This window comes from Giraffa tippelskirchi, chromosome 3, assembly GCF_054371585.1.
Source record: "Giraffa tippelskirchi isolate mGirTip1 chromosome 3, T2T-mGirTip1v1.2.pri, whole genome shotgun sequence".
NCBI lineage: Eukaryota > Metazoa > Chordata > Mammalia > Artiodactyla > Giraffidae > Giraffa > Giraffa tippelskirchi.
In genome coordinates this window covers 181,693,892-181,754,839 of record NC_137277.1, presented here as the reverse complement: position 1 = coordinate 181,754,839, position 60,948 = coordinate 181,693,892, and the positions used below count along the sequence as shown (strand labels likewise).

Below are 60,948 nucleotides of genomic sequence, written 5' to 3'. Positions count from 1 at the left end.
AAGGCCAAGGAAGAGCCAGGTTCCTCGGTGGCACTGCTGAGGTCATATACATCACCTGTAACAGCCTGCCGCCAGACTTCTGTGAGAAGATAGGCCCTATTTGTTTGCTCTAGTTATTCCCTCCAGCTGAAAATGTCCAACTTCAAAAAGGTCACTTCCTCCAGGAAGCACTCCCGACTACTTAGGACAGGGTCAAATGTCTCCTCCTCGGAGCAGTGGATGCACCGAGCCTTTCACGCCGGTTCACCACACACTCCAGGAAGATGAGGTCAGTGGCAAGGGCCCATGGCATTCACGTTTTATTCCTAAGCCAACATACCGGTTGGGTGCACAAGCATACCTGGACCTGATCGCTGGCACAGCTTCCTTGGGAGCAAAGACAGGTCCTGGCCCTCGCGAGCTGACACAAGCCAGTTGAACTGTGACCACTACATCACCTCCAGGGAAGGGGTGGGCAAGTACACACCCACCCTGGAGTGAGGTGGGGGTGCTCTTCAAGCTAGGAGACAACACAGATGTTCCCAGCGCAGGTAGGTCAGCATTACCTCAGACGTGTGGCACTCCGCAGGGTGACTAAACAGCTTCCTCTACCTCGGTCGGGTTTTAGTTAAAACCCCACCCAGCCACCCTGGTGCTCTCATCACCTGCAGTTTGGACTCAGCTGCACTTAGAAGGACAGTAAGACACCCAAGCTTCTGTCCCCTCCCATAGAGAAGCAAGTCAGAGGTCGTAGGATCTCTTGACACTACAAGACATCATACCTCGGTGATTACTGAAACTCGTTACTGCAAAACACTGTGAAAGTCTAGCTTCAAGTCACCCAGTTTCTATCTTCACATTTTAGGTGTCACCTTTCTTTCTCCCATGTCCCTCCCGAAGGCTAGTCCTGTCTCTCACAGCCAGCAGGACACCAGGGTATATATAGCACAGACAGGATGCATCCATACACTATTTCATTTAATCCTCAAAAGAATCAGTATTTTCATTTCACACAGAAATAACACTGGCAACACCCGCTGAGCACTACGGTAGCTACCTTATATAAGCTGTAGCTAGTCCTCCCTGAAAGGTGCCAGTGAGCTATATTCCCATTTGCAGGTGAAGAAAACTAAGGTTCAGCATGTAAGTGGTCAGAAGCCAGGTCTGTCCAAATCCAAAGCACTCTGCAGCTGGGCCAAGCCCAACAAGAGACCCACCTATGGAATAATACCTGAGCAACAGTACATGAGTAATTAGGGTATAAAAATTTATTACACATACAGAATATTACCACTAACAAATGCAGACAGGCAAGGACACCACGGTACGGGATGGAGGAAGGCTAGCTCTTTGGAAAGTGAACAGGTTGGGTGGCTTGGAGCCTCATGCCACGCGGGTTGGCCAGTCAGATGGGAAAGCACATGCCAAACTCCAGGGACGTCAGGGCATCCAGTGACCGCTCTGGGTGTTGGCTGCCTTCCCATCTGATCTGGGGCTTCAAAGGACGCCACACCCAGAAGCAAGCAACTGAAGCGAAGGGGCTCCCTAAGGTGGCCCAGGCTTGTCTCTGAAGTCACGGCAACACCAGTGTCAGCAGTGTGTTTAATTGGATGATTTCCACAAACTACACACGACGTTTCTAACCATCACACTTCAGTGAAATACAAAACATTAAGTTACAGGCTGTGGGAAGAGAAGGCAGCACCTTCCAGTCCCAGTTGGTCTGGGGGGTAAGGGTAGAGGGAGGTTTCTTTTTAAACCGAGCCCCTCATTTCAATGTACAAAAGAATTACTCTGATCGGTATTAAATTGTATTGAAAACAAAATGGACTAAAAAGCAAATACTACTCTATGTTGGGGTGAAAATGGGAGGAAAGAATGAGTCCTTCAAAGCAGGAGGGAGACAGTTGGGGAAGGTTCTGTGGCTGTGACCCTTGGTGGTCACTCACGCTGCTCCATTTTTACTTTCGGTGGTCTCAGGAAGGTCCGGTTTTTCTTCTCTTTCTTTCCTTTCGTGTTGGCTTGGAAGTTTCGCCAGCTGTCCACGCGACCATCTCGACTTTCCTAAACACAAAAGAGGTCTGCGGTGAGGAAACCAGTTGGAGAAAGGAAGGGCCTACACCTGCTCTGCCATCCCCCTTGTAGGCAGACCTGGCCTGGGCCTCTGGAATAATCGCAGTATAACAAAGCAGAGGTTTCCCACCACTTCCACAGGCCCAAGAAAGAGTCATACCGCCCCCTGGAAGGCAGGATAAGCCACAGGCTGAAAAGGAGGATGAGGTGAGTAAAACCCATGACAACGAGGCCATCCTTTGTTGGGGACCTCCGGGCTAGATACTTAGTGCCTGCTATTTCTAATCCTCACATATGGATGTGCGAGTCGGACCATAAAAAAAAGGCTGAGCACTGAAGAACTGATGCTTTCGAATTGTGCTGAAGAGAAGCACTCTTGTAGAGAAGACTCTTGAGAGTTCCTTGGACTTCAAGGAGATCAAACCAGTCAATCCTAAAGGAAATCAACCCTAAATATTGACTGGAAGGACTGATGTTGAAGCTGAAGCTCCAATACTTTGGCCACCTGCGGTGAAGAGCTGACTCACTAGAAAATACCCTGATGCTAGGAAAGGTTGAGGGCAGGAAGAGACAGGGACGAGAGAAGATGAGATGGTTAGATAGCATCACCGACTCAATGGAGATGAACTTGAGCAAACTCAGGGAAGCCTGGCATGCTGCAGTCCATGGGGTCGCAAAGAGTCAGACATGACTTAGTGACTGAACAACAATAACATTTCTAACCCTCACAAAAAGCTCCAGTGTGTCATCCCACCTCTACTTCACAAAGACACCAGGGCTCAGAGGCTGCATCCTTTTCTCAAAGCCACCTGTCTGGCCAGCAGTACAGCCACTCTTTCCCCCACACCTTCCTTCTGCCCCTTAAAATTTGGATGGAGGTGCGAAACCAGCATGATGCCTGGCCAGCTGTGCTGGGAGGACCACAGGAATCCTTCCCCCTTACAGACGGGCCTTCTCATTTTCTCTCTCTGCACACATGTGGTGGGACAGAAACAAAGCCATCATCACTGGTTAGCCTATCCCTACCCTGAATCCTAAATGTTAACAGAAGATAAGACCAAATGTGACTCAACTCAGGAAACCAGGCTGAGCCTCTGAAGGATGAACCACGATGTCAAACAGGAATCAAGGCCGAAGTCTCTCTGCAGGCAGGACACGAGGTTACAAGAACCTCGGGTTCTACTCACAGACCTCTAAGTGGGGCACTGCTCCACACTTGTCCCTAAATTAAATGTGTGAACCACTGTCTTGAGCCCACTTGGCAGCTGTGCCTGTCACACTCCTGCCAACAAGCCCGGGAGCAGAGAGGCGTCTGAGCCAGGACTCGGTCCTCAAAGCCCCCGCCCTTCCCCACAAGAGCCATCTCCCCGACTATCTGCCCCAGGCAGTCCTGGGACTGCCCAGCAATCAAGTTTCTCAGCTGGGAAACTTTCTCCCTCTGGAATAAGAGTCCCCTGTCACCTTGGAAGTTTACCTCAAAATTTTTCTGCCACTCCCTTTCTCGTTTGGCTTTTTCTTGAGCTTCAATCTCTTCCTCCCGTTGTCGCTTCCTAGGAGGAAAACCAAACCACAGGACTTAGATGGTACTTGGAGAGTGTGTTAACCATACAAGTTAGGCATGTTCCCCACAGAAGCCAGCGTACAAAGTCAGTCAATTCCCTAGGGTTCTCCTGGAAAGGGCTCAGAGCACTTCACGAACGTCTCATTCTGAAACACGCAGATGAGACCGTGGGCAGGGCTGGGGGGCAAAATACAGACACTGCCGTTACAGAAACAGACAGATCAAGTCATCAAAGCCCAGCCAACACTAATTGGAGGTTCTGGCTCAGGCCCTGACGAAGCCATCTTGAGAACCCAGGCCACCTTACTTCTGTGAGAGTGACCATCACAATAGCAAAAGTTCTCGTTCAAGAGGATTTCTACACAAAACCCTATCCCGAAACAAGCCATTTCACACAATCCCAACTAACAAAACCTAGTTATTGCTGAACAGCAATCAACAATACAAAATATGTAAACTAAATTAACCTCAAGATTTTTATTTTTATTTTTTTTGGTCACACTGCTTGGCTTCTGGGATCTTGGTTCCCCGACCAGGGATCGAACCAGACTACCTAAGCAGTGAAAAGCATGGAGTTCTAACCACTGAACCATCAGGGAAGCCCCAACCTCAAGATTTCCAATGAGGAAGACAAATCATACTTTAGGGCAGTAAGTACACTGTAAGAGATCACATTGTACCACTAAATACTCACCAAAACTGCAGCCACTATTCACACAAAAGGCTCTGGCCTCAGTAACTGCCTACTTCACTCCAGGAAAACAGGAAGAGAACACACAGCACTCTTGATCATAAACGCCCTAAGGACAAGCCTATTCAACATTTCCCAGAAGTCAGACAGAATTCCTTACCCTAGTGATTCAAAAGTTTTGCTATTTCCAGTATTTACATGATGTATTGTAGAGTAATTCCTTCATCAGAAAAATCCCCAAAGACCATTTTGGTTAATCTAGGTATTTAGACATGGCTTAAATGAATATACCAATATATACCTTTCATGCATCTCTTTGGCTTCTCTCTCTTTCCTTTTAATTTCCAGCTCAGCAAAGAGTTTCATTGTCTGTTTGTATACTGCTTGTTTGAACTACAAAAAAAAAAAGAACAAAAGAAAAGTAAATATTTTATCAGCAATTTGAATTAAATATTTTTTGATGGAGCCCAGGACAAAAGCAAATTAGACCAACAAGGAAAAACTGATGCTGGCTCTCTCCTGGGAGATAAAGAACACATCCCTCTATGAACTCTTCCACATGGGATGATACAGAGGAGCCTTGTTCTGGTAAAAAAGCACCAATGAGGAAAACAAAAACAACTCGACCTGCTTATCACAACCATTGAAATTTTGGAGGGCTCTTTCCAACTTGCAAAAATAACCTTCAATTTTCTTTGTACACGTATTTTATAATTAGTGTGAGTGAGGCACCACTTGAGGTTCAACTAGAGATACGCAGGCGCCATCAGGCAGACTGGCCCCGGAAGTCTCTCGACGGAGGCAGAGCTACTAGTCGTCCCCATCCTCACCCCATTATCTCTTCCCCCTTCTTGCACAATCCCTTATCTCAAGGCACATGGCCACCCAGCATAAACGCCTGCATCCCCCAGGCTTCTCTGTAGCTAGGTGTGGCCACGTAACTTAAGTTTCAGGAAATGAGTTGTAAGGAAAAGTGATGCAGCTACTTTCTGGAATGTTCTTGGAGGGAGCACACGTCTCCCTTCCTGCCCTCTCCTTCTACCCTGCTATGAGGGGTGACAACATCTCCTGGACTGCGAGAATGAAGGTGACACCCTCGGTGGCAGAGCTACAGAAAAGAGGACACCGAGCGCTCGAATCACACCCAGTCCAGCAGCCGTGTTCCCAAAGACACTGGGGAGAGAACGAGCACTGACGCATTCACACCACCGTCGTCTGGGGTCTCAGCTGTATGCAGCTGAACTTGTATTCTGACTCACACACTGACAGAAACAGATAACACAGTATTATATTTGTAACACAATATAAACACTTTGTATATTTTCAATATACAAAGAAATATAAAAAAACAACCCATCATGCAGATTTCATAGGGTTTATATCCTAAAATCAGAGACACTAGAGCAAAGGGTGATATATGAAGAAAAAGGGAAATAAAGGAATCCTCAAATTACTATCACTTCTGAACACTGTTACCTGCCAGATACTGCTTAGGAAAAGCAATGCTGACAAACTCCAGTCCCTAATAAGGACAATTAAAGAGGTAACGGAATCCATATGAATATTTCAATATTTTTAAAAGTTCCTGGATGAACTGTTTCTGGTGATTTTGATTTTTTTATATTTCTCTGCTTTTTCTGAATTTTCTATCATTAGCATGTGTTCCTTTATAATCAGGGGGAAAAAAATAACTAAAAAGAAGTTAAGGTTCTTAACAACGGAGAGGAACAAAGGAATATTTATAAGAGTCTTCAGAAAAGACTAAAAAGGATAGAGAGAAGGGAAAGTAGGGCTGAGGAGAAAACAATTAAAATACTGAAATGGAGTAAACCCAAAACCCACCAGAAAGGATGGCCTAACAGTTTTCAAGAAGCAGTGTTACCACACAGAAGAGGGGACCAGTTGCTGTTAGTGAAATCGCTGATGGAAAAAGCTGACAGGAAGCAGCTCTAGCAAGACAGCTGCCCCTCTATGAATCTTTTAAGATAAGCATGTGGAACAAGTTACTTAACCTAACTTGAGGCAAGATTAAGATGACCTGAAATTTTTCAGGCTAGTGAGGCAATGAGACACAAATATATAAGAAGACTCTCTCTCTAACCCAGTCCCCACCAAAGAACCCACAGGATGGACCGATGCATGCCGCTTCCCTGGAAGCATATTATTACCTGAAGCACAGTGGGTACCCACAGCTGGTAGACAGCTGTGTACACTGTGGGTGCTCCCCAAGTTGACTATCCCAGCTGCAACTGCACTGTACTTAAGTGATTTAAAACATCATGGAAATTGATGAATGTGGTTATAAAAACAAATATTTGTTGGTGCGTTTATTTGCTGGATCTTCCTTGCTGCACGGGCTTTTCTCTAGCTGTGGTGAGCAGGGACTACTCTCAAGCTGCAGTGCACGGGCTTCTCATTGTGGTGGCTTCTCTTGTTGCGGAGCACAGGCTCCACAGCATGCAGGCTTCAGCAGTCGCCGCGCGTGGGCTCCGTAATTGCGGCTTCTGGGCTCTAGAGCTCTGGGCTCTAGAGCTCCGGGCTCAGTAGCTGTGGCACACACGCTTAGTTACTCCGAGGCCTGTGGGATCTTCCCAGATCAGGGATCGAACTCATGTCTCCTGCACTGGCAGGCGGATTCTTTACCACTGAGCCACCAGGGAAGCCCTTGTTGGTTCTTTTAAAACTAAGTGGAATGCTTTAGAAAGAGTCAAACATAAGACTCTAAAAATAACTGCTGTGGAATTCAAGGTACAGGTGACGTATCTGAAAAAAACAACCTAAGATTCTGCTCTTGGTCTGCTTCACAGGTACCTCAGCTTGCAATGTTCTTCAAGAGAAATTAAAAGCAGAAACTATGGACGATGCTTTGAGTGTTTTATAAAGTCAAGTGTGAGCTCCAACAAGCAGACACATCCTCAAAGGAATGGCCGTAGCCCTCTGTCCCCGAAAGAGTTGGATTTTTCAAAGAGCAGAATGAATGCACGTGTTAATAGTTTAAGGTGAACTGCTTCCAGCACGTGCGCATCAATCTGTAACCCTCCCTCTCTTTAACCCACCAGCTGTGAACCACTCACACGACATGAAGTGGCTTTTCCCATTTTGAACCTACCAGCTCAGGGTCATCCTCCTCCACATTTGTAGGCTTTCCTTCCTTCTTTAATTGCTTTTTTCGCTCTTTCACCTAAAAAGAATTTGTTTTCCATCAAAAAATGAGCACTTATACTTGAGAATATCCATTAAGCTACAAATACATGATGTGTGCGCTTTTCTACAGTTGTAACAAAAAGTCTGCATTGAAAAGAGATAAGCCCCTGCCTCGCCTCCAAACCAGCTATGCAATCGAAGAAAATGAGGAACCGGGGTCCCTTCTCCAACCTCATCTAAAATTCAACACCCAGGGACAAATAGGGAGCTGTCCCCAACTCGCATCCCAGGCCAGATCCAAAGAGTCTTTGACACATTGAACAGATTATACATTTATCTTTCAGGGCTTGTGGTTATGTGTTTATAGCAAAGAAAGTAGATACGTCAAGTTTTAAAGAAGCTACAGAATCTGTGGCATCAAGTATGATTGTTTTCTGGCATTTCTACACCTGTATTCTGGATAACTGTCACTGGGAAACCTCCTTAAACCAACAATTTTCCCATAATTTTGACCACCATTGAGATCCCCCCAGAAAATAAATATGTCCATTCGCGTAAGAATGGCATTTACTCCAATAAATTACCATTCAGTCCAGCAAAACACCAAGTGCCTTCCAAGCTCAGAAAGACCCTACTGCCACCCTGTGGTCAGAGAGCCTGAGAGTGGTGGCTCCTGTACAGGTAAAATACAGAGGAAGGGTAACTATTACAATAATTCGTGGACAAATTGTCAGGTCCTTTCCTGGGTGTCTACCAGAATCTGGCCCTCGAATTCCAACATCTGACCAGCAAGACACAGTTATGGCAGTCTGTCTCTTCTTTTTACTCATTTCCTTCATCTAAATTGGCTTCATTACTATGACTGGTTATACAGTTGTTACAGATACCAAAGCTCTTCAAATAATAGGTCAGATCTATATTCATTCCCAATAGAAACTGCCCTTATAAGACAGCCTCCGGAGTTTTGCCCCAGCAAGTGAAAAATTAAAACAAAGACCTTTCTTAAGATAGCTAGTTAGAAGATAGTTAAGATAGCTTCTTAACATTTTCCACCACTCAGGAGATTTAGGTATTGCAAAAAAAAATAAAGCCAGCTATAACTGAATTTATTTCAGTTGAGTCCTTCCCAACCCTGTTATTAACAGAGACATGTACCTCCTCCCGTTTTTTTTTTAAAATGTACTCACGCCCCCTGCCCGACTTTCTCAAGCCCCTGTCTCAGCTCTGTCACAGAGAGAAGAACAGTCCAGGGCCAAGCAGCACCACGGCTACTCTACTGTTTCACTCTCAGAATGGGGCACAGTGCCGAGAGGACAAGAAGAGCTTTCCACACACAGGACTGCTAGGGAAAGACGCAGGTACAGCGTCCTGGCCATGCACCCTCAGCGCTAGGAGTGAATGCCAGCATCAGGCACCCACTGTGCATGACCACAACCACCGCAAAGGAGTGGAGACCACAGGAGCAGTCACGCCAGGCAGGCGTTGCTACGTCAACGTTAACATTTACCCTCCGACAGGGAGGCGTACTAATACTTCCTGTAAACACAGCAGCACTATAAATACTTACGGTGTGTTCCACGTATTCTTTTCCTGCCTGAATTACATCCAGGGCCCTCTTCTTTTGTTCCTGATCCAGTAGCAACTTGTAAGCTTTGTCCACAGCTAATGCAAAACATTGAAATTAACTGTTTCTGCAAACACCCTCTCAAAGTCTGAACTCTACTCAGGCAGTGCAAATGGACTTGTGCCATCTAAAAGCATTCCCTACTTTGTTAAATTATTTACTGTTGTTACACTAATTTAAAAACATACAACTACGGCAATGACTTTCTTTGAGAGCCTTGGAAGAAAATTAAATATACGCCCAAGGCTAATTACACCACATCTAGATTTAATTCAGTGATCAAATTCTTCCCATTATTTTTTATGTTCAAAGGAAAAAAAAAGAGCCTAGGCAGTAATAGTCTTTGTTGGCACACAAAAGTTTTAACTAAGCAAAGTTAAGGTCTATTTCTAAACAGCAACATTCTGCTTTGAACAACTATACTGAAAACCACAGCTTCTTCATGACCAGAAGACAAAACTACAGCATTATTTTCTTGATCCAGGACTAGTAACAGTTAGTCCTTAGCATTGACACAATGCTACTCACAAGCAGGTAAATTTACAAATACCTTCAAAAGCCTTTTGTGCTCTGTCAGCATCATCTTGATTTTTGTCAGGATGCACCAGTATGGATAACTATAATCAGAGAAAAGTTAGCTTTTCAGTAAGAGGAACATTTAGTAATTCTTCACCTGCACTGCACCTCTCCACAACCAAAAGCTCTAAGATACTAGGGCAAAGACTGTTAGCCAGAAGCATTTTTTTAAAAATTAATAAATGTCGTAAAATGCCCAGAGGTATTATATTAATCCTTAATAAAATTCAAATATCAACAGGTAAATGCACACAGGTGGAAAACAGTTGAGAACAAATGTAAGCCTGGCATCATGAAGATGCTCTGATAATTTGGGTAAGGGAAGGGAAAAATGAAAAGTACCAAGTTCCTTTTATGTTTCTTGTATGGAGCACTAAACAGGATTAAACAGGTCTGAGATATCATCTCTTTCCTGAAAGAATTTCTAATATGAAGCAGTAGCTCTCACTTCCGGCTGTGCTTAAACCTTGAGAAGATTTTTAGGAATACAGAGGACTACTTTCCAGCCTTAGACCTTCTGAATGAGTCTCTGGCATCTGCACTTTTTAAACCTCTTTTAAATCTCTATTAGACTGTGTATCACAGACTTCCCAGGTGGCTCAGTGATAAAGAATCCGCCTGACAATGCAGCAGACGCAAAAGATGTGGGTTCCTTCCCTCAGTCGGGAAGATCCCCTCGGGTAGGAAATAGCAACCCACTCCAGTATTCTTGCCTGGAAAATTCCATGGACAGGGCAGCCTGGCAGGCTATAGTCTACGGGGTGGCAAAGAGTCAGGCATGACTGAGCATAGCACAGCAACAGACTGGGTATCAGATGATATTATAGAAAGGAATTGGTGTTGATTTGTTAGGTGTGACAGGCAGTTATGCAAGAAAATGTCCTTCTCGGGAGGGGATATATGTATACTTATAGCCGATTCACATTGTTGTACAGCAGAAACACAACATTATAAAGCAATTATACTCCAATTAAAAAAGAAAATGTCCTCTTTTACTTTGGTGGGATAACTGCTTCAGCATTTAGGTGTTAAGTATCATGGTGTCTGTAATTTACAATTCAGCCAAAAATACACAGCTGCTGAAGGAAACTAATGCATACAGATGGTGAATATATGGGCTCTCATTGAAACTTCTTATGACTAAAAAGTTAAAAACAAAACCCTCCGCAGGTGACCCTTTCAGACAGCCAGGGTTAAGAACCACTGACCTGTCACTGAAAGACAGAAACAGCTTGACACAGGGATTGTGTTGGGATGAAAGCAAGCGGGCATCTAATGCTAAGCCCAGGACTACTAGAGCCAGAATTCTGGGTTCCAATTCCAACCACAATCACCAACTAGCTGTGAGACCTTGAGCAGTTCACTTAATCTCTGCCTCAGTTTCCTCCTCTGTAAGTGGGACAATACTATATACCTTTAGGTCACTGGATTGTTGTAAAGATGAAATGAGATAATGCAAGTAAAGAACTTAGCACACTAATACACATTAACAATAGCACATAAAGAAGACCTATTCTAACTGCTTCATGTGTGTAACCTCATTCAAATCCTTATAACAATCCCAGGGTAGTCACCATTGTTACATGAATTTTACAAATGAGCTAACAGGGCACAGAAAAGTTGAAAGTAACTTGCCAGAGCTCACAGTGCTTGTAAGAGGTATAGCCAAGACTGAAACTCAAGTCATACAGCTCCAGCACAGGCTCTTAACTATTAGGGCCTATTAACAACTAAATAAAAAATCTTACCGAGTTCTTTGTATTGTTATATAAATAGTCTAAAAGTTTTCACTATGAATTTGAATAAATGTTTATTTAACTGGGAAAAACTGCTAATGTACTACATTAGAAAACTAGAAATTGTAGAAAAAGAGGTAAACGCTGAACATAAATGCAGAGTAGAACTCAGGAACCAAAAAAAACTATCAAGTTAAATCATGGGAAATGACTGGGTAGGCAAAGATTAAGAACACCTTGGTTTAATAACAGATCTGAAGACGATTATGAGCCAGCAATGGGAAGGCAATGACCGTACTGAAAAAGCAATCACAGGGAACTCCCTGGTGGCCCAGGGGTTAAGACTCCGCGCTTCTACTGCAGGGGTGCAAGTTTGATCCTTGGTGGGGGAATTAAGATCCCACATCCTTCACAGTGTGGCCAAAAAAACTTTTAAAAATAAAGTACATAAAAGATGTAAGTTGAAGAAAAAAGAAATTTTAAAGGCATGAAATACACAGAAAATTTAATTTCCAACGACATTAGAGGGAGTGTGATTATTCACCTCATAGAGGAAAAGGCTGGGGGTTACTCAGCTGTCAAAACTGGACTGAAAGTCAAAGTGTTACTCGCTCAGTTGTGTCTGACCCTTTGTGACCCTATGGACTGTAGACCATCCAGCTCTTCTGTCCATGGGATTCTCCAGGCAAGAATACTGGAGTGGGTAGCCATTCCCTTCTCCAGGGGATCTTTCCAACCCAGGGACTGAACTCAGGTCTTCTGCAGAAATCAAACCCAGGTCTCCTGCGTTGCAGGCAGATTCTTTACCATCTGATCCATCAGAGAAGCCCCAGACTGGAAGGGTGTTTTAAAAGGCTACTATAAACTCTATAGCCTGAGTTATTAAATATTAGAATGAGCAATAATCAGAGGTCTTGGATCTCCTTTCTGAGAGAACTTTCTGAAAGCACTCTTTATATTAAACCAGGTATCTTTTGAGTATTCATATAGGTTCACAAAAGACAGAATTATTGAGGAATGGGATCTTAAAAGTAAATCACTGCTATGAATCATTTAACATGTTCTCTCCTAGAAGCCAGGGGATTTGGTAAGTACTGCACAATATGACTCCGCGAAAGCTTTCTACTCTACCTTGTACTTTCCCCTCTTAATTAAGGGGCTGGAGAGATTCTATTTGGATGTAAATTCATCCTATTCATAGGTAAGCTATGGTCATTCAACTATTTAAGATTAAGTCACTGTAATTTTTTTAAGAATTACAAAATTTAAGAAAAAAAAAAGTTAAATTTTCGCCTAAAAGTTGTAACAGTAAGTCCTAAGAAAATCACATGCTCAATACATTTTCAAAAGGCTCCAACTCCAGCCATTACAGGAATACAGTACCATACCTGCCGAAACCTCTTTTTTATTTCTTCATCTGTCACTTCAGGATCTATCTGAAGAACCTGGAAGAATCAAAATCAAAATTGTAAAAGAGATTAAAAGAATTTATATATTTAAGAGATGCCCAATAATTATAATCGGCATCTAACAGTTGTCAGCGTTCTAGAACAGTTCTAAAAGATGTTCAAGAAACAGAAATGAGGGGCTTCCCTGATGGCTCAGTGGTAAAGAATCTGTCTATCAATACTGGAGACACAGGTTCAATCCCTAGTCTGGGAAGATCCCATATGCTGTGGAGCAACTAAGCCCGTGGGCCACAACAACTGAAGCCTGAGCTCTAGAGTCTGTGCTCTGCAACAAGAGAAGCCAATGCAATGAGAAGCCCACGCATCTCACCTAGACAGCAGCCTCCAACTCGGTGCAACTAGAGAAAGCCTGTGCGCAGCAGGGAAGACTCAGCAGAGCCAAAATAAATTTAAAAAAAATTTTTAAAAAAAGAAACAGAAATGAGTAAACCAGTAACAGCTACAGTGTTTCAGGGTTCTCAGTTAATTCAGTGGTTACTTTCGCTCCATCAGAAAAATAATAAATTACCCTATAACCAGTACAGGCTTCCAGACCATGAGAAAAATGTTGCCTTCCTCCTTCATTCACTCCTTTTCATTACGAAAAGCACCCACCCTCTACTTATCTTTGCAAATGCAGAGAAAGTATAGCAACTCAACAAGGAAATAATTAGGCTGGCTACCTGTTTGTTTTTTTCAATGAGGGAAAACTGTTGATCTTCAAATAAAGCACCCCCCCAACAAAGCTACCTGATTTTTTTTTTTTTACAACAGTAAAAGATGTTTATCAGTTTTCACAATCAACTAAATAAAAGATAACTGCAAGCAATAATGGAAACATTTATAAAACTATTACATACAATCTGGAGGCTTACGTAGAGTGACGTGGTAAGTGGAGATACATGTACATGCACACGTTTTCATCCATCCAGGAAATGTGTCTTTTGGTTGGTGCATTTAATCCATTTACATTTAAGGCAATTATCAAAAGTGAAGAAGAACTAAAGAGCCTCTTGATGAAAGTGAAAGAGGAGAGTGAAAAAGTTGGCTTAAAGCTCAACGTTCAGAAAACTAAGATCATGGCATCTGGTCCCATCACTTCATGGGAAATAGATGGGGAAACAGTGGAAACAGTGTCAGATTTTATTTTTGGGGGATATAAAATCACTGCTGATGGTGATTGCAGCCATGAAATTAAAAGACGCTTACTCCTGGGAAGGAAGGTTATGACCAACCTAGATAGCATATTGAAAAGCAGAGATATTACTTTGCCAACAAAGGTCCGTCTAGTCAAGGCTATGGTTTTTCCAGTGGTCATGTATGGATGTGAGAGTTGGACGATGAAGAAAGCGGAGTGCCGAAGAATTGATGCTTCTGAACTGTGGTGTTGGAGAAGACTCTTGAGAGTCCCTTGGACTGCAAGGAGATCCAACCAGTCCATCCTAAAGGAGATCAGTCCTGGGTGTTCATTGGAAGGACTGATGTTGAAACTGAAACTCCAATACTTTGGCCACCTCATGCAAAGAGTTGACTCATTGGAAAAGACCCTAGTGCTGGAAAGGATTGGGGGCAGGAGGAGAAGGGGACGACAGAGGATGAGATGGCTGGATGGCATCATTAACTCGATGGACATGGGTTTGGGTAAACTCCGAGAGTTGGTGATGGACAGCGAGGCCTGGCGTGCTGCGATTCATGAGGTCGCAAAGAGTCGGACACGACTGAGCGACTGAACTGAACTGATGATCATATTACCATTTTCTGAATCATTTGGGGTTTATTTTGTGTAGGTCTTTTCCTTCTCTTGTGTTTCCTGGCTAGAGAAGTTCCTTTAGCATTTGCTGTAAAGCTGGTTTGGTGGTGCTGAATTCTGTTAACTTTTGAGTGTTTGGAAAGCTTTTGATTTCTCTGTCAAATCTGAACAAGAGTCTTGCCAGGTAGCATATTCTTGGTTGGGAATTCTTCCCTTTCATCACTTTAAATATATGCTGATTTCCACCTCAATCCAGAAATTCGACTTGGCTCCATGTTAAAATCTACACAGCTCAATGGTTCTCCACCCAGAGTGGAAACCTGAGAGCAACGCCTGGGGCTCAACTCCAGGAAACTCTGATTCCAGCTCAGCAGAACTAGAGTACAGTGAATGGCAGGAAAATCTGTTATTTCTTGCACAACATGGTTTAAAAACAAATTTTATCATTCCTCTCCAACCCTGGGTATCCTGGTGTTGACATTCCTCATCAAGGATTCTGATTCCATCACAACACAGATTCATTCAAACATTTACATAGTAGCTACTACCTGCTGAACATGCTGCTATACACTTACAAATGCAAAGATAAATAAGGGAAAACATTTTTTAAATTACCATAAATACAGTTTTTTAAAGAAGGGTTCATTATAAGAAATACAATTAAACCAGTTGATTTCACAGTTTACTCCATAGATTCAACATAGCATCTATTTATTTACTTAGTATTAAAGGTGTAAAGAAGGGCTAAAGGGCAGAGGGTGAGAAGGTCTGTCAGAAATTCAGAAAAGCAGGCTCCACATCAGTGTGCCTGAATCAGAATCAAGATTTCAACAAGATCCCCAGGTGATCTGAATCATATTACAGCTTGAGATGCCTGGTTAGGAATGATGACAGAGGTCAGAAATAAGTGTGTTTGAGGTTAACAGAACTGATGATCAGTTATTAAAGGGGATAAAGAGAAAAAAAAATCTTGAAATGAAAAATACATACCAAAGAAGTTAAAACTGAAAAATAATCTGCCAAACTTAGACGCTTACAGGGTCTCAGAAAAACTTGACAACATGTCGTGATTTATAGCAAGCTCTCCTAACATTCAAACAGCCCACCTACAGCAGCAGTTATTGGTAGGCAAGTAAGCTGAATCACCCCCACATTCAAGAGACTTCTGAAGGTTACTACAAGAGCATATCCATTCTCAAATGTCAGGCATACAATTGGGGATAAGAGAAAAGGAAAATCTTTAAAACAAAGACTTTTCAAGAATGAGTGTGTCCCACCACACCACCCCAAGGGAGAAAGGAATTGGGGGTGGGGGTGGGGTCACTCAAAAGGAAAAATGCAGCTAAATAAGATTTACAGACAAAGAGAGATAACTGCACACACACAAATATTTAGAGAACCCTACCTTTCCTGGCTCTGAAAAAATGGAATGCATTGCAGCAAACAAATGGAAGTCCAGCACACCCAAAAAGGTGTTCAGATGAATGTGAAAGGATGGAAATCATCCCGCCTTCACCAAAAAAAAAATAATAAAGCCTCAATAAAGCTACAGTCTAGAACCAATCATGCCAAATGTATTTCATAAACCTTGACTGGTTCCCAGGTTAAAAACTAAAATAGTTACAATGGGTTTGTTTGTTTGTTTGTTTTAGGACAATTAGCGTTATTTGAGTGCGGACTCTATGCCCGATGATGTCTACTGAATTGCAATAATGTGGTCTTTCCTAGTGTGGTAATAGTGTTGTGGTTATGTGGAAACGTGTTCCTGTTTGGAGAAGAGGCATGCTAAGATACTTAGGCATGATGTATCAATGTCTGTAGCTTACTTTCAGATGATTTGGCAAAAATGAAGAGGGTATGTATAAATATAGGGTTTCCCGGTCACTCAGTGGTAAAGAATCCACCTGCCAATGCAGGAGACAACAAGTTCAATCCCTGGGCTGAAAAGATTCCTGGAGAAGGAAATGGCAACCTGCTCCAGTATTTCTGCCTAGGAAATCCCATGGACAGAGGAGCCTGGTGGGCTACAATCCATAGGGTCACAAAAGAGGTGGACATGATTTAGCGACTAAACAACAACAAAAATGTATAAATATACATATACCAACACACACGCCAAAAGTGATTTTTCCAAGACTCAGATCATACATACACTGATCACTGCAACATATATTCACTGAGTGCCTTCAAAGTTAGCTAATCCAACTCCTTTCCTATCTTTAAGCATTGGAGATGCCATATTTAGCCATGAGACAAAGTAAAAACAAGCCTATACCAGCCCAAACCTCTTTGAAGCCAGTTTATACATTCAATACAAATTTATGAGCAACTGGGATTGCTAGATACTGTGCTCACTTCTGTCCTCTTGGAATTTAAGGTCCACAAAGGAAGGAACAGACAAGTAACAAGTAATTCTTAACAAAATGATAAATACTATGTCCATCAGTTTGACTCTAAGGAAGCACACAGGTCTGTTCTGATTCTTGGAAGATTTTTCTGAGCTCCTACTATGTCTCAGGCTTTGAGGATGCTGCAAAGAAAACTCCACAGTCTTGGACCTCAGAGAATGAATAAATCATCACACAGAAATGAAAACGCTTGACTGGGGCATTTACATCAATGTAAGTTTCTGAACTCAAATAAACTGCAACTGTCACCTTTAGGATCTTCTGCTTGAAAGAGAAACCCAGTCTTAGGTCACACCTGAACTCTGACCTGTGAATAATGTGCAAGTTCCAGAGTCCTGTGAGACAAATATCTTTCTTTCCAAAGTGCCAAACAAGATAAACAGAAAACAAAAGTCTGTGGTGCTGCCTTCTGGGGCTTTAAAGTTAAATAGAAAAAAGGAACTTGAAGAAGGCAGGACTGAGCAGGAGCACAGATTCATCTAAGCTTATGAAAGGAAGTGGGGGAGCAAACATTCTTAGAATGCATAAGAGAAAGATGCTGGCATAATAGCTAAAGGTTAGAAATATGTCCAAATAGGGAGCTGCACTGATGGGGGGTGGCAGTGGGGGGCAGGGAATGCCCCATGGATTAGAATTCCTGTAATGAGACTCCTCAGTATCCCTCTTCTACCTGATGCTCAGTAAAGTGGTACATAGGATGACTACTCAAATTTCAATTTACAGCCAATAGGACAGCTATTATGACATCACTTCTTCTTACTAGGAAAAGACCAGTCTGCTTACTTCTGGAGAAAAGTCTGATTCATTTAGATATCTCAAGAGTTGTTGCATGAAGAAACAGAAGTATTTCCCTAAATTGAATATTTTTTTCTAAACGGAAGATTTTGTTTTTTCCTCAACAGAAGATTTCCTAAATTTCTAGGAATACGTAATCCTGACTTAGGGTCAAAACTCAACTTTACAAGAAGACAATGAGGGTGGAGGGTGGATGAATTAGGAATTTGTGATTAACAGATACACACTACTATATATAAAACAGATAAACAACAAGGTCCTACTACTATACTGCACAGGGAACTATATTCAATACCTTGTAATAAGCTATAATGGAAAAGAATCTGAAAAAGAATATAATGCTATATTTACTATATTTACTACATATATATACACATACACACACATATATATGCATGACTGAATCACCTTGCTGTACACCTGAAACTAGCACAACACTGTGTATCAACTACACTTCAATTTAAAAAGACGACGACAATGACACCCGTACTATAAAGGGGCCAGCATATTTGTAAAAAAAGAAAAGACAAAAGTTCTAATGGACAGTCGTGGATTCCTACAAACTTAAACACCACCTTGCACCTCCTCAAGTGTGTCAACCTTACTGTACTCTTTACACATTCAGACACACTTCCTACAACCAGGACAGGAGCTATGGGGCAGTGAGTTCCACTTCCAGAACCACATTAACTGGCAGGACAGTAAAATCCTAGCATTCACCTTGGTCCCAACAATGTTACTCCTCATCAATCAGATCTCCACAGGAAACACGAACTATCTTAATGAATAAAGGGGTAAGCTATACAATCAAGTGATCCTCTTTCACAGTATATACTATCTCAATTTAAAATACAACAGAATGGATATACCATCAAATTCTTTTATCACCTTTCAAATATTTCATCTTCCCCTCCATCTTCCCCAAAATCATAACTAAATGATTAATGATCAGTTAAGTTATGCTTAATTAATGATTAGTTATGATTAAGTTAAGTTTCAGCTTTTCCATTTTCTTCTCTTTCAAATATGTTAAGTGGGACCAGGCAAAGTGGACATTTACTTTGGGTAAGGGAGTCAAGATGGCCCAGAGCAGAGGATCGGAGTCTATCTGGGACAAAGAAGACAGGAACCCCAGGAGGAGTGTCAGCCACACATGTGGTGCTGGAACCCAAACTGGGTGAGAAGAGCATCCACAGAAGGGTAACTCGACAGCAAGTGCCAAAGTGGGGTTGAAGAGGGCATCTCTACCCGCAGGCGGCCTGCCCCATGGTGGCAGAACCTGTGGTGGCAGGTTGAGACGGCCAATACGGATGGGCATAGAGTGCAGGAGCCCAACAAGGACATCTCCGTGAAGCCCAAGCCTAGCATGGGGTGTGCAAGCCTCGGCACAGTGAGGTGGGTGTCCATGGAGGAGGGCATCAAAGTAACAGAGCAGCCCAAATGGGACTAGGAGCCCAGGTATTGCTGGCACAGAGAGCTGGAACACGAGCAGAGTGAAAAGGACCTCCATACAGGGAGTGACCTGGAGTGTGGAGTCAGAACCCAAGAAAGGTGACGAGGGTGTTTCCAGAGGAAGGTAGCCTAACACAGGGTGTCAAAGCCAGAGGAGGGCAGGAAGGACGCCTGCCTGGTGGGGAGGATGCCAGACCCAAGAAGGATGAAGAGAGCTCCTGGCAGGTGGAGGGCGGGCACAGGGAGGCAGAGCCAGGTGAGACACACACCCACAGCGAAGGTGACCTGGCAGTGGAGCTGAGAGTTCAGAGGTGGGGAGAAGGGTTTCTGCACAGTGAGGCAACCTGGTGTTGGTGTGAGCGTGAAGCAGGAAGAGGAGGGCATTCACACGAAGGAAGGGATGGGAGATCAGATGCATAGGGGGGATCAATTAAGTAAACATATATATTAGAGACAGTGGGAGGGACTTGGGTTAAGAATTTGCCTTGCAGTGCAGGGAACAAGGGTTCGATCCCTGATCAGGGAACGAAGTTCCCACAGGCCAAGGAGCGACTAAGCCTGCATGTTGCAACTACTGAGCTCGTGTGGCACAGCTTGAGTCCACACAAAGCACCCAAAGATTCCACACGATGCAGTGAAGATCCCGTGTGCCACAACTAAGACCCGAGGGAGCCAAATAAATAAATAAAATACCACTACTTTAAAAAAAAAGATAACAGGAGCCAGCCTGCTATCAGAGAAGGGAACTATGACCATTGGAAGAAAAACGTCCTCGAGTAAACCCTGTGGTGTTGGGTTGAACTTTTATGTAATACACGTATGTGTGTGTGCACACAGACACACACACGCCTTAGCCCTATCTACCAACAGGGCCCGGGAGTAATGACAATGGCCATGGGTATGCTCAGCACCCAAATCTTGACTTCTAAATATCATTCTTCACTAAAAGGAATTCAAGAGATCCTCAAAGAAATGGTTAATTCACGGCTGGGTTCAGAGAAGTACAAGAGTACCTACGAATCGAAGAATGATTAAAAAAAAAAAAAAGACAAGTGCTGGCTTGAAAGTAACCTGCTGGTCAAATCTGGGATAATCTGAGCGTCAGAATAAATAATATTGATCATAACCCACTGAATAAAATAGGAAACCCCAAGTCTACACTGACAAATGAATAAACTGAAACCTCGACAAGGACAGTATATTCATACATTCTCAAAGTGTTCCTAGAAAGGGGAAAAAAGTTAATTTCATAAGCAAACCTAGCAGGCACCTTCTTTAAGAGATCAACCCAACATCATCAGTAATAGGCTAATCAATATCACGTTCCACTTTACAGGTGACAGAGAGAAGGCAGTGTCACTTCTGTGCTATTCTTGTCAACACTGCATAAACTGAATCTAACGAGAAGCCACTATGACAAGAAGTCTGCACACTTCAGTGAAGAGTAGTCCCCACTCTCCACGACTAGAGAAAGCCCTCGCCGCAATGAAGACCCAGCGCAACCAAATAAACAAATAATACTTTTTAAAAAAACCTACACTTCGACTAAAAAAAAATTTTTTTAAATAAACAGGTGTTTTCTTAGATGCGATTATACATGACTATTCTTGCTGTTTGTATATTTCTAATTTTTATAAGAAACATGATTTACTTTTATCATCATGCAACGTATGAAGTTATAAAACTAAGGAAATTCACAAGTGTACATGCCTGTGTATAATCATATGATCATTTTGCTTGTTGAGTTATTTAATTGTGGTGAAACAGGAAAGTTTTAACAAATAAATTAAATCAAAGACCCTAAATTTACCAAGGCTAGCTATTCCATCACACCTGAAAATAAATCTATATATATCTGGGTTCCTAAAACATGACAGCAAGGTCTGCTCATAATAAAGCCACCCAAGTTCAATTCCAGCTATGCATAGTAGTACCAAATAGGTGTGTTCGAGGTAAGTCTGCCCACAGCTAGGTAAAATGCCCTATTGCAGGCCACATTAACATCAGACAGCTCACCTCAAATGGGTTCAAATTGAAGTAGGAGGAACCAGGACGAGTCAATCTTTCAATCTGATTTTTGGACGTTAGAACTGAATCTCTTTTCTCTATTTGTTTCACCTAAAATAAAGGGAATAAAAACTTCATTAGTAAAGCTCAGTAATGAACTGTGAATTGTCATCTCAACAAGTAACTCACCAACATGGTCAGCAAACATTTATTTGCGTGTCTACATGTTCAAGGTACTTTGCTAAACACTTTAGGAATAATTACAACAGCTACCAATTACTGACTTTTAATATAATGTAAAATTGCAAAAACTTTTGCAGAGGTGTTGAGAGGTGTTTATTCCTCTCAACAATCCCTTATGGTAGGTACCACCATTATCCCCATTTTGCAGATAGCAAACCTGAGAGTTTGGTCAACTGACTTGTAACCACTCAACTTGTACACGAGATTTTTGCCCAATCACTCCAATTATAAACCAGAATTTTAACCCCAACACTTTAACTCCAGAGCAGGCAGCAAGAAGATTCAAAAATAAATGTGTCACACCTATTACCTTCAAAGAGCTTCCACTCTAACGATGAAAATGTACTTGTGAATGTTCATACTTAAGTCACAACTTTTTAAGAAAGGAAAAATACAAGTACACTGAAATAGACACTAAAAAATACACTTTAAAAATATGTGGGAGGGAGCAAATAACTCTATCTTTCTCACTCTAATAAAAAATCCCTGACCTGAACACAATACTAAGGAGAACAAGCACCAAGCTACTTCCAGAAAAACATCCTCGGTGCCACTGTCAGAACTGAAATTTTAGTTGGAGTGAACCTCTGGCATATTATATATACTATCTTTATTTCTACAGCCAAAACAAGAGTTGGAAAGGATTTCAATAACAGGAAAAGCTAATCCTTCTCAGCATCTTCCCTCTTAACTCTTGTAAAGTAGCATGCCGCTCTCCGCCTTCCACCATACTTTTTCCCAGTCTCATTTTTCCTCATAGCACTTACCACTACCTAACACTATATTGTACATCTGTTCATTATTTAGCCTTCTCTATGAGATGAAAGCCTTATGAAGACAGGATTTTTCTCTCTATCAACTACCATTTCTCCAGGAGCTAAATAATACAGGACCTAGTGCATATCAGGTGCTCAATACACATCAGTTGAAGGATGATTAAATGGTCCTCCTTTAGGCATTTTCTCTCATCAAACAAACCATGCCAGTGAATGTGTAGATTAAAAAAAAAAAAAAGCTGTCTGCAGGGCAAGCTCTAGCACTGCTGGAGTTTCATAAGAGATATGGCTAATTTCAATGGGGCCACAAAACGGAAAATCAGACACCCATGGTGTTTGTACAGTACCTAATATGAAATCCATAGCCCATGAGCATGCAACTCGTTTCATGAAAACCCTTCTGTTTATAATCACTGGGTAGCTAAGATGAGAGCAAACTACAGCAAAACGGTCATAAGTCATTGCCCCCAGGAAAAAATATTCCGCCCCACACACAAAAAAATCATCTGTGCAATACAGCTCACAAATGAAATTGATGTTAAAATTTAAACAAACCAGGATTGCTTTTTTTAAAAAAAAAACTAAGAAATTAAAACTAGTTCCCCTATACTTGTTCAGTACTCATTATTGTTAGTCGTTCAGTGGTGTCTGACTCTTTGCAATCCCATGGACTGGAGCCCGCCAGGCTCCTCTGTCCATGGAATTCTTCAGGCAAGAATATTGGGGAGTAGCCATTCTCTTCTCCAGGAGACCTTCCCCACCCAGGGTTCAAACCCGGGTCTTCTGTATAACCAGCAGATTCTGGGCAGATTCTTTACCATCAGAGCCACCAGAAAACACTGGTACCAGCAAATTAACACTTCAAAGTGTATTAGGCATTTTTAAAGTAGACTATAAATGGACGTACTAAGTTGTTTTAAAATGCATTATTTCGGAGAAACTACCATGTAACAAAAGTGAAGTCACTCAGTCGTGTCCGACTCTTTGCGACTCCATGGACTGTAGCCTGCCAGGCTCCTCCATCCATGGGATTTTCCGGGAGAATACTGGAGTGGGTTGCCACTTCCTTCTCCAGGGGATCTTCCCGACCCAGGGATGGAACCCGGGTCTCCCGCACTGCAGTCAGACTCTTCACCGTCTGAGCCACCAGGGAACCCCAACTATGTAGCAAGTACTGTTACAAATACCAGAGATAAAAGGTGAATGTAACATGGTGCTTAACTCTGAATACATCACAGCCAGGTGGGGAGCAACTCCATTCCTCAAATTCACGCTAAGCTAAAGAAGTTCACATTCAGCCTTGTTTTTAACTTTTACAAAGTAGCTTCTTCTTTACATTTTATGAAGCTTTAACTCTCATTAAAACTCTTGTTTTAATAATAAACTTCGTTCTACAAACGTGAAAATTGATTAACAAAATCAATGGCTTGAAAGAATTCAGTCACAGTCACGTTAACAGACATGCAAAAATCCAATCCGAGGTCCTATGACTCCAAGAGCCATCCTTTTCTTTATTTATTCATTCATCCACTCTTTCATTCATTTACTCAACAAATATTCACTGAATAATTACTACACAGTATCCGATGGAGATGCGACAGTAAATGAGGCTCAAACCAAACTTACTCGCGTCCTAATATGATACCAAACTATTATCTGCTCTAAGATCCTGAACAAATCATTTCACCTCCCTAAACCTCAGGTATGTCATCTGTAAAATGGAGATAGTGCCTACATGGCATGATGCACAATGCCTAGCGTTCTCGAATGGCAGAAATAACTATTAATAAAACTCACTACAGAGGACTAAAAGTAGAGAGTGCTTCCGTTTTGAATACAAACGGGTACCAAGCCGTCTAACTCGCCCCCAAATAGACCCAAACTCCTAGCCGCAGACAGCACCAGACTACGCGAACTTGGGGAACTCTGCGCGCGCCCAAGCACTTCGTTGGCCAAGCTCCACGCCTCCCCGCAGACGTCAGACCCCCCACTTTTTAGTTTTCCAGGGGATCCCCCCTGCAGTATCAGGAGGAGACGCACACACCCCGAGTCCCCCACCGCCCCAGAGGCCAGACAGGAGGGGCCGCCCAACGGTCCAGGCCAGGAGGATCACTGCCTTCTCCCACTAGGAGGATAGCCCCGGGCGGGGTCGCCCCAGTGCCGCCATTCCTCACTCCGTGTTTACCTCACTGTAGAAGGTCATAAATGCTTCCTCCGTGCTGCCTCCTCCACCCGAAGCCCCGCTCTCTCCTGGAGCCGCCATTTCCCCGGCCCAGCGACCACGTGACTCTTCTGCGCAGGCGCTACCTCACGTGATTCTTACAGGCCCGCCTCTCTAGCCCCGCCCCCTTCCTTGCGTCTCTTAAAGGGGTCGCAGCCCAGCCAGACACTTTGAAATAAACTTTTAAATTGGGGTTTCCCAGGTGGCGATAGTGGTAAAGACCCCACCAGCAATGCAGGAGACATAATGAGACAAGGGTTCGATCCCTGGGTTGGGAAGATCCTCTGGAGGGAGGCCTGGCAACCCACTCCAGCATTCTTGCCTGGAGAATCCCATGGACAGAGGAGCCTGGCCGGCTACAGTTGCAAAGAGTAGAACACGACTGAGGCTACAGCCCATAGGGCCGCAAAGAATCGGAGACTGAAGCGATTTAGCACGCATGCACAGATGCCATACAATTAACCATTTTAAAGTGAACAATTCAGTGGTCTTTAGTATACTCCCAGTATTGTGTAATCACCACCTCTATCTAGTTTCAAAACAGTTGCATCGCCCCAAAAGGACACTTAGTACCTAATAAGCAGTTTCTCCCCATACTTGCCAGTGTCTCTATGGACTTACTTATGCTGGATGTTTCATGTAAATGCAGTCATACAACATGTGACCTTTTGTGTCTGGCTTCTTTCACTTAGCATAATGTTTTCCTGGTTCCTTCAAAACATAGCACACATCATTACTTCATTACTTTTTATGGCTGAATAGTATTCCATCGTACATGTATGCCACAATTTGTTTATTCATTTGTCAGTTGATGGACATTTGGGTTGTTTCTATCTTTTGGCTATTGTAAAATGGTGCTGGTATGAACCTGTGAGTACCAATTTTCTACTGGGGGGAGGTATGTACCTAGAAATGAAATTGCTGAGTCATATGGTAATTCTATACTTAACCTTTTGATCAACGGCCAAGCCGTTTTTCCGAGTGGCTGAACCATTTTACAATCCCATTAGCAATGTAGGAGGGTTACAATTTATCCACATCCTCATCAATGCTTGTTGTTTTCCATTTTTTTAAATTGCAGCCACCCTAATGCCTCTATGGATCTTTTGCACAAACTCAACAAGACCTTCCACTGGATGCCCAGCCAGGAAATAATCGAAAAACAATATTATCTGAGAACTAGAAGCAGAGTTTCTGAAACAGATGCTGTGCTGTGTGCTTAGTCGCTTAGTCCCATCCGACTCTTTGCAACCCCATGGACTATAGACCACCGGCCTCCTCTGTCCACGGAGATTCTCCAGGCAAGAATACTGCAATGGGTTGCCAGACCCTCCTCCAGGGGATCTTCCCAACCGAGGGATCAATGCAGGGATCCTGAATTACAGGTGGACTGTTTACCATCTGAGCCACCCTTCAGAGGGAAGCGCTCTGAAACAGGAATGGCACTTAAGTATCTAGAGACACACAAAATTATTATCACTAAGTAGTGGGCTTATGCGTGATTATTATTTCTAGCCTTCTGCTTTCATGCTTTTTCAAGTTTTGTGAAATGAACATTTGAAAATGTGCCCCGCAGCCATTTCCTCCCATTTAAGTCATACAAACCAGGGCCGGTATTTTTCCAGCGAAAAGGTGATCACTAAAAACACTTCAATAAAGTCACAGAAAGCAAAGAAGATATTTTTATAATCATGAATAAGATCTAGCCCAACCCTCTCAACTAAAGGAGAAAAAAAACTGGGCCCAGAGGGAGAAAATGACATAGGCAAAGGCTATGAACTACTATTATCTTGATGACATTTGTTAGATGGCTAACGGAAGACCAAGGTAATGTCTTCCCTAGACGCCTACCTATGCTCTTTTCAACTTCACTGCACCACACTGCCAAAAGTCCTGTTATCAAGTCCATTTGATAACACATCAATGCATCTCGCAAATCTTAATTCAGTAATGACTTGACAACGTCATAAACTCAGGCGCAAAAAGACAAAAAGAACAAAACAGTAAGCTATTGATAGAATGACGGAGGGCAGAGAAGTTTTCTGTGAGCTGAAATTTGAGACTTGAGAGTGAAATGTCAATGCAACAACAATAAAAAAAAACATATATTCATACATAAAAAAAAAAAATCCCCACAACGCTAAATGACTAAGTAAGGGCACCCTGGACGTCAGCATCATGGACAGAGCCGCCCACTTCACCCCGCGCCCCCTTATTACCCATCTTATTGATGCTAGTAGTCCAGAAAAATGAAGGCTTCCTTTGGGTGTTTAACAATAACATGAGAGTTGGAATGGTGAGGTGGGGGTGGACGCCACGCCTAATTCTGATAGATCCAAGAGCCGAAACCTTGGCTACGGCCTCTCTGTTCCAGCTCTTCCTCAATCTCCTCCATTATTTTTCTCCAGTCCTTTGACCCTGGAGCCCTTGCTAGGGGTTGGCTAAGAATAGGCCCGCCTCTCTGTCAGGATTCGCCACAAACTACAGGAGCCCCGCCTCTCCCTCTCATGATTCGCTACTCCTGGCTCCATCCCGCCTCTCCAGCGAAACGATTGGCTGCCTGGCCAGCAGGGCCGTTAGCGCCTGCGGAGAAGCTGCGCCTGAGGAGAAGCTGCACTTCAGGTCACTGGAGGGGTGCTTCACTGTCAGTGATGGCAGCCACGGCGTTGGCGGCGCGTACCCGGCAGGCCGTCTGGAGCGTCTGGGCAATGCAAGGCCGAGGCTTCGGCTCGGAACCGGTACGACAGCGGCAGGGTCCACTGCCCCAGCCCTGAGCGCGGATCCCTCCTCTCCCCGCCGCCCGCGTTTGTACCAATGCCCCCCGTCTCTCTCCGCAGACAGATAAGGTCAGGCCCAGTGCGGGCGCGGTCCGGGACGCCGGTGGGGCCTTCGGAAAAAGAGAACAGGCCGAAGAGGAGCGATACTTCCGGTGAGGCCCTGGGGACCCCGAGTCCAGCCCTAGGTCCCTCACGGCCTTCCAGCCCGTCTTCAATTGTCAGTTGCCCCCACGCATCCCTCCCTGGCGTCCTGCGGCGTCCCATCCCCACCCCACCCCCCACAAACAGACCTAACAGGCCCCTGAACCTGTTAACACCCAATGCTTGAGGGCCCGACTGTCGCCACCTGTGGGCTCCGCCTGTGCGCTCCACCTGTGCCCTGCCGAATCCCACGGCCCCCATACCCAAGTCATTTCCACCTGCGGGTCTACAGGCCAGGACTCATCTCTTCCTATGTCATCTACCATCTCCATCCATGGAGTTCTACCCGCATCATGCAGAATGCCCCCCAGATTCCTCCTAGAGCGTCTAGATCCGAGGGTTCCACGATCTGCAGACTCCCTGGGCCTGGCTCTCTCGGCCTTCATCCCAGTCCTTAGCTTGCCAGCCCCGCAAGGATGGATTCCCTGATTCTTCAGACCCTCAGCCATTTCTAGACCCTTCTGCCTCTGCGACTCGCCTCAGCGAGTGGGATCGTAGGAGCCTGTGGCAGCTGCACGTGGTTGGGACACCCATCTCCCCTTTTCTTGGAGACTTGGCCCGTTCCGCCCAGCCCAGCCTTTAGGAGCATGGATTGGGCTGGGCCTGTTTACCAACCTCGAGTTATCTTACACTGACTTGTATCCATCGTGGGGAGCAGTGTGGAACTAATCTATCTTCTGCTCTCCTTGGCCTATCTTTTCTCTTCTGCCCTCTCTTGCTCACTATTAAGGATTATCACCATAGCACTTGTCATACCAGAGAGAGAAGGTGCAGCCCTTAGAGACCATCTAATTGGCCTCCCACATTTTACATTTATGGAAAACAGAACCCCGTATGTGGCCAAACCAACATTTGAGTCATCCGTTCTTGAGACCTAAATTGGACTCAAGAGACCACTTTTTTTAATTTTTCTTCTCCTTCATTTTGGCCTTTACAGAGGGCCTTGCAGTCCTCAGGCAAAGACAGCCCTAGATAAAATATGGTAGGACACATCTATTTGTCCTTTAACTATGCACCTTTATATCTCCCCACCTCTTTTTGCTCTTTTCCCCCCAGAAAGGGATTCTGTTCTCTGGGTTGTTTCTCCAATAAGTCCTTCAGTTAGGGATTTAAGTCACACCTCTCTAGAGTTTTCTACAGAATCTGAAAGGACTCCTTCATTAGTGGAGGAATTTCAGGCACTAGCACCAGGACAATGGAATAATCATTTTGGCCATCTCCTAAAAATGACGTGTCTTAAGATGGAGTTGTCTTTCATAGTGGGGCTTGAAGAGGGTAGAAGAGGATGGCAAGCCAGACTCCCGTGGGGTTGGGATGCCTGTACTTTGCCTTAGGTATTTCAGGTTATGCTTAGAGATCTCTTTGGGATGAAGGATTGGGATTAAACCAAGAGCCACTGTGTCCTTGTAGAGCTCGTGCTAAAGAACAGCTGGCCGCCTTGAAGAAACACCATGAAAATGAGATCTCTCATCATGTGAAGGAGATTGAGCGCCTACAGAAAGAAATTGAGCGGCATAAGCAGTCGATCAAGAAACTAAAACAGGATGAGGATGATGACTAAGAGTGCTAGTTCTCCACAGAATGTCTACCTATTATTGCCCACTTCTATGTAGACATAGTTCTGGTTTAACCAAAATCAACCTGTGTGCTTCCAACAAATTACAATAAATTGTCATTAGTGAACTGTGTCTAATGCTTCTATCAGAAGAGGGTTAGGGGACACACTCTACTGGGCCACTAAAATGAATGAGAAGACAGGGTACCTGCAGTAGGGAACTTGGAGACAAAGCACAGTGATAAGTGCTGTGCAACACAGGTGGGAAACAGTGTGACACGGAGAAAGGCAAGTCCCTTTTCCCTGTCAGACTCTGGAAGAGGTGTCAGAGAAAGCTTCTTAAGGGATGAATGTCCATGTATAAGGTCAAGAGCAGCCTGGAAAACAGGAATGGTTACTTAAAACATTGTAATTCAAGGCACCATCAGTAATAACACTAGTTTGCATTTATAAAATGGATTAGACAACTCGTGTGAACGAGTTACCCTTGTTCTAATTATCCTCATGCAGGTTGAGAAGACTGGAATTAGATATCGTGTGTCACATTGGCATCCAGGTGTTTAGACTCCTGTTCACAGAATCAGAATTATTTCTGAAGTTACATTTTGCTTTGCCGAGTATCCTCTTGCTTTAGACTTTAAGGCCTTGATTATTGTACAGACTAGTTGTGTAACCCTTCTAGACAAAAAACAAAAAAGAACTTCAAGTGACATATGGGCCATTGGGAAGATACTTTGAATTCACCAGGTCAGTAGATCATTTGCCCCAGAATTGTGACATCATTTGTTGTAAGACAGATGACTTTTTGTTTACACAAAAGGCTTTAGGACCATTGAGTGATAGCATCTTGGACGAGTCATTGACCCTATCCTTGCAGACCAGACCCTTGATGGCTGTTTCCAAAACTAACCACAGTGCTGCTGATGGAAAGTTTATTTCTAGATACTCTTGAGGTATGAGTGCTGAGATTTTAGTGGCCAGCAACAAAATGACCTTAAAGATGAGGTACAAGAAATGGTCATATTAACTCACATACCTTTTTAAAAATTTTAGAACACTACAAAATTTGAAACATTTAAAAACTGGTTGAGAAACAAATAACATCTTCCATTTTGGACTTTGGTGACCAAGAAAAAAAAAAGGCATACAAAATCTTGGAAATTCTCTGGTGTCCAGTGGTTAGGACTCTGCTTTCACTGCCACGGGCCTGGGGTTCAATTCCTGGTTGGGGAAATAAGATCCCGCATGCCCCAAGGCCAAACAGACAAAGGAAAAAAATAATTTGAAGATGATAGTGTTTTGTGACTTCTTATAATCAATACTTTCCTTATTGGGAATGATATTCCTAAGTGGATTCCTCAACAGCAGTGTATCATCTGCTCTAGTCCTATGTTTTAAATAAAAATCAGTCTAATGATGATTGGATCAAAGAGTTGAAACTTTAAAGTGAAGACAAGGAATCATGAGTTCGATTTTTTTTTTTTTTTGCCTCACCTGGCAACATGTGGAACTTCCCCATCAGGGATCAACCCGAAACCCCTGCAGTGGAAGTCCAGTGGTTAAGACTGAGTTTCAACTTTTAAAAAGTTTTTGGAGCAGCCTAATTTAAAACTACCTGAGCTTTATGAAAATGGTAACTCATGGTCTTTTTGTTAGGACATACCTGTGGTTAGTTTTCCTATCATGCTATAGTAACAGAAAGATATAGCTATGTTTTAAAATACTTTAAATTTTTTAAACAAATATATGTTAAAATCCTAAGATAATTTATGTGATATGAACCAGTTACCACAGACACAGCACAGGTCATAAGATTAACCAAAGACCCAGAAGCACCCTCGGGTGGTTCTTAGAATTTGGGAAATACTACAGCAGGGATTCTTAAAGTAGCCACAAGGCAGCAGCATCAGCATCACCTGAGAACTTGTTAGAAATGCAGATTCCCAGGCCACATCCCAGACCTACTGAAACTGAAGATGGAACCCAGCAATGTCATTAAGCAAGCTCCCCCAGGTGATTCTGATGTGCACTGAAGTTTGAGGACCACTGTAAATTCTAATGAAATTTGCTGACATTCTTGAGCACAGGACACTTTTAATAATTGTCAGACATAGGCAACATGTGTCAACATAGATTATTAAGTACAATAAGGATAACTATATATTTAATATAGTTTAAAAATATTATATCTATTTGGTTGCACCAGGTCTTAGTTGCAGCATGTTGGATCTAGTTCCCTGACCAGGGATAGAACCCGGGCCCCCTGCATTGGGGCACAAAGTCTCAGCCACTGGAGCACCAGTGAAGTCTCTAATATAGTTCTTAATATGAATGCTATTTTAGGACCTTTTTAAAAATGTATTAAGAATTATTCTGTACACAACATATTAGCATTTTCGAACATTGCATTCCACAGAATACAATTTGGAAAATGCTACACTGCTTTATTGTGTTAGTTAAAACCTTTATTGTTTGCAAGTAACAGAAACCAGCACTGGCTGGCTTAAGAGGGAAGAAAACCGTAATTTACTGGAAGAACAGGCTATTGCCTCACAGAATCTCAAGACCTGAACAAATCAGGAAAGGCAGGGGCCAGAGAAGCCCTGAAAAGTGCAGGAGACCTGTCTGAGTAGCTTTCTAACTACCTGTGTCAGAAACATTTTTTTTTTTTAAATTTCGATGGAATTTTGCATGAGATTAACAATTATTTAACAATTGCACAACAATTTATATTTATGGAGCACTTTATAATTATTTACTCATTAAATCTCATGATATTTCTGGTAAATAGGTTCATACACCATGAGCTTAATTTTATAACCAAAGTAACAAAAGCAGGGAATTGGGAATAATTCTCAAGGTCACACAAGCAGGGAATAATTTCTGGCAGGGGCCAGAGAAGCCCTGAAAAGTGCAGGAGACCTGTCTGAGTAGCTTTCTAACTACCTGTGTCAGAAACATTTTTTTTTTTTAAATTTCGATGGAATTTTGCATGAGATTAACAATTATTTAACAATTGCACAACAATTTATATTTATGGAGCACTTTATAATTATTTACTCATTAAATCTCATGATATTTCTGGTAAATAGGTTCATACACCATGAGCTTAATTTTATAACCAAAGTAACAAAAGCAGGGAATTGGGAATAATTTCTCAAGGTCACACAAGCAGGTTTGTGCTGAGCAAGGACTTTACTTCAGAACTCCTGCTCCCACAGTCTTGAGTTGCAGTGGTTCCGCTACTTGTTAGCTCCCTCCTCAACTTGGAACAGGTTGGGAGTAGTGGGTCTTGCCAGGACCATTGGGGATGACCCAGGGTTATTCCACTATTTTCAAATATGCACTGCTGCATATTCTATGTATTCCAGTTTCATATTTCAATATAAAAATTATATTTAGTATCTGCTATATGCTGGACACTTGGTAAACACTGGAAATTCAACTACAAAATAATTCCAACTCCTGTCCTTATAGAACCCACAGCCTATTGGCAAAGTCAAGTGGTTAAACAACAGTGTAGTTCTAATGGGGTGAGTTTAGAATGTTGGGGGAGGTCATGGGACAGGCACTCAGTGCAGACCTGGAAGAGATATAACAGCAGCCAGGTAAACAGGAGAGAAGGGCATTCAAGACTGAGTGACAACATCAGGCATCGAGAGAGGTCCTTGGTTCCTGGGGAGTGGAAAATAGTTCAGCTTTTCTATCTGCAGCATGGAGGGAACAATGCGGGGCTGGGGAGGAGGTAGTGTACTAAGTTCTGTGAATCTTCCCAGGGTCGTGCTGATCACCTGTAAGCTGAATCAATCACTGTGTCGCACTCAGCCTTTCCTTTCTTCTTTCCATCCTCTCACCCTCCTTTGCTCCTTTCCCTCTTCTTTTTAAGTACAGTCCTTTATTAGAGCAGAAAACACCTAAACCACTTTTACCCTTGAGGAATCTTTAACCTCAAACGTTGGAAAGGAACAAAAAGCTTGGGAGCAGGCAAAGGAACAAAGAAGTACAAGGAGACCTATGCCAACCCTTCACACGCTGAGCCACCCAACACAATCTCGCAGTTAGCAGATGCCACAGGTTCTCCCTTGCTCATCATTCTTTTTATTAACTTGAGATAAAATTCACATGACATAAAATTAATCATTAACCATTTAAAGTGTAAAATTCAGGGGCATTTAGTATATTCACAATGTTGTGCAAACATTGCCTCTATTTAGTTCGAGACATTTTCATCACCCCAGAAGGAAATTCCATACCCATTAAGCTGTCACTCTCCATTTCCCCCTCGACCCAGCCCCTGGCAACCACTAGCCTGCTTTCTGTCTCCATAGACTTCCCTATTCTGAATCAACACGCAAATGGAATCATACAATATGTGACATTTTGTGTCTAGCTTCTTTCACTTAGAGTAAGGTTTTCAAGGTCCATCTGTGTAACATAGTTTAAACTTTTATGTATTTATTTTTGACTGCACTGGGTCTTCCTTGCTGCACATGGGCTTTCTCAAATTGCGGCGAGCAGGGGCTACTCTCTAGTTGCAGTGCATGGGTTTCTCATTGCGATGGCTTCTCATGGCTCTAGGGCACACGGGCTTAGTTGCTCTGCCGTGCATGGAATCTTCCTGAACCCGGAATGGAACCCATGTCGCCTGCATTGGAAATGTATTCTTAACCACTAGACCACCAGGGAAGTCCCATTCCATTTTTTAAAATTTATTTATTTTTAATTGAAGGATAATTGCTTTACAGTATTGTGTTGGTTTCCGCCAAATGTCAACATGAATCAGCCATAGGTATACATATGTCCCCTCCCTCTTGAACCTCCCTCCCATCTTCCTCCCCATCCCACGCCTCCATTCCATTGTTTAATAGCAGAATAATATTCCATTGTGTGGCTATATCACACTTTTGACTATCCAGTCTTCAGCTGATGGACATTCGGCTTGCTTCCACCTTTTGGCTGTTGTGAATAGTGCTGCTAAAAATATTCCCGTACAAGTATTTATTTGGACACCTGTTTTCAGTTCTTTTGGATAAATACCTAGGCGTGAAACTGCTGGATCATAGAGTAATTCTATGTTTAACCTATTGAGGAACTGCCGATCTGTTTTTCCACAGCAGCATTTTGCATTCCCACCAGCAATGCACAGAGATCCAGTTTCTTCACACCCTCACTAACATTTGTTACATGTGATTTTTGATTCTAGCTATCCTAATGTGGATAAAGTGGTAGCTCATCATGGTTTTGATTTGCATTTTTCTGATGACCAATAATATTGAGCATCTTTTTGTGTGCTGATTGGCCATTTGTCTGTCTTCTTTGAATAAACATCCCTTCAAGTCCTGTGCCTATTTTGAATTGGATTATTTGTCTTCTTGTCATTGAGTTTCCAGAATTTTTTAAATTAATTCATTTGACTGTGCCAGGTCTTAGTTTCAGCACACAGGATCTTTAGTTGAGGCATGCAAACTCTTAGTTGCAGCATGTGGGATGTGGCTCCCTGACCAAGGGTGGAACCCAGGCCCCCTGCATTGGGAGCTTGGAGTCTTAGCCACTGGACCACCAAGGAAGTCCCCAGAATTCTTTATATATGATGGCTACTAGACCTTAATTAGCTATATAATTTACAAAATTTTCTCCCATTCTGTGATTTTAGGTGAGGTCATGAAAGTGGGACCCTCGTGATGAGATTGGTGCCCTTCTAAAAAGAGACATCAGAGAGCTTGCTTACTCACTCTTTGCCATCTGTGGACAACGAGAAGGCAGCCATTTGCAAGCCAAGACAAGAGCTCTCCTCAGAACCCAACATACTGGCACCTTATCTTGGACTTCCAGACTCCAAACTCTGACAAAACAAATTTCTGTTTTTTTAAACTTACCCAGCCTATGATATTTTGTTATGGCAGCCTGACCTAAGATAGGCGTCAAAAATATTCCAAGAAATAAGCTTGGAAAAGTTTTTACAGTTAGCATCAAGAGAAATATACTTGTTCACAGCCTTTGACTCATGGATTTGCTCCTAGAAATTTAACCTAGGGGGCTAATCAGGAATATAATGCAATATTTTATATGTAAGAGTTTCATCTCATTTTGACATAAAATATTGAAAAATGTCTAGCAATAGATATTAATGAATGTGACACGTGAACATTCTACAACCATTAAAAATTATGTTTGAGGGGAATTTCCTGGTGGTTCAGCGGCTAAAGCTCAACTCTTTCTGCCACAAGACATCAAGAACCTTCGTGAAGACATCAAGAGCTTCATTAAAAAAAAAAAAAAAAGAATTACTAAAAAAAGACCTATCAGTAAAATCACGTTATTATGAACTTTAAACAAATTAAGTTTAAAGAATATTTAATTTTTGAAAATCATCATGAATTATTCTATGCTATGCTATGCTAAGTCGCTTCAGTCGTGTCCGACTCTGTGCGACCCCATAGACGGCAGCTCACCAGGCTCCGCCGTCCCTAGGATTCTCCAGGCAAGAATACTGGAGTGGGTTGCCATTTCTTTCTCCAGTGCACGAAAGGGAAAAGTGAAAGTGAAGTTGCTCAGTCGTGTCCGACTCTTAGCGACCCCATGGACTGTAGCCTACCAGGCTCCTCCGTCCATGGGCTTTTCCAGGCAAGAGTACTGGAGTGGGGTGCCATATAGTAAGTAGAAAAAGCAGGCTACACAGCCATACATAATTCATATGCTGTTTAGTCACTTAATTGTGTCGGATTCTTTGCAACCACATGGACTGTAGCCTGCCAGGCTTCTCTGTCCACAGGATTTCTCAGGCAAGAATACTGGAGTGGGTTGCCATTTCCTTCTTCAGGGGATCCTCCTGACACAGGGATCCAACCCAAGGCTCTTGGGTCTCCTGCATTGGTAGGCAGATTCTTTACCACTGAACCACCTGGGAAGTCCACATAATTTATATACTGTAAATATAATCATGGGTTAAATAATTAGTATATAATGGTAACATTATATTTATATGTAATAAATTACGCAAAAATAAAAGCCAATATGTTAACATTGAATCTCTCTTGGTAGTTAGATTAGAATTTCAAAGGGATTTCATCTACCCCTTCTTTCCCCCCAACTTCAGTTCTTTGAAAGTATCTTTTTTTTAAAAATTACAAATGTACTACATCTTGGCTTTTAAGCGATTATTAAACAAGTGTAGTGTATAAAGTCTTATAATTTCTGTTACCCCTTTATCACAGAGGTAACTGGATCCTAACAGTTTGTTGCAAACTGCACATATTTCCAGACCTTTGTTGCGTCTGGGTAATCACAGACATATCTACGACATCATTCCGTGCATTTGGTTTTTCGTTTCTTCGTTTTAACCTAACATTAAATTCAGCACATCTTTTCATTTCACGTAGAGCACCTACAATACAGCACGTATAGCTATCTCCTTCTGCTTCTTTGTGGCATTATGTGTCCTTGGGTAGACCAATCTGTTTATTACTTTAACCAGTCCTCTTTGATTAACATTTTGGTTGTTTCTAGGTTTATACTTTTACAGCAATAGAACAATGAACAGGAGTAACACCGGTTTAGGGTAGAAAGCATGAAAAACCTTTTTTTAAAGGGAGGAGGGGATATCATTTCGGGTTATTTCTTTTCTAGCTTTATCCTCTTCTGTAGTTTCCAATATTCTGCAATAATATATGTTACATAATTTGGAAAGGAAAAACATGAACTAAAACCAAAAGTTGATTAACAGAAGAAAAGGAAAGAAGGGGGGGAAAAAAAGAAATGTAAAGCTAACGGCGTAGTCCCCGCCCCCTCTTGGGGGCGGGATCGGACGGAGGGAGGGGCGGGCCGCCGCAGTCCGCACCAATCAGAGCCCGGTTGATTAGCGAGGAGAATTTGGAGACACTCCACGCCCAGCAATCAGCCTCGGGGTTTAGCTTCCCTGAGCGGCCTGGAAACCAGCCTGGGCCTATCCCGAGCGCCGCTGCGGGCTGCTACTGGCTGCCAGATAGCCCCGCCCACCTCCCTGCTCATTGGCAGCCAGTGTTTTCGTAAGGAGAGCCTGTTGCTGAGCAAAAAGAAGTAGGCGCCGCAGCTTTTGCTCAGGAGAGACTTTTAGACTGCAAAGGTACTGGGCGCCCTTGGGTCAAAAGAGCAACATGATTAACCTTCTTTTATTCAGTCCCTGCTAAATGCTAGGCTTCGTGCTCCAAACTTTTAAATTTAATTGTCATGACCACCTTTCTTGAACACCCAACTATCTACCAGTCACTGAGCTAGGCACTTTAAAATGAGAACAGTTCAGCTCAGTCGCTCAGTCGTGTCCGACTCTTTGCGACCCCATGGACTGCAGCACGCCAGGCTTTCCTGTCCATCACCAACTCCCCGAAGCCTACTCAAACTCATGTCCATGGAGTCGGTTATGCCAGCTAACCATCTCATCCTCTGTCGTCCCCTTCGCCTCCTGCCTTCAGTCTTTCCCAGCATCAGGGTCTTTTCCAGTGAGTCAGTTCTTTGCATCTGATGGCCAAGGGATTGAAGCTTCAGCTTCAGCATCAGTCCTTCCAATGAATATTCAGGACTGATTTCCTTTAGGATTGACTGGTGATCTCCTTGCAGTCCAAGGGACTCTCAAGCATCTTCTCCAACACCACAGTTCAGTACCATTTAAATGATAATTACTGTTTATTGAGCACTTAATCTGCATCAAGCCTGGTTAAGAGACTCATATGCATTAACTCTCATCCACACAATAACTCCTGAAGGTAAACGTTATATCCCCATTTTACGAAACAGGAAACAAGTTCAGAGAGGTGAAGTGACTTGCCCCTGTTCCCACAGCTCTAAAGTGTTGGAACTAGATCCTTCAATTCTGATATCCTGCTTCCAAGTACAACCAAGGAGGGTGGTAGGGGGGTGGGATGGAGGGGTGGATAACGAAAAGCTTCTGAGGGTAGGGAGAGGTGGAAAGGGATGGTGGCAAGGCTCTGGGGCACTACTCCAGTGATAGGCCTCAGGGTGATTGAGAATGGAATATATGGAGCCTCGGGGCCTGGAGGACAGGGGGAGAGAGGGTGAGCAAAACTCCAGTGCGAAGACACTACTCTCTGGAAATGGGAGGCTCTTGGGGCAGTCTGCAGGTGGCCCTAGATTAGGGGCCTGGATCCCAAGGTTCTAAATTCTGCTCTCTGACCAACTTCTTGGGAGACCTTTGGCAAATGCCTTCTCTCTGGACTTCAGGATTCCTGCCTGTAAGGTGAGAGAGTAAGTCAAAATAATATTAAATGCGTTTGGGCGAGGGGCAGAGGAAAGCGGGATGGTCTCTGGAAAGTCTGGTTCCTGCTGGCAGCAAGGAAATCCTCATAGTCTTAGCTGTTGCCTGGCCTCTTTTCAGGATCTGACAATTCTGGGAACTCAAAAATCTACGTTTTTCCCCAGCCAGTTCTGAGCTATAACAGAGTCCTGCCTGCAGGGTGCGCTGAGGGCTCATAGCCGACAGGACCAAACTGGAGCTCAGGTTTTGTGTTTTATTTTTTAAGAGGGGTGAATTTTGTTTTTAATTTATTGGGGGTTTTGGCCGCATCTCGCTGAACTTCCCCCACCAAGGATCATCTTGCACCCCCTCCAGTGGAATCTTAACCACTGGACTGCCAGGGAAACCCAAGAGGGGTGAACTTTTTGAAATCTGAAGATTTCTGTCCTTAGGATACAATCAGTGTACCACGTACCTGAATTATATGTAATGCCCAACACCAGTTCTTCTCACACTGTCTCTGGAGAGTTAGAGCTATTTTCAATTCCTTTGTTTTCCAAATGAAGAAACAGATCCTAAGAGATTGAAAAAAAAAATCACTTTGGATCACATAGCTAAAAACTAGCACCCTGATTGCCTGATTCCTGGGCAGGGCTCTTTGGAGAGCCCTGATTCCTGGGCAGGGCTCTTTGGAGAGGGTTGGTTCTGCCTTCAAGAGTCTGTGGCTGTTCTGCCCCCTAATGCACAATTCCTGGGGACAATGTCAATTTTGGTTGTATAGCTTGACAGCTCAGGGCCTGTCAGCCAGAAGGCCCTCCCTCAGCACCTAGCAGAATGCCTGCTGAATGAGTAATTAAATGAATGAATGTGTTAATGAGCCACAGAGATTGAGTCTGCTTTGGTTTTATCAAATAAGTCACCTGGAGTTGGATTTCACAATGGCACCCCACTCCAGTACTCTTGCCTGGAAAATCCCATGGACAGAGGAGCCTGGTAGGCTGCAGTCCATGGGATCGCTAACAGTCGGACACGACTGAGTGACTTCACTCTCACTTTTCACTTTCATGCATCGGAGAAGGAAATGGCAACCCACTCCAGTGTTCTTGCCTGGAGAATCCCAGGGACGGAGGAAACTGGTGGGCTGCCATCTCTGGGGTCGCACAGAGTCGGACACGACTGAAGTAACTTAGCAGTTAGCAGTTGGATTTCTTTCCTGAAATTCCCTCAAGGCAGAAATGATATTCTAAAATGGAAGAGGAGGGTGTGGCAAACAATAAGAGCTCAGAAAATTACATCTGAGTTGATAAATCATAGCCCCAGATCTGGTCAGGGTATAAAAATATTCTATCATATTGCATTTGGGATTAGAAAATTAATTTATGAAGAATGAATTCAGAACAGATGAGAATTCCATTAGGGTTAAAATCTGTGAGAGGGTCTGAAGCTAAAGGAGCCTCAGAAACATTTCAAACAGTATCTAGATGTACCTTCAGGACTGGAATGTGACTGAGGAATAAAAGAAAGCTTTGACCAATCAGTGGCCTCAACAGAGCTGATGCAAGAGTGGAGAGAAGGGCAACAGGAGGTAGCTCTTTCCTGAACCAAAAATAGGAGACATGGGGGAGGAAAGAAACAAACTTGGCAGTGTCACCTGGGCTAGAAGCTTCAGTGCTGGATTTCCAGAGTCCAGCACAGTGCCTGGTACACACTAGATGGTCAATAAATGTTTAGTGAATGAAAGAGTGAGGGAAGAAGCCTTAGCCCCAACCAGCACTTTTGCTATGGAGGTGGTTTAGTGATTCATCTTTTCACTGGCTCCTTTTGCTCAGATTCCAACCACCCTAACTACTTTCTGATGATAATTTGGCTTTTCATGGTATAAAGAGGTTCTGGCTTGTCAATTGTGGGCTACTTAACAATTATGTTTCTCATTCCCAATTAGTATATTGGAATTCTGCTTTATGCATCAGTTCCTTGTGCCAGCCTGCATCTTACATATTCAGGTCTTTCATCAGTGACGCAGTGGAGTTTCTGCTTTGGAGTCATTCCTGTCTAGATGTGATCCTTACTCAATATATTACTAAGCTGTCTGACTTTTGCCAACACACCTCAAGCCTCAGTATCCTCATCTGTCAGATGGGGGCATAATGCCTACTTCATGATATTGTGGTGAGAATTACATGAGATAACAGATGAATCCTGGACTATCCTTGGAGCTCAGTAAGTAGTAGTATCTGTGCCCCTTCCAAGCTTTCCTTCCAAGGAGATTGGCTCACAAAATCTCATTCAATTGAGAATATCAGTATCTCTTGCTTTTCACAAATTTACTGACTTTGTAAATGAAGCCTTGGGAATGATTTAGTTGCTTCCTTGAAGGTTCTAAAGAGTCATTCTACAGAGGAGGGCAACTCATATTCATTAGTATAAAAGTAGTTCCCAAAGACTCACTGATGCTACAGCTCCAATACTTTGGCCACCAGATGTGAAGAAATTGACTCATGAGAAAAGACCCTAATGCTGGGAAAGATTGAAGGCAGGAGGAGAAGGGGACAACTGAAGACAAGATGGTTGGATGGCATCACCTACTCAATGGACATGAGTTTGAGCAGGCTCCGGGAGTTGGTGATGTACAGGGAAGCCTGGTATGCTGCAGTTCATGGGTTGCAAAGAGTTGGACACAACTGAGCAACTGAACTGAACTGAGGACTCACTACATGCTAGTGGGAGACAGAGAGACAATAAGACACAGTTCCTGCCTTCAGGGAGTTCTGACACAGTCTGGTGCAGTCAAAAGAAGACATTGTATGACCCTGACACAAAGTTTTACTTTTCTGAGTTTGGGTTTCCTCACTTTGCAAACATGGTCAATAACATTCTATTGTTAGTTGGAGAGAAGGAGCAAGACATGCAAATATGATAACAAGACTGCATCAGATTTGAAGACCAGTGGTACAAAAATGTAGAAACAATGTGTTGAGGAGTTAAACAGTGGTAGAGATTATTTACAGCTCAGTTGAAAAAAGCAAAACTTTCTATAGGAAGTGGCATTTTTAAGCTTTCATTCAGACCACAATTACTAATAAAGGCATTAATTGCTGGGCTAGAGTTCAGTGGCCAGAGATTTGCAGAGAGAAAGGCTTGAAAATCAAACAAGGAACATGAAGGTGGCAGGTGATTAGGCTAGAAAAGATATATTGAGGCAGATCTTAGCAGATATTGAATGCCAGTCTAGGGGTTTGACCTTCATTCTGTGACTGATGAAATACCAGTAAAGTTGATCTAAACATTTGACATTACAGAGTGTATTTTATTTTTTTTTTTTTTTTTTTTTTTTATAAATTTATTTATTTTACTTGGGGGCTAATTACTTTACAATATTGTAATAGTTTTTGCCATACATTGACAAGAATCAGCCATAGGTTTACATGTGTTCCCCTTCCCGAACCCCCCACCCACCTCCCTCCCCCTCCCATCCCTCTGGATCATCCCACTGCCCCGGCCCCGAGCCCTTGTCACATGCATCGAACATGGAATGGTGCTCTGTTTCACATATGACAATACACATGTCTCAATGCCATTCTCCCAGAACGACCCACCCTCACCTTCTCCCTCAGAGTCCATAAAATTGTTCCATGCATCTGTGTCTCTCATTCTGTCCCGCATATAGGGTTATCGTTACCATCTTTCAGATTCCATATATATGCATTAGTATACTGTATTGTTGTTTTTCTTTCTGGCTTACTTCACTCTACAGAGTGTATTTTAAAAGTAAAAGCTGAACCTGACATATTTGAGGCAGGTGACTTAGAGGGGAATTCAATTCAAAGGAAGATTTAGTCAACAAGGGCATGTTATTGGCAGGATATTTTGTTAGGTGGTACAGGGCAGAAGACAAAGATGTCAAGATGTGGACCCTGTCCTCAAGGAGCTTATAATCAAAAGACATGTCCACAGAAAAATACAATACAAGGTAGACTGTAATAAGCGTTATAACAGAGCCCCAGCCCAAGGGTCTGAGCTTGGCTGAGAATGAGGTTAATTTACCTCTCCCAAGAGTCTGGAGACCAAATCAGACTTGGGAAGCCGCAGAGGGGCCGTTGGAGGTCATCCAGTACACTTGAGCTCTTGCTGAGATTCTCTATCCCTAGTAAACATTAACTTTGAAATAAAAAGTGGAGCTCTGAAGAAAAACTGTCAAGAGGCTGTGGGAAGGAAATAGAAGAAGATGAAGTCAGCTTTGAGGTTCTGGTAGAAGTGACTTCTCCCAAATGGAGAATTGAAGGCCAGAAAATGGATGAGATAGGGAGGGAGAGTGTGCCTGGAGAGAGGAAAGATGAAAACAGAAACTAGGAGGACACCCACGTTCCAGGAGGTGGGAGGAGAAAGAAAGAGTCAGAGAAGGAGTGGCCAGAGAGAGAAGGAAGGAAACAAAAACAACAGTAGAATACCTTGTCACAAAGTTTTTAGAAGAGGGGGGATGGAAGGCAAGGTGGGAGGCCCCAAGAGAGCAGAAGAGGGGAAACTGCAGCAACAGGGTTTGAGGTTAGACATGAAGTTGCCAAGGAGATTTCAATGAATGAAGGCTTTTCCAGAGACTCCACAAATAAGCTGGATTCCCTGTGTCTAGTACATTCTAAGGTGGAGCCTTCCTGGAGGCCAGAAGAACAGGGCTGTGTGCTCTGATCTCCAAAGATCTGGCGGTCAGCTCTGTAATTAGCACTACCTCTCCTAACCCGAACCAGTCCCTCCAGGAACCGAAAAGCTGAAGAACATACTCGGGAGGGATTTCACACCCATATATCTCTGGCCCAGCCCAGTGAAGTCCCGTTTCATCATGCAACTTTAGTGACTCTCCGGGGCTGTCACTCTCATCTGGTATTGCCAACATTCTGACTAAACCCTCTTGCAAAAGTTTGCAGCATTCGTCGGAGGCTGACTACAGCTCCCAGAAGTCCCCGGGCGCTTCCCGGTGCCGATTGGCTGAACCCCAGGCTTCTGAGGGCGGTGTTCCCCCGCCTCCCCGGGAAACAGGCATCTGATTGGCTGCGGCACGGGGGCTTTTGTGTCCCCGCCCTTCCCCGGGGACCGCAGCGGGCAGAGCGGTTCTGCTGGTGTCAGAGCCGGGCAAGCGCTGGCAGTTCCGAGGCGGAGATGCTGAGGAGCGCTGGGTTCGCTAGCAGCGCTGGCCACTGCGGACTCCCACGGCGCTCCGGACCGTGAAAATCCCTGCGCCGCGGCCAATCCCGAGGCCATTCACCCCTCCAGAAGCCAGACAAGCGGAGAGTCCAGCGCAGCGGCGGCGGTTCCCGGATCCTGGGTTTTCGGAGCGTTCTGGAACCCCGAAAGACACCCCCGGGGGCTCTAGAAGCTCCCCCAGCGGCCCCCAGTCCCGGCTTCCTGAGCGCGTCTGTCTGAAAGCCCCTCGGGTGCACGGGCTGTCGCCGAGCCGCGTCTGGGTCCTGGCGCACACCATGATCGTTGCGGACTCCGAGTGCCGCGCAGAGCTGAAGGGCTACCTGCCCGGGGCCGGAGAGGTAAGCAGCGGCTGAGCGACGCCACTCTTCCCTGGAACCCAGAGCCGCGTCCAAGCTTCGGGCTGTTGCGAGCTGAGTCTGTGAGCCGCCCCCTCGGCTGGAGGAGGGGGAATGGAGCGCGTAACCCGGAGTGGGGTTGCATCAACCGGCAGCCTCGGCCCCCTCAGCCTCCGCCTCCTCCCCCCTCCCCGGGGCGGGAGGCACGGGGACAGGGATTGTAGAGCCCTCCGCGGCTCCCTCAAACTCCCGGTCAAAGAGAGGGGAGCCTACTCGAGGTTATCTTGGGTTTGGGCCCTCGTCGAGGGAGTGTTCAAGTCCAGGCAAATCCCGGCGCAGCGACCGGACCACTCCTCCTCCCCGCCCCCTTCCGCAGATCCTTCCTCTAGGCTGGGGATAGAGGAACCGTTTCTAGGTAGGATGTGTACCCGGCTCCAGTGCCCCCGCTCGGTGATGGGAGCACTTGGGGCTGGCCCACGAAGGTCGACTCCGTCCCCCGCCCCCACCTGCACCCCCGATTTGGATTGGGGACGCGGGAGCTCCGGGGCCTTGGCGGACTGCCGGTTATGCCGCGGTGAAAGCTCGCAGAGGGGAAAAATCCTGGCCGCGGCTCCCCGAAGCCAAGCGCCGATTTGGCTGTGCCCTGCTAACTGGTCTGACGTCCCAGAAGTTTGTTTTGCAGAGACTGACTTTACAGTGAGGCTGGGAATACGGCTGCACCCAATCTGACACCCCCCGGCCCCATTACCACCACCACGGACCATGAACATCTTGTTTATTACGCACCTACTGGATGGCAGGTTCCGGGTCTGCCTTTTCTCTGAGTCCTCAGGACTTAAACTAGCAGAATATGAGCTATATTGTTACCGCTCATTTAGGGGATGAGGAAATTGAGGCCCAGGAGGAGCTGTAGAGAGGCTTCCTTGGCTCACCCTGCAGAGCAGCTCATTCTTTGGCTGTGGTGTCTTTAGGATTTCCCAGTGTGGTTGGCTCAGCAGGGAGTTTTGCTTGTTTCTTTGGTTTCAGGCCTGGAGCCTGCTGCAAGTGTCTTACTGGGGTTGGGAGTCAGACCTGTGCTAGTCCTGAAATGTGATCCTGGGAATAAATGGCTGCACTTTTCTGAGCAGCTTGGTTTCTGCGGGTCCTCAGTCATCTGTTAACTTGTCACCCTCCCCTGTCATGGTTTAGGAGCCCAAGTGGAGGAAGAAAACTGCTCCTGCCACTTCTCAGCTGAGTGACTTTGACCAAGCCATCTTACTCTCTGAGTTAGTTTCCTTCTTTGTGAAAAAAAACGGAAATAATTTTCTTTATTGAGAGCACCTGGGCACTAGAGCAGGCGAGCTTCAGGTTCATGTCCCCCAGTCCTCCTACTTTCTTGCTCTGTGACCTTGGCCAAGGGATCACTTCTCTGATCAGCAACTTCCTTCCGTGGGGGTTTGGCTGTGTCTCTGAGGGATTGTTGGGAGAGTTAACTGAGAAGACGTGGGAAGGCCAGTGCACAGTGCCTGGAGCATAGCAACTGCATCCTGCGTGTCAAACTCGCTAGGTATTGTTAGAATGTGGCCACAGCATGTATTTCCCCTTCCCCAGAGTGTCTCTCGCAAGGGGGTGTCTGAGCCCGCCCCTCCTGCCTGAGGTGAATGTTGGCTCATCTCTCTTTGGGACAGCGTCTGGGAAGTGATATGGGGAGAAAGGCGAGCTCCAGGTGGACTGGGCAGACTCTGAGGGCGGGGCCTTTAGATGGAAGCTTGCTAGCTGTCAACAACAGAGGGGCTTGGGAGAATTGGTAATGTCAGACCCCTTTCTACATATTCTTCTCTCTCAGGAAAAGAGGACCTTGGGAAGATGTCTGTTTTAAGCAGAATTTTTAGAAGACAGTAGGGTGCTGAACTTAACAGAGCCCTGTGCCCAAGCCCTAAGGGAAGCTGGACAAGTACACACAAGTACATGCAGGGAATGTACAGTCCCCTGAACTCTCATACTGTGACACACACCCTTTCACCAAGTCAAGGCCTTCAGACCGTTCACTCTAGTACTGGTAGTGTGTTCTCAGAGCCCTCCTGAGCTCTTGAAACATCAGTGCTTCAAGGAAAGTCTTTCCTTCCCCGCCGCTGCATACCTGCTTCCTGTCCCCCTTCTCCATTGCAGGAGCTGTTATCCCAGTTATAGTGTAGCAGTTGTGTAATCAGGCATTTCTTGTCTGTGTACCTTGCTAGACTGGAAACACTGTAGGCCCCATCACCAGCACTGTTCTTAGCACCTAATAAGTGCTCGTAACTATTTGCCCTTGTTGGCTTAGCTGACCCTTGTGAACTGTGCACAGGCTTTGAAGTCAGATCTGAGCTTGCCTGTCTGGAACAGGTCTCTGAAAGAGCCTCAGTGAGCTGTTTCTGAAGAAGGGATCAGTTCAGTTCAGTTGCTCAGTCGTGTCTGACTCTTTGCGACCCCATGAACTGTAGCACACCAGGCTTCCCTGTCCATTGCCAACTCCCGGAGCTTGCTCAAACTCATGTCCATGGAGCCGGTGATGCCATCCAACCATCTCATCCTCTGTCGTCCCCTTCTCCTTGTGCCTTCAGTCTTTCCCAGCATCAGGGTCTTCTCCAATGAGTTGGCTCTTTGCATCAGGTGGCCAAAGCATTGGAGCTTCAGCTTCAGCATCAGTCCTTCCAGTGAATATTCAGGACTGATTTCTTTTAGGATTGAAGAAGGGATAAGAGACCTATTTCCCTCTAGGTGGCTGTAAGAAATCAGCCAGATTGTGGTGGGGAGATGAGTTTATGGCACCACTCATACATGCCTCTCCCAAAGGAGGACTCGGACTCCCTCTCAGTGTAAACCCAAGCAAGTATCTTGAATTCAGCAGCCCAAGGGGAGGGGAGTCTCTATCTGTGCCCAGCTGGCAGAGTGACCTCAAAGGAGTCTGTAACTGAGTCCTGGAGATGGCAGGCCTACCAGGAATAAAGGCTGAGGCTGATCGAGGTGGCGGACAGAACCCTTGCAAGCCAGACTGAGCTGAATTCAAATCTCGAGTTGGCCACTTGTCAGCTGTGGCTTAACCTTTGGAACCTTAATCTTTCCTTGTGTGCAGAAGAGACCCCTACTCCCACCCCCAAAATGATGAAGATTAAATGCAGCCAGTGTGCTAGTGCCTGAGTTAATATGAAAGGGAATTATGAATAAGTGCGTAAATCAGGAGCCAGGCAAGGATTGATCCTCTCCTTACAACCATCCTGATGCCTTCTCAGTTGAGTGGCCACCCAGCTAACTGACCTCAGTGTTCTCGCTGCCCTGGGTGGTCCTCTCAGTTGAAACTCACTGGTTTTTCCTCTGCCCCACCTTAGCTGTGTTGCCTTGGGTGGGTCACCTGCCCCACTCTGGTTTCCCTTTCTTCATCCATATAGTCAGGGAAGGGACCTTGCCTTTATCAGGTGTGTGAACGTGGATCCTGAGCCACATGTGGCTATTTAAATTTAGATAAATTAGATTTTCTTGAATTTAAAACTCAGTTTTTTAGCTGCACCTGTCACATTTCAAATGCTCAGCCACTATGTGTGAAAGTGTTAGTCGCTCAGTTGTGTCCGACTCTTTGCGACCCCATGGACTGTAACCCACCGGGCTCCTCTGTCCACGGGATTATGCAGGCAAACATACTGGAGTGGGTTGCTGCTGCTGCTGCTGCTAAGTCGCTTCAGTCGTGTCCGACTCTGTGCGACCCCATAGACGGCAGCCCACCAGGCTCCTCCATCCCTGGGATTCTCCAGGCAAGAATACTGGAGTGGGTTGCCATTTCCTTCTCCAGTGCGTGAAAGTGAAAAGTGAAAGTGAAGTCACTCAGTCGTGTCCAACTCTTCGAGACCCCACAGACTGTAGTCCAGCAGGCTCCTCCATCCATTGGATTTTCCAGGCAAGAGTACTGGAGTGGGTTGCCATTGCCTTCTCCGACTGGAGTGGGTAGTTGTTCCCTTTTCCAGGGGATCTTCCCAACCCAGGGATTGAATTCGGGTCTCCTGCATCGCAGGCAGATTCTTTACCATCTGAGTCACCAAGGAAGCCACCAAGGAAAAGACTTACCATCTTTATTGGACAGTGCATATAAACAATATTCATCATTACAGAAAGTTCTATTAGACTCGCTGTGCTAACTACTGGGGTCACAACAGGGAACTTGATCCAGGGTGTGCTCTCAAGGTATGAAACAACGCAGGATGACAAGGGCTGTAATTGGGGCAGTGGATCCCCTGGAGATGTGGACAGGGAGAAGGAGCATCTCACTCCTGGTGAACCCCAGAGGCAAAGCCTTGGGGCCACTGAGTCCTCGAGAAGTTTACAGAATGGGAATCGTTTCTGCAGTTGACGAAATCTGATTTGTATCCTAACCCTGCCGCCTCTTTCCTGGCTGAGTGACCTGACCTCTCTGAACCTTATTCATCTGTAAAATGGGAACTTTTCAAGTGCACATGAAATAAAGGCTTAGCCCATGGCAATCAGTGTTGTTACCTACCATTACTACTGACTTCCTACCCCAGGAAATAGGGGAGGGCTGGTTTGGAGGTGTCATTTCTTAGTGGTGGGCCCCTGCTCTGTCCACTTCCTCTCAAGTTTTGGGTGTCTGGGTTGGGGAAGCATGCAGGGTATTGGAACTCTGGATTAGAATCTACTCAGTCTTGCCTTCAGGGCTTTGAACTTTCCGCTACCTTTGCCTGGAATGCTGGTTCCCTAGATCTCTATAGGCCCTTTCAGGCCCATCAACTCATTTACATATTTGATATTTAGATACCAACTTAAAGGTTGTCTCCTTAGTGGCTTCCCCTGTCTAGGACTGGAATACTGCGCATACTTCTCCACCCCATTATACACTCTCTTATTATTGCTCTTTTACTCTATAGAATCTGTGATTTGAAATCCTATTCATCATTTGTTTAATTGTCTTTCTCGTTTGTAAATTCTAGGAAGACTAAGATTTTGTCTTTTCACTCTGGTACTCTTGCTGCCTGCAATGTAGTCATCAAAAATATTTGTCAAGGGACTTCCCTGGTGGTCCAGTAGCTAAGACTACATGCTCCTGATGCAGGGGCCCTGGTTTGATCCCCTAGTTAGGGAACTAGATCCCACATGCCATAACTAAAGATTCCTCATGCTGCAGCTAAGACCCAGCACACCCAAGTAAATAAATATATATTAAAAAAATCTTCTTTCGAATGAACAGATTAATTCTGGTTCCATCTGTAAAGCACTTAGCACAGCACCTTATACTCGAGAAAGCAATCAGTGAATGGAGTGAAACAATGGCCCTCCCTGGCAAATTATGCCAGGCCCCGCCCAATTAAATTAGAATTGCTGGGCCTTGGCATTGGTATTTTTTAAAAAGCTTCTCAAAGGGATTCTACATGTACAGTTTGGGTTGAGAAGCCCTTGTTTGAAATAACAATGAGGTTAATGATCACTGACTTGCTAAGTGTTTGGTGTGATAAAAGTACTGAGGTAAGGCCTCTACAGGCATTAACCTCATTAAATCCTCATGACTACCCAATGAAAGTAGGTACTATTATTACCCCATAATTCGGAGAGGAAACTGAGGCTCACATCGCTAGTAGATAATAGGGGGTGGAGTTGTCTTTTGAGCCCAGGCAGTTTGTGTCAAGAGCCCCTATCTTTTAAGTGTACTCTGCTTTATTGTCCAAATCATTATCATCATCTTCACTGAGGCCGATAGCCGATAACGTTGGTAGATCCGGATATCACATAAACACTCACAGGCCTCAGTTTCTTTCTTTGAGAGCTCCTGGGGCAGACTTTAGGGAGGGAAGGGCTTCCTGAAACTGTTCTCTGTCCCTCCCTACCTAGTACCCTGGTGGGCCCTCCCTGTCCCCCCCTCCAACCCCCCCAGTTCCTTCCTGCCCTTCCCCACCACACCTGGCTGTGGTTTTCTGTCTGTCCTTAGGTCGCCTGAGGGGGAGGCCCAGTTTGTGGAGTCAGCAATCCTTATCTCCCAGACAGAGCTGTTAGGCTTTTTCTCTTTGGTGAGGGAGGAGGAAAGCTGGAACAGGGGGGCTTGGGGATTGTGCTGGTTTCTAAGCTAGACTTGGACCAGCCTGGTCTGGTAGATCCCAGAAGTATGGGCTGCAAAGGACCTGAGCAGTCAACCCAACTGCCTTCTTTGTCCAAGGTTAAAGCCCAGAGAGTATAGGTGACTTTCTCGGAGTCACACAGCAAGTTAGTGGCAATAGAATTGGTACTCATACCGGGGACTTTTGTACCTTTGTTCTTTCCTTTGCCGTCTTTCAGAGCCCCAGAGCTCTGCCTCCCTCAGGGGGCTTTTCAGTTCAGTCCCTCAGTCCCCTCCACCTCTTTGCAACCTCATGCACTGAAGCACGCCAGGATTCCCTGTCCATCACCATCTCCCGGAGCTTGCTCACACTCATGTCCATCAAGTCGGTGATGCCATCCAACCATCTCATCCTCTGTCGTCCCCTTCTCCTCCCACCTTCAATCTTTCCCAGCATCAGGGTCTTTTCCAGTGAGTCAGTTCTTCACATCAGGTGGCCAAAGTATTGGAACTTCGGCTTCAGCTTCAGTCCTTCCAATGTGTGTGCGAGGGGGTGGCTTTTAGCTATGTGAAAAAGAAGGTTCACTTATAATCCTTAGTCTCTGGACACCTGAGGATTAACACTAAGTCTAGATTTGTATGAGGAGGGGTGAGTTAGGGGGACATCATCTCTGTTCAGTGAGGATATGACTCTGGTTTGGATAAACTGTTTCTAAAGCGAGTGCTGAGACAAACCCCCTACCCCCAACCCCTGCCGCCCAGATATCAAAACAAATGAGTAAATAAAATTGGTGGTTTCCATAGAGGCTCCTACACCCACGTCAAGATACAGCTGCTGCCATCAGTGTTGCCCTCCATGTAGCTCTGCTTTCTTCATTCACAGACTAGTGTGAATTACCTGGCCCTGCTCTTCACAAAATGTAATCTGGAAATACGGAGACCTAAATCAGACAATTAGAAGGCGATGCTTTCATGAGCAAAAGCACTGGGAATTGTGGGGTCACGGATGAGGATCAGAAGAAGGTGCTCAGACCCTGAAAAATGGAGTTAATTCTACAAAAGGTGTGACCAGTGAGAGGGATCTGAGCCACTAACCATCTGGAAGGCAATAGGAGGTAGAGGCAGGATTTTAAGCCAGTTGATGAGATTTGCACTTGAGAAAGTTACCCACCAGGGTCATGTACTCACTAGATCTGCTCCTGGTCCCAGAGGTGGAGTTTTGGGTGGATGCTTTATTTATTCATTCATTCTGTTATCTCGGGAGAGGATGGAGAAGAGGCCAGGGCTGTGGAGGCAGGTAGACCATTGGTGAGGCAGTGGGTGGTGGTCCAGACAGGGGACAATGGTGTCTACTAGGTGGTGATGGATGAAGAAATGACAATGAAGCTACATCATAGGAATCTAGGAGGCTTGGTAACCTGATTTCAGGATACAAATGAGGTTCTCATACAAGTTCTCCAAGGGTACCAAAACATGGCCTCCTGGGAAAATGCAACATGGTGGCTGTATAATTTCCTTTGCCCTGGCCCCTGCAACCCAGGGACTCCTGGGTCCCTTCCCAGTTCCTGAAGAACTCAGCCTGTGGGGTGAGCTCTCTTGCTTGTTTACCCTTTCTCCATCCACCAAGCTGGTCTGTATCTCCACCTGACTCCTGGTGCACCAGAAAGGTGATTCTAAAAGCTCACTGTGGGGATTTCCCTGGTGCTCCAGTGGCTAAGACCCCACACTCTCAAGGCAGGGGGTCCAGTTTCGATCCCTGGTCAGGGAACTGATCCCACATGCCACAGCGAAGATCAAAAATCTCATGTGCCTCAACTGAGCCCCGCCGCAGCCAAATAAATATTTAAAAATAAAATTAAAGCTCAGTGTGGCCCCTCCAGTAAGGAGAGAGAACTATCTTCTTAGTCCTCCCTTTTACCTCTGACTGACCGTGATATGTTTCCTTCTAGGAGCAGAGGGAGAGCCGGGTTCGGCGAGGCCCCCGAGGGCCCAGCGCCTTCATTCCAGTAGAGGAGGTAAGCTTGGAAGGGGTTAGGATTGTTGTTGGTCCTTGGGAGCAAAGGACATGGGGCACTGAGTGGGTGGGAGGGGTTTTCTGGTCTCTTGAAATTGCAGCTTTGAAACTACCCCTTCAGGTTGCTGACTCATTTAATCCACAAAACAGCTCTGCTCCCAGCAGGCATCTGAGCCCCATTTTACTGGGAAGAAACAAGCTCCGAGAGATAAAATGCTAATAACACAGCTAGGTAATGAACAAACTTGTGGTTTGCAGAACAAGACTTGTTTTTCCTTAAGAAGACGGAACTATCTGTATTTATCTTCTCACCCTTGAATATACATGTATTAGAGGTTTTTTTTTTCCAACTTCAAGTGTAATGGATGTTCATTATTTTAAAATTTCCGGTGTTTCGTGTTTCGGAAAACTTTAGTTTCTTGTAATCCCAACTCCACTGAGATAATCACTGTTAACCATTTGCCACTGTTTTCCAGACTTCTTTTCATTCTGGAGCCAAGGTCATAGTTTGTAACATGATTTTGTTACTGTTGTTCATTTGGGGAGGGTTTTTTTTTTTTTCATTTGGTTGTTATGTTTTGTTATTTCACATAATACATCAGAGACACCTTTCATCTACTGAGTCAGATCATGCATTCATTTATTTAACAGGTATCTGTTGAATGATTAATCTGTCAGGCACTGTTCTAGGTGCTGGGGATACAGACGAGAACAAGACAAACGAAACTCCTTGCCATCACAAAACTGACATTCCAGTGGGGGGTTTGTGGTTGGGAAAACTTCAAAACACACACACAGACAAATTAAAAAATAATCGTTTCCTTCTTTTCCTTTGGCCTTCGTTGAACAAAGACAAACATTTCCTTGTCCTCCTTGCCTTCCTAAATGTGTGGGCCAAATAGTTAATGAGCTGTTAACAAATGTCTCAACTCTCCAGTTCCTTTCACCCTTTGTAAATGAATGGAAGCACGCAACCACCTGCTGTAGCCCAGAATGTTAAACTCAAATATTCTTCTTATCTTTTTTTTTTCATTGGTAAATAACTACTCTTCTTCTGTAACAAAGGAAAGAAATAGTCTTTGAACTTAATTGGGAATTGAATCCTGGTTCTGTCATTTATCAGATCTGTAACCTTGAGCCAAGAATGAAACCTCTCTGGGCCTTGATTCTCTCATGTGTCAGTGGGGGAAAATAAAACTATTCACCTCACAGGAAATGGGGAAGAACTGATGAGATACTATAGACAGGGAAAGCTCCAAACTCAGACCCACCGTGGAGAAAGCACTCAAGAAATGTGAACTGTTTTGCATCTGCTTCCAATGACTGCACAGCTTTGCACCGTTACTACCAAGGGCCCAGGTTCATTCCCTGGTTGGGGAACTAAGATCCTACAAGCCACGTGGCATGGCCAAAAAAAAAAAAATAGAAGCTCTATGAAAGTAGGAGAAGCTGTATTCTAATCTCCGTGCCTGAGTCTTTCTATCTAAACTTGGAGAAAATAAGTCTCTAATTTCATAGTTATGAGGATTAAATGAATCAATATATATAATGTGTTTGAACAGTGCGTGGCACATAGCAAGCATTGTATAAGTATTGGCTACTATTGTATAAAGTGTCCAGTAAGTGTTTGATTAATCACTTAATGAAATATCTTTTCCTCCCCTGCTCTCCTTTTTGTTGGACATGGTGGTTGTCTTCAGTTTCTTGCTATTAAAATCATCATGAATACAATAGATATGTTGGTTTCTCTGGTGGGGAGGGAGTCACCCTTTCCTCACCTTTGCTTGGCAGGTCCTGCAGGAGGGAGCCGAGAGCCTCGAGCAGCACCTGGGGCTGGAGGCGCTGATGTCCTCAGGCCGGGTGGACAACCTGGCCGTGGTGATGGGCCTGCACCCGGACTACTTTACCAGCTTCTGGCGCCTGCATTACCTGCTGCTGCACACGGATGGGCCCCTGGCCAATTCCTGGCGCCACTACATCGCCATCATGGTGAGCTGGTCTGAGCCTGACTTTCGTAGGGGTGGGCACATTGTGGGGTTCAGCCCTCAGATCTCTTTGCTGGGGGCTTGATTCCACAAACAGGAGAAGAGGCGGCTTAGAGCAGAGCCCTAGCTTTATCTGACCATCCATCGAATTTTAGATTATGAAGAGAGGCATTTTTTTTAAGTAGGAAATTTAATTTTTATTAGATTTAATTTTTATTTTATATCAGAGGATCGTTGCTTTACAATGTTGGTTTAGTTTCAAGTGTACAGCAAAGTGATTTAGATATACATTTATTCATTCAAAAAGACGCTGTCTCACTCAGGACCACTCAACCAGTGGCAAAGCTGGGGTTAGAACCTAAGTTTCCTGCCTCTCAGGCAACAGTGAGGCTTGTGACATTTCCCTCCGTGCGGTGCCCACCCCGAGCAGGGCACAGGAAGAAGAGGGTGACCTGGGCTCTGTCCACCACCTCCAGGCTGCCGCCCGCCACCAGTGTTCCTACCTGGTGGGCTCCCACATGGCTGATTTCCTGCAGACTGGTGGTGACCCTGAGTGGTTGCTTGGCCTCCACCGTGCCCCTGAGAAACTGCGCAAGCTCAGCGAGATCAACAAGCTGCTGGCCCATCGGCCATGGCTCATCACCAAGGAGCACATCCAGGTGCAGTGGGCAGGGAGGCAGGTCCCCGAGGGAATGTGGGGCTGGGATGGGGCTTGGCAGGCAGCCCGGGGCAAAGCAGCTGAGCAAGTCTGGCCTTGCCTTTTCTCTCCAGGCCTTGCTGAAGACGGGCGAGCACAGCTGGTCCCTGGCCGAGCTCATCCAGGCCCTGGTCCTGCTCACACACTGCCACTCACTGGCCTCCTTCGTGTTCGGCTGTGGCATCCTCCCTGAGGGGGACCCTGAGGGCAGCCCCGGCCCCCAGGCCCCTTCGCCTCCCAGTGAGCAGAGCACGCCCCCCAGCAGGGACTCGCTGAACCACTCCGGGGTAAGTCAGGGGCCTGAGTGTGTTGGTGGGAGAGGAAGCTGGGGGCCCCTGGTCCTTGGGTAGAAGACGGTGCCTGCCTGTCTGCAGCTGCTTCCTTATCACACACTGGGAGACCTTAGAAAAGTCTTTTTTTTTAAGGTGTATTTATTTATTTATGGCTGCACCGGGTCTTCATTGCTGTACACGGGCTTTCTTTAGTTGCAGCCGGCGGGGGCTCCTCTTTGTCTCGGTTCGCAGGCCCTAGCGTGCTGGCTCAGTAGTTGTAGTACACAGGCTCAGTTGCCCTGCAGCATGTGGAATCTTCCCAGACCAGGGATCGAACCCGTGCGCCCTGCATTGGCAGGTGGATCCTTAACCACTGCACCACCTGGGAAGACCCAAGTCATTTGGTTCTGAAACTCTCATGTGGAAGATGAGGATAAAGACTCCTCCTTCATAAAGGGTTGTGAGCCTGAGATGAAATAACCACGTGACTGGCCTCAGCATGGAACCCCGTGGGCTTAAAGTAGCTGACTTTTAGCACTGTAACAATACAGAGTTTGCCTCTTAGTCTGTAAAGTGGCCTTGTTTGTGTGTATTTTAGAAATACAGATACTTTAAAAAGCCCTTTCCTGTAAGGGGAGCTGACCCTCAGAGAAGACCTGTCTGTTCTATAGCTGCTTAAACATTACTTCCGGAAGCACAGGCCACACGAGCTGTCCAGCACAGAGAAGGCACTGGGCCTTCATGATTGCTCAGGAAGGCCCAGCATATGAGAAAGACGTGTGGGGTTTCTGGGGTCAAGGGAGAAGGGGTGGATGGTCACTGCCGGGTCATTCCTACAGGGCTTTGAGGCCGCCCGCGATGTGGAAGCTCTGATGGAGCGCATGAGGCAGCTACAGGAGAGCCTGCTACGGGATGAGGGCGCCTCTCAGGAGGAGATGGAGAGCCGCTTCGAGCTGGAAAAGTCAGAGAGCCTGCTGGTGACCCCCTCAGGTACAGGGTCACAGGCATCCAGGTTCAGGGGCTGCCCTCTCCTTGCATCGTCTCTGCTGGAGAGCCAGCACCTTCATGTTACTGCACCTCGGTAACCACATCCCAGCCACCACTTCCAAGAAGTTCTAAGCATGGGCTCTGGGGTCAGGCCTGGGTTTGAATCTGGCCTGTTAGCCTTTCTTCTTTCTTTTTGGCCAGGCCATGTAGCATGCAGGATCTTAGGGATCTTACTTCCCTGACCAGGCATGGAACCCATGCTCCCTGCAATGAAAGGCAGATTCTCAACCTCTGGGCCGCCAGGGAAGTCCCCGGTTAGCTTCTCTGGCAGTGTGACCACTGATAAGTCACTTGCTGTCTCAGGTCCCAGTCTCCTCCTCCGTGAGGGATTCGTGTGGAGGGGATATGAGACAACAGAAGCAAAGTGCTGAGCACAAAGCCTGGCCTAGGGTAAGCGGCTCCATAAGTAGCCACTGTTGTTAGGATTGCTATTATTATTACTAGAGGCCTTATCCCCTGGACCACAGGCCTGATTTACCCCCTCCCCCAGGCTTGGCTCCTGCCGAAGTCCTGGTTCCACTCACTGTGGCGAGGGGTGTTCTTGGGCCCCCTATTCCACATTCCCCAGCACCCCTTCCCCACTGATGATTAATGAGGGGTGGAGACCTGTGCTCCGTGGCTTGGCCTCACTGTGACCTCTTTCTGACATCCTCAGCGGACATCCTGGAGCCCTCTGCAAACCCAGACATGCTGTGCTTCGTGGAAGACCCCACTTTCGGATATGAGGACTTTACCCGGCGGGGGACTCAGGCACCCCCCACCTTCCGTGCCCAGGTAGGCTCTCCCTACTGGTCTTAGCATTGCTTTTTTAAAATTAATTAATTAATATTTTTTTTGCTCTGGGTCTTCACTGCTGTGTACATGCTTTCTTTAGTTGTGAGCAGGGGCTACTCTGTTGCGGTGTGAGGGCTTCTCATGGCCAAGCACAGGCTCTAGAGTACAGGCTCAGTAATTGTGGTTCAGGGGCTTGGTTGACCCACAGCATGTGGAATCTTCCCAGACCAGGGATCGAACCCATGTCCCCTGCATTGGAAGGTGGATTCTAAGCCACTGAAACACCAGAGAAGTCCCAGCATTGCTTTGCAAACAAGCAGGAGTGGTTAGTTTGTGTGATCAGAGATTTGGGCACCTTCTCTCCCTCAAGATTCCATGAAAGAACCGGGAGACCCTGAAGGTGAAAGGACCCAGCTGGGTCCTAAGCTCAGGGGATCCTGACCACAGGAAGGAAGTCATCACCAAGCTGCATCCTCCTCAGCTTCTCAGATCCAGACCAAGCAGCGGGTTAGATTTGTGAGGGTGGAGAGAGGCCTTATGGAGATCCCAGCTGTGCTGCAGAAGATGATGTCTCTCTGGCCAGCCTTGGGCCCCAAGGACTCTACTCACTGACTGACCCCTTTCCATGTTTCTCAGGATTATACCTGGGAAGACCATGGCTATTCACTGATCCAGCGACTCTATCCTGAGGGTGGGCAGCTGCTAGATGAGAAGTTCCAGGCAGCCTATAGCCTCACCTACAACACCATTGCCATGCACAGCGGAGTAGATACCTCTGTGCTCCGCAGGGCCATCTGGAATTACATCCACTGCGTCTTTGGCATCAGGTGAGCGCAAGTCCCCTCATCCAGGCATGGTGTACCGAAAGCCCTCCATGTGAGCTCACTGACAACTGTTTCCTTTTTCTCTTTGTTTTTCTTTCCCTTTCTTCCTGCCTATAGTGTTCTTCAAAGCAAATGTATTTCTTGGCTGATTATAAAAGATAACAGCCATGCTCAGTTTTTGAAAGTCTTTAATTCCACCCCCAGAAATAACTAGGGAGATTACACACACATATACTTAGATACATACACCCATATATACATACAAAGAGAGTTATATTTGTATTTCCATTCCAAGTAGCAGTTCTTCTCTCATAATAAAGAAAAACAACAGAAATGCCCAATGTTGAAATTCGATTTTTAGTAAATTTAGAAAAAAAAGAGATAACGAAAAGAAGAAAATAAAAATCATTCATGATCCTACCTGCTCTTGCTATTTTCAGCTATTGGCTTGATCAAAAAGTTCATTTGGGTTTTTCCGTTAACATCTTATGGAAAAACCTGAATGCATTTTTTGGCTAACCCAATATTTCCTTCCTGTCTTTTTTTTCCATGCACAAATACCCAATCGTACATAATTTTACAAAAATAAGACTTTGTTGTCTACTCATTTACTTTACTCAGTTTAATAAAGTGAGAGCATATTTTAATGAACATGATTTTTTCCCTTGCTTTTCTAGTTTAACAGTTTATTCTAAGCATCAAAAAACAACAGAAGCAAAAAACAGAAATCCCCAAAGTTTTGAAAAGGCGCACATTCCTTGTAGAAATGTGCATTTCTGTGTGTTACTAGCTGTAGACAATATTTCACTGCGTGAGTTGAGTTGTGCTTTATTGGCCAGTCTCCCACTGGCCAACCTCGCTGAGAAGTTTCCAATCCAGGGGAAGCCAAGGATGGATGGGCATCTTAGGGTGTATATGTGGCACACTGTGACCTCTCTTCCTGCCCAGCTTCCAAGTCCAGGCTGCTCCACTCTGCAACATGGCCCTCGCTCCTAACCCTCTGTTTACCAAATCTACCCTCTAGTCTAAAACTGGTCTTCCTCATCCACACTGATCTGTAATGACTCACTGGCTCACTGGACTGGGAAAGGACAGAATAGCTTCTAGACTTGTCACCAGCTTGCTCTTTGACTTTGAACAAGCTGATTGCCCTCCTTAGGCCTCAGTTTGCCCATCAGTAAAATGACTACCAACTCCTTTTTCCCTTTCCCTCTTCCTTCTCCAGGGTAAATATTCACACTGATCTCCTGCCCCATCTTCCAAGTATGGCCTTAGGTGTAAAGTGGTGACTATGAGTGTGGAGGCAGGCAGAGCTGGGTTTGAATTCCATTCCCAGCTGTGTGACCTGAGACTTGACTTCTCTGAACTTCCATTTCATCTATAAAATGAGACTGATGAATACAGTACATTGTATACAATAGTTTTGTATCCAGTCCTGTACTGAAGTTTCGAGGATGCTGTGAATATATGTTCACATGGTCAGCACAGCGTGCTCAGCCTCTGTGCATTCCCTTGTGAGTCCAGTGGCCTGTGATATATGACATTAGCTGCTTTTCTAAGAGAAACCAAGCTTCTAGCTGCTTCCTACCTTCTGCCTTTTCTTGCCACTCTCTGTTCCCCCTTCTGCAGGGTGGGGCTGGGGGAGAGGAGCTATGTGGGAGCAGAGGTGTGAGTGATTCTTTCCGGGTCTTTCCATCCAGATACGATGACTATGACTACGGGGAGGTGAACCAGCTCCTGGAGCGGAACCTCAAGGTCTATATCAAGACAGTGGCCTGCTATCCGGAGAAGACCACCCGAAGAATGTATAACCACTTCTGGAGGCACTTTCGCCACTCAGAGAAGGTGTGGCTCGTTGGGGAGGAACAGGATGGAAGCCTGTGGAGGAGGCGAGGGCTCGGGACCCAGTGAGGTCCTGACCCAGGAATCCAACCTGCGTCTCTTCATGTCTCCTGCATCGGCAGGCAGGTTCTTTACCACAAGCGCCCCCTGGGAAGCCCATTTACTCACCTGTAATATGGGTGTCCTCAGTGGCAGCTGGAAGGACCTGGGTTCAAATCATAACACTATCACTTGGGAGCTGTATGACCTTGGGCAGGTCATTTTACCTCTCTGAGCTTGTTATCTTGACAATAAAAATACTGCCTGCATTTCAAGGTTGTTGGGAGGATGAAGTGAGAAAAGGAAGGTAAACCTCTGATCCCAAATAAATGCTCAGAGGTAGCTGTTGTTTTTAGCTTTAGGGGATAAAGAGATTAGTCATGACCCTAATAAATGTGCTTGAAATTCTCCCACAGTCCTTGCACCAAGTTACTCAGAGCCTTAGGAAAGGGAAGGATGAAATGGGTGGTCGGGGATGGTGAGAAGTGACATCAGTTGCCAACAAGCCCTCATCTGTGCCCCCAGGTCCACGTGAACTTGCTACTGCTGGAGGCCCGCATGCAAGCCGCCCTGCTCTATGCCCTTCGCGCCATCACCCGTTACATGACCTGACTCACGTGCAAGACCTGCGCCTGAAACAGCTGACCCTGGGGGGCATCCTTCTCGCTGCAAGGACTTCTCTGTTTGGAGACAGACCCTCATCTCTTCCTGTCCCATACCCACCTACCCTACTCTGGGGGTGGGCCTGGGTGTGACGTGCAGCCCCCCAGCCACACCCTCCTTCTCACCGGAATGGACAGGACCATCGCACTGACTCTGGTATCTCAGCTCTGCCCTGGGGCGTGGAGGCCTGGAAGAGGACTAGCGGATTCCCAGGTGCCAGCCCTTCTAACCACCCTTACCCTCAGAGGCCAAGGGCACAGGAAGGAAAATGGACTGAGCAGGGACTTGTGTGCCAGGAGGTGGGGACCCAGGCAGCACAAGTACTTTGGCCTTCCTGGCCTGGGAAGTCCCTGGCTGGCCCCCAGGGAGAGGGACAGACACCTCCAGGGACTGACACTCCAAGCGGCTTCACCTCTCCTCCAGCTTCCTCCTCCACAAATTTCATTACCTCCCACCTGCCATTCACCCATCAGTGTGAAAGTCAGGGTCACAGCCGGTCTGTGCATCCAGCTCCCCAGAAGCCCGTTCTGTCCAGCAGCCCACAGGCCCCTTGCTCCCTGGTCACGCCAGTCCTAATTCAATTCCCTTGACCCCCTTTGCCCTCTTACCCTTTTCTCCACCACCTGGTAGAGTGAGGCCCCAGGAGAGACCAAGCACGTCAAACAAGTAGATTATCTCTAGAGAGTTCGAAGTCTCTGTTAGTCACTTTGCCTTCAGACGAGAAGGGAGTATTATATGATAAATTCTCTGTGTTTTGAATTTTCATGGGTGAGGTTCTTCGCTGCCCATCCCCAGAGCCTCAGGCATTATCTGAGAGGAGAGCAGGAGTTGACCTACCCCAGAGCTGACCTCCCTGGTGGAGGCTGGCACCCCATGCTGTCTCATCTCCCCTGGCTCTGCCACAGACATTTGGCAAAAAAGTGAGCCTTTCCAGGTGGTTCCCGTGGCTCAGGGAGACAGGCAGGAGA

At 45.2% G+C, this 60,948-nt stretch overlaps 3 protein-coding genes and 1 long non-coding RNA gene across 6 annotated transcripts in view; 3 read left to right on the top strand and 1 right to left on the bottom strand.

Moving 5' to 3' along the window:
* Positions 1–1,232: 1,232 nt before the first annotated feature.
* On the bottom strand, positions 1,233–24,553 carry DNAJC8 (DnaJ heat shock protein family (Hsp40) member C8). The gene is made up of 9 exons (XM_081586236.1): positions 24,449–24,553; positions 21,254–21,355; positions 12,773–12,829; positions 9,623–9,689; positions 9,016–9,110; positions 7,414–7,485; positions 4,606–4,697; positions 3,527–3,602; positions 1,233–2,043 (listed from the first exon to the last, which is right to left on the bottom strand). Exons 1-9 carry the CDS (start codon positions 24,524–24,526, stop codon positions 1,921–1,923), a joined length of 762 nt encoding a protein of 253 aa, XP_081442362.1. The 5' UTR covers positions 24,527–24,553; the 3' UTR covers positions 1,233–1,920.
* Positions 24,554–27,109: 2,556 nt separating this feature from the next.
* ATP5IF1 (ATP synthase inhibitory factor subunit 1) lies at positions 27,110–29,145 on the top strand. Of its 2 annotated transcripts, none has more exons than XM_081586238.1 (3): positions 27,110–27,222; positions 27,322–27,413; positions 28,873–29,145. In XM_081586238.1, exons 1-3 carry the CDS (start codon positions 27,136–27,138, stop codon positions 29,021–29,023), a joined length of 330 nt encoding a protein of 109 aa, XP_081442364.1. In that variant the 5' UTR covers positions 27,110–27,135; the 3' UTR covers positions 29,024–29,145. The 2 variants fall into 2 exon arrangements, with proteins under 2 accessions (XP_081442364.1, XP_081442365.1); XM_081586239.1 differs by lacking the exon at positions 28,873–29,145 and adding an exon at positions 28,797–28,833.
* Positions 29,146–31,526: 2,381 nt separating this feature from the next.
* On the top strand, positions 31,527–34,377 carry LOC145543731 (uncharacterized). The gene is made up of 2 exons (XR_014081007.1): positions 31,527–31,808; positions 32,110–34,377. It is a non-coding gene; the product is annotated as an uncharacterized LOC145543731 (long non-coding RNA).
* An 8,962-nt stretch (positions 34,378–43,339) lies between these two features.
* Positions 43,340–60,948, top strand: part of SESN2 (sestrin 2) — an 18,373-nt gene continuing 764 nt past the window's right edge. Inside the window, exons 1-10 of one of the 2 annotated variants that reach the window (XR_014081006.1) lie at positions 43,340–43,777; positions 51,773–51,838; positions 53,629–53,826; positions 54,299–54,481; positions 54,594–54,806; positions 55,631–55,781; positions 56,494–56,612; positions 57,249–57,439; positions 59,137–59,400; positions 59,843–60,948. The exon at positions 59,843–60,948 is cut by the window's right edge and continues 764 nt beyond it. Coding sequence is in view for 1 of the 2 variants with exons in the window: in XM_081586235.1 (XP_081442361.1) it covers positions 43,715–43,777; positions 51,773–51,838; positions 53,629–53,826; positions 54,299–54,481; positions 54,594–54,806; positions 55,631–55,781; positions 56,494–56,612; positions 57,249–57,439; positions 59,137–59,281; positions 59,843–59,929 (1,416 nt within the window). In the remaining variant the exon portion in view is untranslated. The remainder of the gene's footprint in view (positions 43,778–51,772; positions 51,839–53,628; positions 53,827–54,298; positions 54,482–54,593; positions 54,807–55,630; positions 55,782–56,493; positions 56,613–57,248; positions 57,440–59,136; positions 59,401–59,842) is intronic. The other variant, XM_081586235.1, reaches the window with a different exon arrangement.

Excerpts from the sequence above, each read along its gene's own strand:
- DNAJC8 (XM_081586236.1), bottom strand. The coding sequence starts at position 24,526 with ATGGCGGCTCCAGGAGAGAGCGGGGCTTCGGGTGGAGGAGGCAGCACG. Across the intron at positions 9,690-12,772 it reads TAAAAAAGAGGTTTCGGCAG|TTATCCATACTGGTGCATCC; the intron begins GTATGGTACTGT and ends CTCTGATTATAG. Across the intron at positions 2,044-3,526 it reads AGTGGCAGAAAAATTTTGAG|GAAAGTCGAGATGGTCGCGT; the intron begins GTAAACTTCCAA and ends TTTTGTGTTTAG.
- ATP5IF1 (XM_081586238.1), top strand. The coding sequence starts at position 27,136 with ATGGCAGCCACGGCGTTGGCGGCGCGTACCCGGCAGGCCGTCTGGAGC. Across the intron at positions 27,223-27,321 it reads GAGGCTTCGGCTCGGAACCG|ACAGATAAGGTCAGGCCCAG; the intron begins GTACGACAGCGG and ends CTCTCTCCGCAG. Across the intron at positions 27,414-28,872 it reads GAAGAGGAGCGATACTTCCG|AGCTCGTGCTAAAGAACAGC; the intron begins GTGAGGCCCTGG and ends GTGTCCTTGTAG.